The following is a 62,711-nucleotide window of genomic DNA, read 5'->3' as shown; positions in this document are numbered from 1 at the left end:
GTATGTTGTGACAAAGTCTAGTATGTCGTGATTAAAAAGTCATAGTATAGCATGTCGTCAGAAAAGAAGTTCTACCATGGTATGTCTTGACAAAAACCATAGTATAGTATGTCGTGATAGTATAGTAGGTCGTGACATAGTATTTGTTTTTTTGTTTTTTTTAATTATTATTCCTTTTCACAGCACATAGCATCACTTCTGTATTTTGCTAACTCTGTTTGACTAAAGTAGATGAACTCCATCCGTCCTGCTGCTACACACACTCATCAGTTTCTTCCTTCATGTGTTGCAGGTCCTGGTGATGGACGAGAGCTGCTGATGTGACTTACACTTCTCCTGCAGAGCCTTTTCTTTCCACACTGAGCTTTATCAAACCAAGCAAGTCTCTCCTCTGGTGGTAATTTATGGAGCAACGCACAGGTTACAGTGAGAATTTTGCAATTTGCTTATCCTTGTAATATGCTTTTCATTTCTTCAGATACTTGTGAAAAGTTATTGTGTTGGTCCAGTCCAGTTAAAGCACACTGTCAGTTTAGTTTATCTGCAGATACTACAGAAAAAAATACATTTATTGCTCATAATTCATTTTTAAAGGCACAGCTTACAACCAGCAGCTGGTTACTGTCGGAAATCTTTCTTTTAAAATATATTTTGAGCAAAAAGCGCATTATGTGTCAAATCATCTCTCCTTTCTGTAGAGTGTTTACCTAAACCTAAATTAGCAGTGAGTTATAACTGGACCGGACCAACACAATAACTGCTCATATGGATGACAAGGAATGTAAAGCATTTTGCGAGGTAACGCTTCAGTTGTCCCCACAAAAAATTCTTACCGTGACCTTTAGGGGGCTCCATATGAAATGCATCCATATCAAAGTTTGTGTTTTTTACCCGTTAACAGTGCCATCTGTTGTGCTGCAAAAAACAGAATGAACCTACAAGCCTTTTACCTACATTAATGACACGACATGTACAAGGTTCAAACACAGCTTTATTAGCATCAAGGCATGTTGTTCAGTCCATAAGTATGTTCCTTCTTACCTCACCCTGACATGTGGTCTATATCATTTCTGGTGGTAAAGAATAATTATAGCATTTTTTCATCCTGGGCCCTATTTTCTGATTTTTTGGGGTCAGAAATGTTTGAAATCTGTCCATATATTGAGCGAGAATGCTACAGTTGGCAACTACGAACAGTTAAAATGTAATCTCGTGAGGCATCCCAGTCCCAAACACAGTAGGCAGACATAGCATGGGATATCTGGAGTATTTAGAACTTCTGACTGTGTTTGGCCATCGTCGGTGGAAAGCTTAGAGCTGCTACTTCAATTACAGCTCATTTAATAATGAATTATAAAGATCTTCATATAATCTTTTCTAAACTAGCATTAATTTAGTTTTCTTGGCACGTGCATAGTTTGCACGGTCACTTGTTTTGGGCTGCTCAGTCTTGGCTTGATGACAAATTTAAGTCACCCAGAAATATATATGGCCTTAACTCTTTTTCTCACTTACGTTAAATCTTAATTTTATAGCCCTGAGTTAAATTTCTACTTGTACACTTGTGTGTCTGTGTCGCTCTGCAATTACACCTCAAAAACACTAGCTAGCTGTGGGGTTTCTGTGCCATTGTGATAAGTTTCTTCCTGCATAGGTCATGTTGGAGATGGAGTTCATAAATGTTGAACTGTTTCTTTTCTTGAAAAAACTGTATAGAGAGAAGCTGTTAGAACCAACTGAGTCTATCCATGAATTGGTAGAGCTGTGAAAACGGCATAGGGCTACTTTGGCACAATCCTGGCCCTTGTGTTTGCAGTCTGAGTAAGTCAGATACAGTTACAGCTTGTTGCTTTTGGTTTCACAGAAGTATTATTTTTGCATATATGGCATGTAGACACAACACATTACTGCCAAGCGGAGCTGTTGTTGTGCGTGTTGCCATGATGTGTCGCTGCATTTCTGTGGATGCGTACATCAGGCTGAGGTGTAGCGTATTCCCCATGCCGGCATTGTAGCCTGGCGTGCACATCCCCAGAACTGTAACTACACATCGTGGCACTGCAACAATTGTGATTTGTACAAAAGATGATGCTTCTGTTGGACAAAATGTATCTGGTTTGCTCATAGAGCAAATACAAGAGGCAGGGTAGTTGACAAGTATACACCCCGTCACCAAACCTCTACCAATCTGTGTATAGACTTAAGGGTTCTGACGCCTTCTTTATTTTTTGTGTTGCAGTATTTTACAACTGTTGTTCAACAATTATCAACCTGATCTGCTCCATTTCAGCCACAGTCGTTTGATGTACACAATGAAACTCAACACAGTGGGATAGAAACTCTATCCACTAGTGTTTCGGTGGTGTAGTTGCAGGACAACCAGCTACACAACTATAAACACTCACAACAGCGCTGCAAAGATTCAATGCACAAGTCAAGCTTTACACTTTTGTCTTCCTATAACAACTAACGCAACAACTGTCTGACGTTTCATAGTAGGTTCCTGCATTCTCACTCAGTATTGGACCGATTCCAAACAGTCCCCATAAAAAGATGTGAAAACAAAACACAGGTTGAAAAAAATACCAGAATTATCCTTTAACTTATTGAACATTTGTACATTATCATAAAATGCTAGCTTCAGTGAATTACATTGAGTTGCATCATCAAGACAAACATTTTCACATGTAGCAATAATGAATTTGGTGGAGGTTGATAAATCAGACAGTTCATTGTTGTCATCAACCCTGTTAAAGTAAAGGACACAATCTGTGCATACAATCAATCCTTGGAAATAAAAACAAACATTTTACAAGATGGATTTGCATCGTCTGTGTTTTCTGCTCACTGATTCTCTGTAGATTAACTATAGTAGGACTTTTTTTTTTTCTTTTTCCAGATAATGTTGAAAACACTAGCAGTTACTCGCTACATCCACACTGACTGTTGCTGAAACATTACTCTGAGATCTACAGTTAAAGTGTTTTTAGTGTAAAGTGACATGGCTACACAGAGGAATCTCATCAGCCCCAAATCTTCAAAATCTCCATCTGACATGTAGCAGCAGAGTAGACGTACAAAAGTAGGAACAGAAATTTAATATGAGTAAGTTTGTGGGTTTTTTTAATACTCTATATGGACTTCACTTAACATTAACATCTCTAATTGGCTAAATCAGATGTGAAGGACATTTTTAAACAAACAGTTCCAGGAACTAAAGCTCGCTGGGTGTTTCCACTGCAGGAACGTCATTGGTTTTAAACAGCAGAAAGTAGCCGACATACATAAATACCAGGGACCGCTTTGATTGTTTCATAGTGGAATTTCTGCACAATCCAGTATAAATATATTCACTCTGCACCACCTGGTAAAGAGTGAGGGAGTTCAGACTCAGCTTTACTAACCCGTCAGAACATAGAAGGATTTACAACTAAAAAAGGTGAATGTGAGAAAAAAAAAAACCTGGCATGTTTCTGGTAAAAAATAAAGACATAAATATTTAATTGTGTTCATGATTTTTGGTGTCAACATAAATAAAAGAGAACATACTAATTAGATCATCTGTTGTGGAGATTTCAGTCTCCCCTTCCTTCACTTTTACATCCAACTTAATTATTGGTGTTGTTTCCTTCCCCCGTCATCACTTTTTAATTTGTTTTCAGTCTTTTTTGACTTAACGTCTGGGTTTTTAGATGCAGTGGAAACCCAAACAGGAATGAGTCAAATGAACACAAGTTAACAACAGTCTCTAAACTATAAAACTCCCAGCAGAGTGTCTACTATTGAATTTAATCTTTAAACATCAAAGTCTAATTCAGCTAAATGTGAAACACAAACAGGACTTTAGTTCCCAGTTTAGCTCCTGTAGTTCCTGAAGCTGTTCAGTCAAAAATGGCCACAAGTCCTCAGACAGAGCACAGAACAAGCCCGTTACTGTTACATGCTGTGTTGTGATGAGCTTAGTTAACAACATTGAACATTATTTAGACTAACCCAGTAAACTCTGTAATGACTTGAGGTTTCCATCCGGCTGATTTCTGCGTCCGTTCGTCTACGCTGTTGTAACGGTGGGTTTGGGATCAGGATCTCTGGGTGTCACTCTCAGTGTGGATGGAGGTGAAGCGAAGCAGCGTCGATACCTCCTCTCAGACCTCCGTTTTGTTGGCGGCGTCGCTGCGAGTGATGATCTTGTAGACGCTCTCTCTGAAGTTGCTGTCGGAGGTCAGCCTTCGAGCCGTCTCCCTCAGCTCCTCCATGCTGCCGCCGTCAGCGTTGGCCACCGCGAACGACTTGGAGTGTTTCACTGCAGAGAGCCAGAGGAACGAGGAGAACACACTCAAACATAGTGAATCATTTAACAAGTAGAAATGACAACAAGATGAGGCAACGTGTTGCTTTGTCTCTGTTTTGATCAGTGCTGAGTGAGTGTCAGCATTTTGGACTCTTGGTTGGGCAACAAAAAATGAAAAACAAATCTCCAGCTGCAGCTCCAAAGGCAACAGATTTATTTTGTGCTGTTTCAATCTGTAGTCCTATATTCCCAAAAAGATCATCAATATTCTGATAAAGCAGCTACAGCAAGGCTTTGACTACCACTACTATTATAGAGCCTATGACTGTGTAAAAAAATAACTGTCGATAACAGTGCCAGATAAAAACCTTGAAAAATGGCAAAATACTGTAGCCTTAAAAAATAAAAAAAAAATTAAAAAAAAGACACAGTGTAGCTGTATGGTCACATACTGCAAAAGAAGAAATGACTTTATGTAAAAATACATCATCATTTTGATGTGGACATTATGCACAATTTTGGATTTTAAAAAAATGTCAGCAAGTAATTTAATATTTTTCGGTGTGATTTCAATCTGTAAAATAACAGTAAATTGTTAAAGACACTGGTGTACAACCACATTCAATAGTCCAGCTTCTAATATCAAAATTGCAACTTGTGGTAAAACCAGCTACTGTAACTGGTAGAGGACATGTAGGAGAGTCTGAAGTCAACTGGGTCTTGGTCTAATGACACCAAAATTTTAACTATTGTGTTCCCCATCAAGCTCGATGCTACATTTGGCCAACACCAAACACTGCACATCATCACAAACACACCACTGTGCAGCATGGTGGTGGCAGCATCATGACAATGATGATGATTGAGACCTGTCCACACAAGCTCAGTGCTGCAATTGAGGCCAAAGGTTGCATCGACTAAACACTGAGTTGAAGGGGGGGAATACTTTGGATTTTGAACTTTTTATTAATTGGCATTACTTTGTAGAAATCAGTTTTCTGTTGATGTGAAAGAGTCTTTATTTGTGAACTCTTGTGAAAAAAGCCAAGTTAAATTGACCATGATTCAATGTTGAAAAGCAGTAAAAGGGGAAAACTTCCAAGTAGAATACTTTCTATTAGGCCTGCACGTCTACAGATTTAGATCTCCACAAAGCTCAAAGTGGACTTTTCCTTTGTTTAGAATCAAACCAATACTATCAGTTGATAATATTGCTAACCCTGCTATTACTTTTTGTACCTAAAAGTTACAATAATGTTAATAATCCAACAAACATCTGAAGAATTTAACGCAGTAAAATGATTAAAATGTAAACGTAGCCTTTGGATTTAATCATGAAACATGTTGTCGGTGTGTGTTGTGTTGACCATTGTGTGTTGTGTTGACCATTGTGTGTTACGTGATGCTCAGACTCACACCAGTGGCGTCTGGAGGCCCTCCTCTGGATTCGACAGCTCTTGATTCTGCGTGCAGCAGCTTTGTGAAGATACACAGCGTTCTTCATTATCGCCGGCAGCTTCGCCTCGATCTCGGCTGCACAGATACACTCCTCAAAGAACTCTGGATAAAACACACACACAGATAGACGTCATATATACTCAGATACATATCATTTATATACGTCTGCTGAAAATAAAAAAAGCCTGTCATGGGAATAACAGCGCTGACAGTTGTGCTGCGTTCAGGTGCTGTGGGAGTGAAGATAATGATGACGGCTGCCAACTCTCTTGAGCTGCTGTTAGTAGAAAATGTTTACTATATATAAATACTACTAATGGCCACGATACACAATGAATTTAACTTAAACAAAGTGAACACTGAGCAGACATTGCAGACCTGGACGTGACAAAGTATTGTGCCACTTCAATACAGCACTTTATCTATTAAACGTCTGCAATTTATGACACTAAGACAATAGATTTAAGCTGATGTTTGCAAATGATCGGTTGATTTTTAGCAGCAAGGCAAATGTATTGGTGCTTTTAGAAAAATGTGACTTTTCCAGTCAGAGTTACGTCTCATTGTTGACACTCAGTTGACAGATTAGTTCTCATTGAAAGTTTGGAAACAACAAAAATAATATTTGGGGCAGTGATGGTCTGAAATTATGAATGGAGAGAGAAACTTCTTTAAAAAGTACGTTGCTTCCTACGTATGTCTAGGATTTATTTTATTTTTTTTTTTTAAATCTGTTGTTTTTTTCCTTATTTGCCTTAAAAATCTGCTGGTTCTCATTTATTTAAAATCTTATGCGAAGACTTTACTGACAAGCTGTTTACTTGCTGTCATTCATCAGTGAGTGTAAATGCAGGGTGTGGAACAGAGGAGAGCCCGTCTTAATGAGGCCTTTTTCATCTTACTTTTGGAAACCAAAAAATGAAATAATTGTCTTCAACATAATTATAATCAGCAATCAAGAGAACTACTAGTGTTACTGAAATAAACAGCATTCATCTCTCCTCAATGCTCTCTAAACCTCTGTAATGTTGAAATATGCACAGCAGCAGCTACTTTTCTTCTGTTTTCTTATTATTCATAGTTTTATTGATAGTAATAATTAAAACTACATCAGTTGTTTCATGTGTTTGATGTCCTATCTGTCATTTAAGCAACAAACTACTACGTCAGTATTAAAAGTTTGTCTTGACTCACTCACATGTATATAAAGATAATAAATGGTCATATTAATCTGATTCTAAATTAAAGAAGACAGATCTCATTTATCGCTGCACCTACTAGATCTCTCACTAGAACATGTGCAGAAATCCTTCATCCTGACTGAGACTGTTTCTGCTGCTGAAAACCAAACATGTGCCACATTTATCCATGAATCCGGCCTTTCTGCTGTCAGTGAACTACAGCGACCAGCCAACCAGCATCAGGAGGTGAACTCACTCCTCAGCTGAGTCACGTCTCCCTTCATCTTCTCGTCTCTCTCTTTGCTTCGCTCCACTGAGTTCAGGCCTTTCTCCAGGTTCAGCAGAGCCTCCTCGGCCTCCTTCAGCCTTTTCTCCAGCTCCACCCGAGACTCGATCTCCGCCTGCAGCACCCAGGAAAGTTTGTTTAAGACCCGGATTAGATCGACATACCGTAAAGAAAACACTCAGGAGGCAGAAAGCAGAATGAATGTAACGTGTCTATAAAAAAACTGTTGTATGTTTAATCTAAGACTGTTGAATTTAAACAGAATAAAGACTGATGGTTGTTAGCTGAAGTCATCACTTTACATGGGCCTGAACTGTAAAAAAAAATAGGTAAAATAAATGGTATTTACATTCAGTGTCATTGTGCACACGCTGTAAAAAAAAATACTATTTGTAAAAATACAGATTTACTAGTTATTATTTGTAATTTAACAAAAAACGGGGAAAAAAATAAGTTTAAAATGATTTAACCCATTTTTCAATCCTTGATATACCTCATTTTTATTTAAATTAATTGCAAAAATCTGTAAAAAGGCATTTTTTGCTACTTTAAATACATAAAACAGTGTAATTCTATGGTTGAATGTTGGGGGGAAAAATGTAAAAATCAACTTGAGTTACTGACATAAATTGAATTTCAATCTCATAACGTGAATTTGAATCATATAAAAGTTGAAACTGTGTTCCAATGTTCATTCATTCATTTATTCATTTATTTATTTATTTAGTTAGTTAGTTAGTTAGTTAGTTAGTTAGTTAGTCTGCTCTCCTGTTTACCTGAAAACTTTCTGATACTGTAAAAGTTTTTCCTGCACATTTCCTTTTTCACAGATTTCTGACCAACTCCAAGCTTTTGGGTTGCAGATAAATGTGGTCAGAATCATCAGAATCACAACTCCTTATATTTAAACAGCAGACTGGACATGAATATATGTATTTATTATATATAAACAAGGGAAATGTATCTGAATAATATATGCACAGAAATATACATGAGTCGTTCCAAACAGAGTAAAGTTATGAAGTGATATTAGTGCAGGTGAGGTAGATGAGGACAGTGTGTCTGAGTCTAGATTCATCCTCATCAAACACATTTAACTTAATTAGAGTTTGGGGATTTTGTGTTTTTCATCTTTTGACTTTTCATCACCCCTGGCAACAAAACTCAATGTAAAAAAAACCCTCAACAACCAAAGTGTGTGCGCTGATTCATGCGGTGACCTCTTGAAGGTGTTCGGCTGCTGTGGCTGCAGGCCGACAGCAGCTGAGTCACTCCGTTACCTTCAGCTCGGCTTCGGTCTGCTGTTTGTCCACAGTGAGCTGAGAGAGCGACTGCTGCAGCGTCCGAGCCTCAGACGAGTAGTACTCTCTCTCCTGCTGCAGGACCGAAGCTCGCTGCTCGTTCTGCCTCAGCCTGGACCACACAGACACCAAAAACAGAGCACAAAACACATCAGAACAGTAAAACAAATGTACATATTCCTGCCCTATTTATGCAGCTGTCCTGACATTTGAACATTGTTGAAGAACCGTGAGATTAAAGTGACGGTTCTTTGTTGCAGACAAAACATTTGGGGGTTTTCAGACTTCACAGTCAGCGATGCTTCCGTGAGTTTCCTCTTCGCTCCGGGCTGCAGAGATCGAGGTCACGCTGTGCTGGCTGAGCTCGACAGGAGACACATGAATGCACAGCGACACGCACCTGCAAAGTCATTGCAATGACAAAGAAGTAGACAACTGTATTTTAAAGGCAGCATGTAGCAACTGTTAAAGGAATAGCTGCAGATCAGAGGAAAGAAGATTTTTTCTTCCTTTACACACAGTGATTTATAATTTATTTTAAATCAAAACGATGGTTTTTGAGATTTACAGGCTAGCTGTTTCCACTGTTTCCAAAACTAATGCTAAGCTAAGCTAATCAGATATGTGAGTGTTGATTGTTTTACATTTATATCTCCACCAGAAAGCAAATATGTCCATCCTTCCATTGTCTATGCACAGCTTAATCCTCACTAGGGTCATGGGGGGCTGGAGTCTATCCCAGCTGACTCAGGGTGAAGACAGGGGACACCCTGGACAGGTCACCAGTCTATCACAGGGCTACACTTAGAGACAGACAACCAAGAACACTCACATTCACACCTACGGACAATTTAGAATCACTAATTAACCTCAACATGTTTTTGGACTGTGTGGGAGGAAGCTGGAGAACCCGGAGAGAACCCACGCTGCACGGGGAGAACATGGAGACTCCACGCAGATCGCGGGTGTCCTCACTGGGACGCGAACCGGCGACCTTCTAGCTTCGAGGTGCTAACCACTGAGCCACCTTGCAGCCGAAGCATATATGTGCATTTTAACATGTGTCGACCTTTTCCTTTCAGATTAATTTTATCCTAAATTAGTATTTGACTGAATACCTGATGGGTTTTTTATTTTTTATATTTTATGGGTTCTTCCATCTTAAATCATCAGAGTCCTTCTGCTTGACCATCTGTGGTTTGCTTGAGGCTTTTTATCATAAACGAATGACATTTAAATCTGTACTTTCCAAGACAGTTTTTTTAACAAACTGTCCTTCGACCCACTTTTAACGATTAAAAATAAACATTTTTTCTCACCATGACTTTGATCCAGAATCGACTTTATTAAGCAAGGAGGTCAAATAATCTTTTTCTATCAATGTGTGAAAAACCTGCAAAAAGTGGGTCGATTTTTATCTTTAAAATTATTCTCTATATCAACATGATAATTCTGCCTGTTCATGATGTTCTCTCCAAACGACGCCTCGTCTGAGGACTGAGACGAGGAGAATGAAGGCCGAGGTTGTTGGTGGCGTTCGGAGCTGAACATTAGTGCTGCACAGTCGATAACAGCTGCCTGTAATATCCCACTTACTGCTGCCGATCGATGAGCTGGTTGTTTCAGGATCAATACACATTTCCACTAGTAGTTACGTCCTCTGTGCCATTAGCATAGAGGTTCCCTGGAAAGACCGGAGAGGCTGATTTACAGTCGCAAATACAGTCGAAAATGCAGAGTAACTCCTCAGAGGTTGGAGAATGATCTGTTTTTAGTTGTACGCAAAAGATCATTTCTCATATTTAAACCAACACACACACTCATGTGGCCTCATTCTAGATATTATAATTGCGTTTTAATAGAAATGCTATCAGACGGAATACATATTTTCTGTAGCTCTTCTACTTGATACGGACATTAAGTATTTTAATAATCCTCTTTAAAATACCCAATATGTGCCAAGAGCAAGCTGTCCTTAAAAACCAAGTGACTGAGCAAGAAAGAAACTCTTGAGAGAGACCACCAGGACACCTATGACTCCCTCTGAAGGAGTCAGAGCAGCTGAGACAGGAGAAACTGTGGTAGAGTGGCAAAGAGAAAGTCACCGCTGGAAAAATCTCACGTTAAATCTCGACTAGAGTTCTCCAGAAGGCTTGTTGGAGACTCTGAAGTCTGGATTAGCTGCTGTGCTGATACAGTCGTACCTCTTGCTGCCAGAGGAGACGGTCACCGGGACATTGTGGAGGTTCAGCTGGTGAAGGAAACCACGACAGACTTCTGTGATGCTTAATGACTCGTATGTTTGAGGTCAACTGGAACCGACTAGGACAGCATCTATATATTCCAGTGACATATATAACACAGCTGCCGGAACACATGTCTGTCGACTAAATCCAGACGAACGACTGCTGGGCTCAGTCTGTGTTATTAATGAATCAATTATTGACTGATGAGGCTGTGTGACGGCGAACACAAACAAAGCATCGGGTTGGGTTTGTGTCGATACCGATCAGTTAAAAAGTGCCGTCCCTGTCTTTACAATGGAAACCAGACGCCCCTGATCCCAACAGAACACCGGCCTCCTCCTGCTGATGGGTTTATCAGACGATTCCAATCAGCTAAAAGAGATTTTTTTCTTCCTTCGAGGAACCCTGTGCCCTGTTAGAGGATGTGAGAATAAACACATGACCAGCTGCCAGTACTCCCAGTCTGGTTGGTCTCCGAGCCGTTACTCACTTGTCCTCAGCCAGCTCCTTCTCCTTCAGCAGGACCTTCATCTGCTCCTCGATGTGTCGCAGGTCCTGCAGCAGGTCGACGTCCTGGAGCTCCTCGCCGTCGTCCCTCGGAGCCGAGTTCTCCTCGTCCTGAGCCTCCTTCTCCTCCGGATCCTTCACGCCGAGCAGCTCCAGAGTTCGCTGCTTCTCCTGAGAGAGCTCCTGAAGGAGAGAAAACAGGAAAGAGTCACATCACAGTGACTCCTGTTCATCTATAAAGTCTCTGCTGCTGAGGATGATAAACTAGCATCACTGTCAGTTTGACCTTCTACTTTTCTACTCTTGTCCTACATTAGCTTAGTTTTTATTTTCAGTAACGTATCATCCTTGTTGTTTTTCTCTCATTTCTGATGTTAGTGTCATTTTGTTTCTTGAGGAACATCTGGCAAAATAAACATTTGACATTGAACACAGCATTTTATCTTATCTTAATGTAATAATAGCTGGTGTTCAGTTTATGACTTTAACAAGGAGATGAGTTCAAACCTCACCTCGAGGTCCACTTAAAGGGGACACAGCTGAAAGTTCAGGAACAAACTTGCATGTAAGTAGACTTTGAGTGAACGTTAGGAAGCTTTAAATACTTTACCCTGATGACAAATTCATTTTTTCACGCATTCTTTTCAGCCAAAATCAACATTTATGACTGAATGAGAGATTGACAGTGAACACATTTCATAGCTATTCTGTATTCATGAATACAGTGTGAGTTCAGTTTTAAATGTATAGGAAAGGTTTATGCTTAAATCAGTTAGATACCATATAACACTAAAGTGAAAGTCATATTTGAGATTAATCTTAACTCTGAGGCAGAAACATCTTTCTATTAAATAGTTTTTTTTTTTTTTTAATTTGATGTACTTATATATTTTCTTCAAACCTAAATGTCTTAACAAGGGTCAGATGATAAGATCAGTATCACACTTGGGTCATGAACAGATTAATATTTGTCCTGAAAATGAGATTTTCTCTATTCTGGGAGCAGAAGCACTTTATCCTGAGTAACTGACTTGTTCTAACTTGTTTGACTTGTGAACTGACCTTTTTGTTTTAACTGTCTATGAGTCTATGAACAGCTTTACTAAATTCAGACTTTATTTCCTCTCATGATGCGTACACAAAGATTCGTGTATCAGAACAAACAAGGCACAGATCGGTGGCAAACTGATGGAAAAGCCTGAATGCTGGACCCCTGCAGTGAGGACATCTGTCATCCTCCTCCAGCATCTTGGATTTCAGAAAAACATCTCAGACAGCACTTTCCACAGTCTTTTGGAAATAGAGTTCCACAGACTTGGAAAATCAATCCAGAGCTGCATTAAAGAAGCTTTAATGAGAAACTTTATGTTGATTTTTCCTTTAGTTTGTCGCCCGTGTGTTTGAGCTGTTTCTGCTGAGCTTCATATTCACCAGACGGACATGAGAGTGGTATCGATCTAACGAGAGTATTTCCTAAAATGTCAAACCGGTGCTCTACTGTAACATTTGACTCGTGTTCTGAGTGTGATCCCTCCACGGGGAGCTTCATCGATCTCACATTAGCAGGGTAATTGAACCTCAAGGCCCTGTTACGCAACTTATTGCATCAGCAGCTGTAAGATCGAGTCCTTTGTAGCTCATCGATAACTCGACGTGTGTCACTGATCCACACAAAGATGTTTCAACAGAGTCGAGTGTTGTTGTTTTTTCTTTTAAATACCTCGATGGATTTCTGCAGCGTCACAGTTAAGCTGCTCAGCTCTTCCTTCTCACGTTCGACACCTTTCAGGGACTGAGCGGTGCCGTCCAGGTCTCTGCCGTCAACAAAAAAAACACAAACCACATGAGTCTCGTACAGCATCGTCAGCGGCGTTAACAGAAAACGGCAGCGTGTCCTTACAGTTTGATCTGCTCCTGCTCCGCCTTCAGCTCCAGAACCACCTCCTCGAACTTCATCTTCTCGTCCTCCAGGACCTGGTTCAGGCGCTCCAGCTCCTGAGACGAACACAAAGGGAGCATTTCAGCGCAGATTAAAAAACCTGAATAAGTGAATAACATACCAGCTGAGCACTCAACTAGTTCTCATATAGTTCTGAATATCTCCAGCTGTATATAAAGCGCCTTATTACAAAACTTATCCATCACACAAACAACTCTGAATATGTAAGAATCACAGCAAAGTCCATATACTATATTATTATAATTTAAACTGGCACTTCGACAAAATGATTTAAACAAATCTCCAAATTCTGGGTTTGTTATTAAATCCAGTGTCCACAAACATAACTAAGTCTCACCTCTCTCTGCGCCCTCTGATGACTGAGCTCCTCGGTTTCTTCCATCAGTTTATCTGGAAGGATAAATAAAAGATTTCCCATGACCTGCCTCCTCCTTAAACCCGTGAAGAGCTCATTTGTTCTCATGTTTACCCAGATATTCCTGCTTCTCCTTGGCCAGCTGCAGCCCCTGAGCCTCCAGACTCTCGATCATGGCCTCCCCCAGCTGGGCGTTCCTCCACGTTCTGACGGATTATCAGTAAAATTACAACCTCTAAACACTTTGATAAAGGTGTAGCTGACAGATAGAGTTCATTTCATATAAAGAAGAAGTCCTTTGCTTTTAAAATCTCAATAAAGCTGCTACAATCACATGAAGAATGGGCTGTAACTGTTGTTTCTGCACATTTCAAAAGACAGTTTTCCTCACACTTTGCCCGACTCCTGGATCATCTCCATCCACTGGACCTGCTCCTCCTCAGACTCAGCAGCCAGAACTATGGTGCCCTGGGGGACGACACACAGTAGTTTACATCAGCGTTTTGTCAATAAGGGCTTCAGGCTGTAAAACAAACAGTGAGTTTCCATCTTTGGGTTGCAGAGGCTGTAAAAACTGATGACTGTGTGTCTCTGTGCAGTTCAGGTGAATCTGTGAGGCTAATTTCTGACATCTTTACACCTTTAAGAGCCCAATTAAAGCTTAAATAATGTCACTGTGTCTCTGCAGGACTGTTCCTTCAATTATTACGATTGTTTATGCATAAATGTGTAGCTGCATATTGTCCGTCTGCCCAAATCTACCTTCAAAATTAAACGTTTAATGACTATAATTAAGACTAGTTTAGAGTGTGAAGTACATTTGATTAGTTGTTTGGTCTATAAAATGATAGAAAACTGTGAAAAATGTCAATCAGAGTTTCTCAAAGCCCAAATGATGTCTTCAAAGGTAATATTTTGTCCACAACCCAGATATATTCACTTTACTGTCATAGAGGAGGAAAAAAACGAGAAAATTCAAGAAGCAGAAATCAGAGAATTTGAAAGTTTCTTCTTAAAAAAACAACTCAAACCAGGTTCATTGATAATCAGAACAGTCGACAATTAATTTAAAAGTTAATAAACAACTGAATGATTGATTAAAGCAGCTCTAAATGGGTTAATTAGCCAGCACAGACTCATTATCAACATTCATGTCATTACTGTGAACTTCGAACTTTGGTCACTTTTTTTTTTTTTTTAAAGACTTATTTTTGGCCTTTTCCAGCTTTATTGACAGCGACAGTGAAAGACAGACAGAGAAACGTGGGGGAATGACATGCAGCAAATGAGCCGCTGGGTGGAATCGAACCCGGGCCATTGCGTCGGGGACTATAGCCCCTGTACATAGGTCACCTGCCCATGTACCCACTGAGCTATCCAGGCACTGAACTTCAGTCACTTTTAGCTCTGAGTTTGTTCTCCACCAGCACCATGGGGAAATATCAGGGTTTTTAGTCTCTAAATGCTTCAAAGCAGGAACCACCACAAGCTAAAGTTAAAGTTGGCATTAAAGAAACACAATAGCTAGTTGTGATCATAGTCTATTTATATAAAAAATTAATGGACGTCACCCATTGGTTTGTGAACAACTGTACTGAAGCACCGATTTACTGACTATTTTCTATCTCTAGTCTATTCTACTCTATTTTAATCTAAACAGGACCATAATTTACAGAATGCACACCATGTTGTATTGAAGAAGACTTGAAACCAGCAATCGAGACCATAAAATCATTAAGAAACTGTTTACTGAGGTAACAAATCAAGCAAGAAAGAGACATTTTCTAATCATTTCTACACAATTAGACTTATTTTTGTGACCAGAGGAGTCGCCACCTGCTGGCTGGTAGACAGAATGCAACTTTACAGCATTTAGAAGAATAGAATAGAATAGAATAGAATAGAATAGAATAGAATAGAACTTTATTGATCCCTTTGGTGGAAACCTCAGGGAAATTGCTGAATTTCCACATTTGCATCACTTTTCAGACTCCAAGGCTGCATCCATCTTTGTATATATTCTCTGGGTAGCCAATTCAAGCAATAACAAGCCAATTAAAGTGCTAACTCTGTAGATTTATCTCCTTTTGTGGCCTTTTTTTACATATGTTTTCATGTTATAGCTGCTTCAGACTTCTCTAAATCTAATAAATGATGAGATACAGTTTCCTGTGCGTGAGCGACAGGATCATGTTCTTACAGTAAAGTCTTCCAGGTTGATCACGATAGCGAAAGGCATCCCCATGTCCTCGTTCGACGACACCACACATCCTCCCAAAGGAATGACTCCCTGAGACATGAGCAAAATGTGATCAGTCACCTTCTAGTTATAGCAGCAAATTATAGCACAAGTTTGTTTTATGGCACTTTGTTTGATAATAAAAAGGTGCATAAAGCATGAAAACAAGCACAAATCCTCCAGCTTTCTGCTCTGTTTTCTTACACGTCATCAGAGAAGGTGCAGTAGCTCACCTTTGGGTGGATGTTGAAGTACCTGTTGGTCTCGAAGCTTCTCTTCTCGCTTTCTGCATAGTAGAGCAAGAAGCTGTCTTTGATGATGAAGAATCTTTGAACCGAGGAAGACAAAGAGAGCAGCAGTGAGTCAGTCCTGTGGAGCTGAAAGGAACCGACGACTGCAGATGTTCTCAAAACATAACTGATGGGCTGTTTCCTATTTCAGCGAGTTCAGCACAGTCCACTGTTTTATTCTATCATGAAAAATGTGAACATTCCTGCTCTTGTCACATTTTTACTCACTGTGGGATCATTTTTTCACTGCAATATAAAATCCTGCACCTCTATGGAAACAACACAACCATGACTAGACGTAAAGAGAACTCAGAAATGTCTTTTGTGCTTTATGACACAGCAATAATACTATAAATCAATAAAAAAAGAAAAAAAAAACTGTCAAATTTCTGTGATTATTTATTATTTAAAAATGTAAAAACCCTGGGATCAACATGTACAACATTTTTTTAAAGTCCCTAAAAGTGTTACCAACACCAGCGATAAAGGCAGCCTTACAAACTATAAATATTTCACTACTTACACTTTTAATTCTTCATACTTGTCTCCTATCTGCTCTGTGTGAACACTGCCTGCAGTTCAGCCGCAAAGTTCCTGAATTTTTGCCACGTGACTTTTGGTCAGAGCTGAGTCACTAAGGGCTTCATGATTGTGCTGAGAATTGCAAATTTATTTATTTTATTTATTTATTTATTTATTTATTTACAGAATCTAATAAGAGCAAACTATTTATTTTTGGTGATTTTTTTTTTAGTGAGACATGTAGAAAAAAGTGTTTTTGATGAAAATATCTTGATTTTAAGTTTGAATTGGTTCATGTTTCTGATGGAACGAGAAGCCAAGTGACAGCTAACTAGTTCTAACAAGTTTTGACAGCTTCTGGGTCTGACAACTGATGTAATTTTGGCTATTTATTTTTTTATTATTATTAGGACAACATGCCCTTCAAATGTGCCTACTGGTTTCAGAGGGTTAAAAAAAAAAAATCTTAAAAATATCAAAAACACACAAAAAGACAACAGATTGCTAATGAAAGTACAAAACCTCACACCTAAAATCATCACATTTTGCAATTCTGCTTCAAAAACTTAAAGTATTCATGGATTGTCAAAATTGATGTAGATTTTCTGGGGGATTAATCATAGGTTCTGGTTCGGGTGCATGATTTATCAAACTGTATTAAAAGTCTGTGACAACTTTAAAATCTGAAGCTTTTCTCAGTAAGATAAAATACTCAACAAAAGGTTTGTTTTTGGCGAATTTTTAGAAGACGTAATATTGATTAAATATCACAATTTTTTTTTTAAAGTTATATGTTTGGCCTTTATTGGATAGTGTTATTAAGAGAGACAGGAAAGTAGGGGAGAAGACATGTGGGAAAGGGTCATGAGCGGGATTCGAACTCATGACCTCCACATTGGGACTGTAGCCCTACATGTGGGACACCAGCTCAACCAGGTGAGCTATAGTGGAGCCCCTAAACATCACAGTTTTAAGCTTAGATCTGGTTCCCAACTGAACTGCACGTCACAGGACGATCGTAACTGAATAATCTTTCTGTTTTTAACAGTTTCTGGCTGATAAATGCTGTAGTTTTAGCGATGCTTTTGAGGAAGACATGCCTTCAAACTCACTTAGTTTTGGGGTTCAGAGGGTTAAAGGGTTGTTGTACATTTCTAGTGTTTCATGTATAATCTGCATCCTCCTGTTCATCTTTACGGTTGCAGCATTGTATCAAATGGTGATATTTCGGTCACTTTTTGTATAATTTTACACGCATTTTCCAAAATGGATGCAGAAATATTTGGCATCGTTTGAGGAAATCAAGTCTTCTGCCTTTGAACAGCTTTCCTCTGACCCACTGTTGGAGCTAAAGAGCTCCAATAACAAGTGACCAATACAGTTCATCCTCCTAAAGAGCTGCTGTATCGTTTAAACTTGTGCATTAATCCAAATATTAAAGCAATTTTCCTGCACACCACAGGTCTGATCCCAGCATGCAGAGGTGGATGATCCTTGTTTTCAAATTTGTTGACACTAAGTAAAGGTAGTTTGTGCTAAATGTATAACATTTATTGAGACTGTTTCACCAGTGCAAATATAATGAGCATTCTGCAGGAGTCTACCTTGCACTTTCTGTCCACCTGAGAGCTCAGACAAGACTATTTTTCTATTTTGTTTTAATATACAGCTCATATCTTCAATATTAACAACCAATAAAACCAGTTTTATTTGAAATATTGTTCTGGTCTCAGAAATCCATATTGGTCTCTGCTAACCAAAGGTCTATAAAACAAAAAGATCTGTAACTAAGAGGTGTTGAACTAAAAGTCACAATCAAAATGTGAGCTGTCAGCGCCACTGATGATGCAAACTGGATGGACAGAGCGTCTTCTTGATGACTGGATGGAGGCTGATTGCATAATTGAATCATTAAATCAACTCGAAAACTAAGATATCAGCAGAGACAACAAAATTAGAAAATTACTGATTTAAAACTTAAATGAGTGGTGATCTCATTTCAGAATTGGAGCTGCAAAAGCTGGAATGTTCTGACTTTTAGTTCTTAGTTAGAGGACATCCTACATTTCCCACAATGCACCCTAAAAGTTGAAAGTTTAAAAAGGCTCCTGACTGCTTTCACATTTAAAGTCTCCACATTTCCGCGCTCTGGATTGCAGAATTATATCAAACAAGTGCCTCTTTTCAATTAAGCTGGTAAAAAAAAAAACTGAGCTCAACGTTTCTCTGTTTGGCGCACGAACCCAAACGAGGAACAGAACCAAAGTGTGACGACCTTCGTGACACAAGCAAATGTGAGAGGCTGCAAAGAGAGAGAGAGAGAGAGAGAGAGAGCGCTGCAAATGGACTCTTTGGATGCGCCGTGTATTGTCGTTTTAACTGTTATGTAAACTAAGAGCATTATCGTGACATAAGGTACCAATCCAGGCATTTTAACCAAACATACACTCCGACCAGGACGCACAGATGTGGACGTGGGCATCCTGTTGTTATGTAAAGCAATCCTGTAACGCACAACATGTCAACATACACTCAGCACAGATTACAAGATTTAGCAATTAGGAACTTAAAGCGCTCGTATGAATCATTTCCTGTCATTTGTGATATTCTAAAGGCCTGCAGATGTTTTCAGCTGCAGCCGTAAGTAGGATAATGATGTTTTATAGCCGTAATATCAGATAAACAGTCAATTACAGCACATATTTACTATCAGGTTTGTCTCTGACACCTGTTTTTTTCCATATTTTGTTGCTGTTAAACTGCATAAAGGCATCTTTTTTAAGGTGAATCTTTGTCCAAAATAAACCATCCGCAAGTTTTGTAGTTGGTTTTATATGCAGGAAAAAGCTCAAATTTTACCAACAAGTCTGCAGACGTAACTCCTATAATGATAATTTATGGCTGTAATATGATTTAAATAGTCAATAACAGCATATATTAACTTTTTAGGTTACTCTTTGATACTTGTTGGGAGAAAAATGCACCGTTTTCTCCACATTTTGTTGCTTTCAATCTGCAAAAAGGCAAGTTTTACAAGGCTCAACAAAAAGAGGATTTCTCCTACAACAAACCTGCTTCATAGAGTCCATCCACAAGCTTTTCTGTTGGTTTTATACGCAGCAAAAAAAGGCAGAGTTTTACCCTCCAGACTGCAGCCACAAGTAGTACAATGATATTTTATAGCTGTAATATCAAATAAATAGTCAGTTACGGAAGATAGTTACTTTTTATGGTTAGATTTTTGATACTTGCTGGGAGAAAAATGTATTTTTTTTTCACAATAATGTACATTTTGTTGCTTTCAAATTGCAAAAAGGCAACTTCAAAGATAAACCTGATTTTCTAGAGTCCATCCACAAGCTTTTCAGTTGGTAGTAAAAGGGTAGAAATGTACCCCCTAAGTCTGCAGCCGTAAGTAGTATAATGATATTTTATAGCTGTAATATCAAATAATGGTCAATTACAGCAGATATTTATTGTTAGGTTAGTCTTTGTTGCTTTCAAACTTCAAGCTTTCAAACAAAAATGTTTCTTCTAAGATTAAGCTGCTTTTCAGCATCCATCAACAAGCTTTTCAGTTGGTTTTATAAGCTTTAAAAAGGCTGAAACTCTAACAGAATAATCCCCATTTTGTTCTGTTTGAACAGCAAAAAAGCAACTTTTTTTAAAGACTGCACAAAAAGGTGATTTCTTCTAACATGAACCTGCTTTTTAAAGTCCATCCACAAGCTCTGAAGTTGTTTTTTAAGCAGCGCAAAGCCAGAATTTTACCCCCAGTTTTTAGGTAAAAACCACTAAAGTCTGACCTGACCCTCACCTGCGGGACCACTTGGCCGACGGCCGTCCGAAGGGCCTCTTCCACAGCACGCCGTGGAGCTGCACCTTGGTGCTGATGTCCAGAACCTCAGAGTCCGACTGCTCCATGGACGACCAGGGCGAGAACAGAGAGTTTCTGGATGAGGACGAGAACATCCTCTCCGGCTTCCCTCGCCCTGAGAGGAGGGGCGAATTTTACCAACAAAAAAAAACAAAGAATCAATAACAATTAGTCCAACAACACCCGATAGCACACAAACGCATGAAGGGGCTGCAGGGGCTGCAGCGCTTCAACGCAAAGCAAAGAAGCAAACAAATCCCAATAACTCAGCAGGGTGGAATGATGCAGCTGCCAATACGCTCATCAGCTGGAGGCAGACTGACTGCACAGAAGAGCAGCGATGAAAACAGGATGACAGAGGGAGGGAGGATACTGGGCTTTAGGAAGGAGCTGCTAAATCTGAAGCTGGTCGATATATTCCAGCCAGTAAAAGCCGTTATTCAGATTACAGTACCGGCACCAAGCAGCAGCAGCAGCAGCAGCAGCCTCCAGCTCTTGGCAGGTATGAACTCTGTGGTCTCTCCATCCATCCATCCATCCCTCACTAACTCCATCCCAGCAGCGAATTAGGAGGGCATCTGGGCTGGAGGCGTGGCTGCACGGCTCTCTAGTAAAGAGGATGGAGAGCCAGAGCAGTCAGCATGCAGCTTTTAGCGTCACGAGTATCAGATTAATTTACAGAACATGTGTCAGAGTGGATGGACGGCAGATTATAAAGATACCGACAGCTCAGCTTCCAGGACACAGTCTGAGTGCAGGGGAGGGTTTAAAATCTCTTAACAGGGCAGAAAAGACTCTAATATTTACATGTAATTCAACATTTAAGTAGACAAATCCCACAATTTCAGGAGGAAAAAAAAAAGCAACAGAATAAAGTGCTTTAAGTGATAAAGTTCAGGTTAAATCACTACAATGTACCCGAAACATTTTCACCAGTTAAAAAAACTTTAATTTAGTCGTCATAAAACACGTCGCTTTACAACAGTTTCTCACAATCAAAAGTATGGAAATAAGGCAGACTCATTCTGGAATGACAGAAAAAAATAAAACAGAAACAGAAACACGCCGACCTCCATTGAAACCATCACAACCGTGAACAGCCCCACGATGTGCCGCCATCTCTCAGCCTGAGCATCAAAACCACCTCAGAGGATTCATTCTTCTAAGCGGTGATCACAAGTGTTTCGTATATATGGATTATTATATACAGATGAGAGTTTAATATCCATCTACATAAAATGTGATGCAGTCATTTGCTCGTTTTACCTGCGCTGTCGATCTAAACCCATCAAACTCCATCAACACAGTCTTTTATGTGAAGCTCTTAATAAACAGGAGCTAAAGAGTTTCCTGCAAACTTTAACTCTGATGAATATTTTCTCTTGCTGAGAAAATCTTGACATTTTAAAGTTTTCAGGGACTTAATCTGGGACTACTTTGACAGCTGTAGTGTGGTTTTTGAAGCCAAACTGTCAAATACATGATGGATTTAAGGTTTAAGATTTTCTCTTTTTATAAGCAGTAAAGTAGGGACATTTTTTATTTAACCCTCTGAACCCTAAAATCTGCAACAAGTTTGAAATAATAAATCAAATCAAAAATGACACCATTTGCCTGTAATTTTTTTTTTAAGAAGTCAATTTTCACACAGTCCATGAACTAATCTTCTGTGCTGTTCAATCAGGAAAATGAACCAAATCGAATCATAATATTTGATCGAAAATCACTTTTTTCTGTCTCGTTTAAATAAATTGTTTGATTGAATTAGAATCTGAGAAAAAAACAAACCTTAACAATAAATCTGCACTCCTTGGTACGAGCAACAGTTCAGACTATTTCGGATAAACTTGGCTGAACTGTAGGCAGCGTATACACACAGCAGAGTATGCAAACAAACTAAAAATGTAAACAGTTCATGATCTATTGCATGTAGAACCTCCATTTTCCCCCCAATACTCATTACACCTGTGAGTACTTACAAAAATGTCGTACATGTCGATTTAACGCTTTTACATTTTTGTAAAATTCGATAATCAGAAAAAATCTTAGTTTTTCTATCGCTTCCTTTTATTATTGTTATACTACGCAAAAGTGTAGCTTCTGAGTTCTAAACTTCTAGTCATGGTTGCTCTGTTTCCATAGGAGGTTCAGGACTTTTTACTCTTGTAAAAATGATCCCACAGTGAGGAAAAATGTGAGAGGAGCTAAATTGAACCATTAGCCAAGAAAACAATCAGAATAAACAATACTGACAATTATTATTAGTTACAGGCCTAAAAGACGTGTGCAAAGGATTGTGAAAGAATCTGGAGGTCTTTCATTGGGATGAAAGGTGTAAATGCCAAATGTCAGCAGGGAATGTGATGCAGCAGTGTTTAGAGATGAGATGCACATCATGAGGCTGCCCACCAACACAGCGGAGGGAGAGCTTCCCTTTTGTAACCACAAACTGCTTCACGTAAACACAACGCAGCCGTGCAGCTTCTTTCTCTGGCAGAGAGGCTAAAAACATCTCCGTGGCTTTTCTCTTCCTCACATCAGCTGGAAATAACCGACCAGTCGTGTGTAAAACTGTTGAATTTGTACATAAAACTGAGACTCCTCGGACAGTCTGTGGCCTCTTGAGTCAATGACGTCCCAAAAAACACAAAAACAATCAGGATAGAAAACAAAAAAAAAAAGAAAAATGTATTTGTGAGTAAGCAGTTCCGTCTCACGCCAGAAACCATGACGACCGTGGAGGGAAGAAGTTGCTCTGTACAGTATACATACATACATACTTACATACATATACATGAGCTCTGCTGTGAGCAGGCACAGTGAAACATTAACGCTCAGATATCCACATGTCCTGATTGAAGAGGGAGCAGCCTGCGCACAGTTTGATGCACCCAGCCGGTTACCGCCTTAATGGAGCCGGAGCAGAGACGGGGAAGTCGGGGCGGGGCTGCGTTCCAGAGCTTCTAACCGTCAGATCTCGATCACATAACAAGCACTGCTGAGAAACAAGCGCCCCAGTTTCACTTTTTGATGATTATTGCTCATCTATGATTAATTAATGAGGAGTGAACCAACTAAAATTAAAAGCAAAAAAAAAAGCTCACATTTCTCCTGAGCCGACGGTACCTATACGCTCTCTATAAGGCAAATCTCCCAGGATAACCCTCCACCTCTAAATAAACTTAGTAACACTCTATACAATCACGTAAGACAATTCTATACAGACGTTTCTCTGACATTTGCTGTCCAGGGTTAAACAGAACAGAAATTACCGCATCCAGAAACGGATAAAACAAAAGTGACAGTTCAAGTTGTGACATGAGTGAGGTTGGTTGTGTTTCTGTCCTCACACCGGGTTCAGGCTTCAGAGGACTGGACCGTGAATCAAAGACAAGCTTCTCATCACGGCAAGAAACAGGAGCTTCTTCTAGCAGCCCAGGACCCTCCATAAACTAAAAATCATCTGGTTGACCTCATCCTGCTTCGTTTCCGTCTGCAAGACCGCCGTCTCCTGCAAACTGTGACATCCTTCTTCAGGGACTCGTTCCAAACTTGCTAATATGGCACTTGAAATTCTGTTCAAATTCATCTGTATCGATGCTATTTAGATTTAAATTCTGTACAATTATTCTAAAAAAAGTGAGTTTCGCTGCTTTACATTTGTCTAAATCTCGCTGTGCAACTGTCATCTAGTAAAAGATCGCTGTAATGAAATCGGGGCTGTTTCTTTGACTCTGAATGCTGAACAAAAACTCCACTGTGATCTAAACAAACTGAACTAAAAGCTCCATCTCTTCCCTCATGTAAATAAAAAAAACAAAAAAAGACTTCTGGTGGAATGAATGCAAACATACAGTAGCTGTTTTCATGTTTTGTTGTCAGTGTCAGCAGATAAAACACGTGGCTCGGCCGTCACTGCAGCAACTCGTTGCCCGTTTTCATTTTTCAAGTCAAAAGACGTCCCTGCGAGGATCCTGGTCCACGACGGTCCGCCGGCAGACGACACACGATAAGACATTTAACTCCACGACGATTGAAGTCTCTGTTTCGGCTTCTTTCCCTCCTGTACACCCGTCTGAGATCCTAGTGGTGGTGGCCGACGGACAGCACCAGAGGAATGAGGCAGCCCAGCACCAGAGCTCCCACCTCCACTTTGCTCAGTCCCTTCCCTCCGTTGCCGCCTGCAGCAGCGTGGCTGTGGCCGCCGCCGCCGCCGCCGCCCACCTCAGGCAGGACGTGGACGGTGGCCACGTAGAGGAAGGTGCCGGCAGAGAAGAGCATGGCGACACCGGTGGCGTTGACGTCCGACAGAGCCTCTTTGCTGCTCTGAGAAAGACAAACAAACAAAAACACTGTAAAGCGAAATGTTCACGTTGAAAATTCCCCCTGAGAGGAAACAGCTCCACTCTAGTGGCTCAAATGTTGATGAAAAGCCTTTATTGTATCATTTAATTTGGATTTTATGGGGCAAATAAAATGTCTTGTGTCAACATGTTTGGTAAATGTTGCTTGAAGACAGCTCCTGCCTTGTACTTTACTGAGCTGGTTCCTTTCATTGTTTAAAAAGGATTAAAAACATGACGGCTGGTTCGCCTCAGGCTGGATGCTCTTTCAAAACCAAAAGATCTTCTGTCAGACAAGTAAGACAAGGTTTTTCCTGTCTTAGAATGAATCTCTGGGGCACGACTACATAGAATAGTAAGAGTCTGTGTTAGGTTTTGTGACACAAATATGAGCATTTTTCCTTATTTCTGATCATTTCACCAACAAAAATGTCCGTGAGGTTCACATAAATGAATCACCAGCTAACAAAACAAACTCTTTTTGGTTAAACCTCTTTATCTCTACGCAGGAAAAACACTGGTGAGACGCTTTTTGCCTGAGAAAGCTGCATTTGTTTTGCTCAAAAGACAAAATGTCAATCAAAAATCAAAGAAATTATTTTAGTAATCATATTTGACACTTGACAAAGGACCAACACAAAAACATATATATGTATAAAAATACAACAACAGTTACCTGACTGAGGCCTAGAAACGTGAGCATGGCGAGGACGGGCGCCGCCAAGGCGAAGACCAGCAGGTGTTTGCGGATGCGGTTCCTCTCCAGACCAGCGTGCATCAGGAACGACACGAGGCCGAAGGCTGCCGGAGCCTGCAGACAAACAGTTAACATAGATTTACAGTTTACTGAAGCAGCTAAAGACTGTTTGATTCATGTGCTAATTATCTTAAAAATGTCAAAAAAAAAAAAAAAAGAGAAAATCGTTCATCATAATCTCCCAATTGCCTTTTTTGCATTGAACAAATAAGACATGGAAAGAAAAGTTTCTTAAATCAGAACAAGTAAATGTTTGATTGTGAACTTATCTGGTCACCAATTCTCAAAATAATGCTCACTTAACTGGTTCTGCTCTACAGTTGCCACATAAATCTAATACATATATACACAATGTGAATCCCATAAAGCTACACAGTCAAAAACAGAAGAGGAAAAATTTTGCCATTTACCTAAACTGACATAAGAAAGAAAAACAGGTGTGTGCACGTGATGCTAGCGCAGTAAAGAGAATGCGTAGGTGGAAATATTTACTTGCAAGAAAGCATTTATGCTCTGAGTGCACAAATGCGTGACTTAATTCTCCCCATGCAACGTTTAATTTCTTGTAAGGTTAAGTTTTAAGTCTTTGATTGTCCACTTCCCATCGTCTGCAGCTTGTGTCTGACCCTCTGACACTGGTGGAAAAAGTCGTAGTACTCAGACCTTCAGTAAAAGTAACAGTACTGCAGGGTAGAAATACTCTGTTACAAGTAAAAGTCCTGCAGTCAAGCTTTGAATACAGTAAAAAGCACAAAAGTATGAGTGTCAAAATATACTTTAAGTAACAAAGGCATAGTACTCATTATGCAGAACGGTCCATCTCAGAATAATGTGTATCATATAACTAGAATATAATTATTGACGCAGAAATGTGTCATATTAATGTTAAAAGAGTAAATTAAGTTGATAGTTTAAATGGAGTAAAGTTTCATTCTAATGTAAAAACAAGGTGTGGCTGCAGGACTTCCTCAATAATGACAGCTGACATTAGAATTTATTTGTTGATCATGTTTCATATTAATAAGCTGAATATGCTAAATAAATAGTAACTAAAGTTATTGAGTAAATGTCGAGGAGTAAAGTCTGCAATTTGTAGTGGAGCAGGAATAAAGAGTTGTAAAGTAAACCAAACTGTACTTCAGTGTTTGATTAAATGTACTCTGACTTATTTTTATAAATCACAACATGTTTCGGCTGTTGACTGACGTTCATGACAACTGCTTCATGATTAGAAGTCAGTACTGGTATTTAAACATTTTCCTTAGTCGCCGTTATCTCTCTGTGGTTTGCAAACAACATATTGACATGTTCATTTAGAATTCTTCACTTCACCTTGAAGAATCTGCTTTTTGTTACTCCAGTGATCGACCATGTTGTAAAGACAGTTACCAAAAAAGTCAAAAGCATTTAGTTAATCAGACAATAGCTGCAAAAACCAATTAACGCTGCTTGTATAACGATCAAAGAAGACGAGTTATCAGCCCCTGTCAGCCCGCCAAAGTCTCTAGAGTCAACTTGACTCACGTGCACACACCTGTTGTTCAGGTTGTGAGGCTAATTAAACAATTAAGTGTGATTCCACAGTTCAGGACGTGATGTACCTTATGCAGCATGATTGCTACGAAGACAATGAGCTGAACGCTGGTCTGAGAAGTCGAGGCAGCAGCTCCCAACGCCACACCATCAGCTGGAGAGAAAACACAAGAAGACAGAGAGCTGCTGAGCTCCTTCTAGTTCTAGTAGTTTGGTCATGAATACAACAGCATTAATAAAGCTTTGATTCTGATGTAGGAAGTAAAATAAATCTCGATACTACAATTTGTCTCAGTTGAAACTAAAATTCGTTGTCAATCAACATGTAAACTTGCACATTTTTAAAATTTCTGTCAATTTTGGAAAACAGAAATAGTGACAGAAACAGTTATCGTCTATTACAGCAAAGGTCATCTTCACTTTAAAATCTTGTCCAGCAGCATCGTCCCCAGACCTACCTGCAGCGTGAACCACAAGACCCAGCGTGGTGGTGATTTTTGAGGAAGTGACTCTCGCTGACTCTGGATCTAAAAAGACCAAAGAAACACAAAACTCAGATGCTGTTTTTCAACGAGCAAATGTTTAGCGGCAAAGAAATTAGAAATGACAGAACAACGTCTACACACTGAGTTAGAAATGTGTAGCATCACGTGTTGGCAGACTTTGTAAACAGTTTGCTGGGAATTAGCGAATAAAGATCTCAGAAATCGTTCTGTGCATCTGGGAAAACAGTTGAGCCATCTGGGTTTGGTTTTGGTTCTAATTCAACAAATATTCTTCCATGTCTGGGAGCCTGACAGTAGCTGAGGTGCCTAATCTTCTAAGTCTTCCCCTTGCAGCACTGACCCTCAGTGTTGTGAACGTGAGAGCTGCCTATCTGGTCCACCAGCAGCATGAAGACGAAGCCCAGGACCAGAGACACTCCGATGCAGGCGTGGAGCTGCTCGTGACTGTGCTCGTGTTTCCCGCTGCCGCCCAGAGCTGCTTCTGCTTCGACCTTCGTCTCGGACGCTTCCACGACTCCTGCCTGGCCGTGGCTGTGGTGTCCGCCTGCAGGACGACGGGTCAGGAGGGAACAGAAGAAGGAATGTTTAATGACACAAAACCAAAGAGTTTCACGTCACATATCCTGACACTGCTGAGCCACTACAAGTCCAGCTAATGTGTAAATCATGACAAAACAAACATCTGTTACGTAAAACAAATGATGTCAACCAGCTGTACTTTACTATTTGCTGAACTTTGCTCTGTTTGAACACGATTCAAACTGTTAAACATGCACAGGCAACTGTACAAACTGTCTATTATCTGTCTACATTTCCCTCTAGATGTGTTCCAGCCAGCATGAAGGCATCTGAAGCTCTGACAAAAACCCAACAGAGTACTATCGCCATAAAAGAGTGCAAACAGTAGGAAAGGAAATAAAGGATGAGAAACACGCAGCAAAGATCCCCCGCTGGACTCAAACTAGGGATATTGAAAATTCATTGTCAGTGCATTCAAGGCAATGCACAACCTGAAAAAACTAACTGGAAGCTGCAAAAAAACAAGAGCCACAAACTACTGCCAAAATCAGAGAAGCACCAACTGTTCAAAATATTGTCTGCTGTTTGTGGAACAACTAAACAAGCCGACGCTGAGAGCTGCCTCCAGGACTACTGGGGCATTAACTGGTATCACAAAATTAATCTTCCCACTGAAATCTGGACACCAGTGCACTTGATCAACAGGATGTGCAGTTTTTAAGAGTTGTATTATTAGATCTTAATGTATGCACTGCTAATGCCTGCCAGGAAAGCAGCACTGATAACTGGAACTGAAATGCGAGCTGAATAGATCCGCCAATTAATGAATTAGTGGACAGAAATGTAATCTGTAAAAATAGTCAGTCAGCTGTTTAATCTAATTATCAAGTAGGAAAGCCAGATGTTCTCTGCCTACAGTGTCTCTAGTGTGCTGACTGGCTGCTTTCCTCTTCGATAAATCAGTAAGATCAGTCATTAACGTTGCATTTTTGGGTATTTCGTCTTTAGCGTTAACAAAATTCACCCCAGTTGATTTAATTGTAAACTGAATATCTTTGGATTTTGGAAAACAAGCAGTTTGAAGACGTCACCTTCTTCTGTTACGATTTACTGTCCTTCAAAAGACAATAGGAGTCCTTAACACAATCAGCAAAATCAATAATTAAAATAATCATTAGCTGCAGGACAATTTACTTTTTTCCTTTACTTACAGGCTCTTTTTCTCACTTACATTTTCAGAAATCTTTTGATTATTTGGTTGATAAAATGTCAAAAAACAGAGACCAATTCCTGCCAGTATTTTTGGAAAGCAGATGGTAATTTCTTTAAACCACTTGTTTTGCATAAATCCATTCAAAAACCAAATAATTTTTTCTAACAATTAGAATGAGAAAATCTACCAAAGAGAAAACATGCAAATCAACACACTGGAGGCACTGGAAGCAGAGAACATCCGGCTGTCTTGGTTGATAAATGAACTGAACAGCTGACAGATTTGTTTATCTCTTATTTTTATTCATTTACATCTATTTCAGCAGGACAGTCTAACGCACTGTCCGTACTGTTTTCCAGGCATTTCACAGCGCTGACATTATGAACAAAATCATAAAACAATATGACAGTCATTGAGGACATAGCACTGGGCTTTGCAAAACTGTGAAAGCCATAATTCCTTACATTTTTTAACCGTTTATGGACTAATTAACCAAACAATAGTCAAGACAAGAGCTTAGCCACTAAATAAAATCAAAACTGCAATTCTAAACAGTGCAGATCAGAAAGGGTGCAGATTAGGATGTATTTTCTGCAGCTTGTCTGATTCAGGGTTTAAGCTGCCATGTCACTGTTTGTTTGTTTTTTACAAATTTGACCCGTTCTCATTACGTGACAGTCACACTAAACATTTATTAAATCTAACACATACTGACTATTGAACTGGAGCCTCAAATCAAATCATAATATCGATCCAATTTTTGACATTATGGCTTAAAAGTGATGCAGCTCTACAGTTAAGTAGGGCTGCAACATGTGATTATTTGTCAATTTAATGCACAATATTTCATTTTCATCTCATTTTTCAGGTTGAATATATGTTATTATCATGTGATATTACTTATTGCGTCGGTATCACTGCCAGTGTTACTTTTTACTGTTTGATTCCAGCCTCATTTTAGCTAATTTATTTTATTTCAGTAATGCATCGTACTTATATGTTATTGCTTTTCTACTCTGTAGGCACTGCATTACTTGGGTCATTTAGTTTTTTCTCAGCAATATCTGGCGCAAGAATTTTCCGTCAAGCTCACTAAAGTTTAGTCCCAACATATCTTTATTGTTGATTAACCTGTTGATCACTTTCTCGGTTTATTGATCAGATGATCAGGGTTCTCCAAAGCTCAAGATGACCTCGTTTTTATTTTTCCTCCCAAGATATTCAGTTTACTATTATAAAGGAAGCAAAGAAAATAGGAAATATTCATGATTTATACGATTTTTTTTAACCCTTAAAACCGATTAATCGATTATCAGAGTAGTTGAAGGTTAATTTAATAGTTGACAACTAGTCGATTAATCCTTGCAACTCTGTTAAACTTTACCTTCAAGGATTTCCTCATAAAGTGCATGGACCCCTTCAGGAATGATAACAGCCAGTGCAGTCCCACACAGCAGCCCAGCTCCCAGCACAGTGACCAGCTTCAGCTTCTCCTGCACAAACACACACACACAAGAAACCCCTCAACACAACAAAGTCTCGGTGTTTTAAAGTCCAGCTGATTATCTGATAGCATCACAGAGCTCATGATGCGATTAAAGGCACCAACAGAGGGGAACTTTTGAGATGCTACCAATCCGGAAATGTGGCTAAAACCAGTGTTGTCTTTTGCAAAACTCACCTCGGAGAAGTTGACAGCTAAAGGTATCGTCCCGGCCACGTAGCATCCCACCAGCATCGCCAGAGACAGCAGGCTGATCGAGCTAAAATCGTCCATGACTGCACTTTTCTCTTCGGCTAATATGCTAAGCTAGCTAAACCATCAAATCCACCAACACTTTTAGCACCGTGTTTTATTGGAGCCCGTCGGTTTAACTAGCATTCCCAGAAATATACCTGCTAGTTATCTGTTAATTTAACGGGTCTCGTTTAGCGACCAGACATCCACGTTAACCAGCTCCGAGACGCTGCAGCCGCCGGCCTCGATAATGTTAGCTTCGTGCTAAGCTAACTAGCTTCGGCGCGTCTCCGGTTCTCAGTCCTCGTGAACGCAGAAGCCCGGTTCGTTAACGTGCCCGTCCGAACATCCGAGACCCAGCATCGCTTCTGCCGGGTTCAGCTGTCGAGAAATGCTATTGCAACTTCCCCGACGAGGTGAGCGGTCAGCTAGCAGGCTAACGGAACATCCTCTTGTTTGGAACCGATCGAAGCGCTGCCGGGTCAGAGTTCAGCCGCTCAGGTAGAAGCTGCCACGTATCCGCGGGGCTGCTGGAGGAAGGAGAGCCGGCAGAGGCGGCGGTAGCATCCGGACACAGCGGGGGGCCCGGCCCGGTGGTGTGCCAAAAAGTGGCCCTCTGCAAATAACTGACTGCAGTCCACAAAAGCAATTATTATTCATCTCCTCTGTCTTCTACATGAACCAATGCAGTCTCCTTCTTCTTCTTCTTCTTCTTCTTTTTAACCAGCTGCAATAACTTTAAAGGACAGGTTTAACTCATATAATGGCGTTTTCCACCTGCCAAAAAAAGATCCTCTGCAAAAAAAAAACAAAAAGAAAAAACAACTGATTGCAATCCACAAAAGCAATTATTATTTACCTCCCTTTGTTCAACACCATCCAATTCCATCCTTTTTTACCAGCTGCAATAACTTTAAAGGACAAGTTCAACTCATATAAAGCCATTTTCCACTTGCCAAAAAATGATCCTCTGCAAATAACTGACTGCAGTCCACAAAAGCAATTATCCACCTATCCACCTCCTCTGTGTTCTACATGACCTAATTCAGTCCTTTTTACCAGCTGAAATAACTTTAAAGGACCAGTTCAACTCATATAATGGCATTTTCCACTTGCCAAAAAGTGATCCTCTGCAAAAAAAAAAAGAAAAAAAACTAAATTAAATCTTGTCCTCAGAAGCAATTACTATTCACCTCTTCCATGTTCTACATGATCTAATGCAGTCCTTTTTTTTACCAGCTGAACTAGCTTTAAAGAAACAGCTTAACTCATAATGGCTTTTTTTCACCTGTCAAAAAGTGACTGCAGTCCACAAAAGCAGCTGTCCTCGTGTAGTTGCATAATTTCAGAAATGCATGCAAAAAAAAGGTCACGTTTCCTACAGTACATAGCGTCACAATTTATAAGAATTTTCCTCTGACAAAACTTGAAAATGCTGCAACCATAACATTAAATTTTTATTATTTTCTTGTACTTTCTATATTTTTGGATGCTGCTGTGGCGTGTAAATTTCCCCCAAAGTGTGATCAATAAAAAAGTATTCTATTCTATTCTATAATATATTTACATCACATTGTACAGGCAGGCTATTAGAAGTAAGCAGCTGCTGCAAACCAAGCCATGTAAACATATATTTTTAATTAATAATATTGTTTTTTTTTCTTTGTCTCACAATTTCTTTACCATGTTTTCTCCTCAGGTTTTCTCTTTTCCACCTGCTTTTTCTTTCTTCTATGTGTGATAATAATGTGTAACATGAGCTCAGTAGGACTAACCTACGTTGCTTTGCCTCGAGGATAGTGTCTTATATTTATATTAATTTTACCCTCATTTACTTTGAAAACAGTGTAATTATAATGTTAGAATCTACATATTTTTGGGCAGGTGATGTGCCATAAAGAGATTGTCTGCCTAAAACTGATTGCAAAAGCAGCTATGCTCATGCTTCTGTGTAATTTAACCTCCTCTGTTCTACATTAACCAATTCAGTCATTTTTTTACAAACTGAAATCATTTTAAAGGACCAGTTCAACTAAACTAATGTCAATTGCTACTTGATAAACAGTCATTTGCAGAACCCACGTTGTGACTGAAGTGTTGATAGTGCATCAGAATGACTTGATTTTTTTAATGAGTCATACTTTATAGACTATAAGCTTAAGAAGAAAAGAGGTCATTTCTTTATTTTACATGTAAAATAAACCCAGAAATCATGTAAATTACAGTCTAAACACGGATGTTAGACTCACCAAACACATACAGCCTCATCTTTCTGTGCCGAGCTCATGTTCCACATTAATATCACACTGATCGCACTTAGTTTACATGAGAAGCATCGAGTCCCAGCAGACATGCAAATGTGTATTTTGCAGTCATCTGTGTAGATTCTTGGTCATCCAGGTCATGGTAGTCCTAGAAACTTTGGTAAAAAGGCAGCTATACTTATTATTTATTATCCCATCTTGATTATAAGATGGGATAAAATAAGCATTTCATAATCTAACAGTGGGGGAACTTGCAGTGGAGCAGCAAAGTCGATGATGCCAAAAATGTATTGACATCAGCAGGAAAATAAAATAAACAATGAATACACGTAAGAACTGTTGCTATGATGTGATATATGTAGTAGTATCTTTCTATAGTTATCTAAACCTACTATATTAATGTCCTTAGTGTGTTCATACTGTATATATGCATTCTACTGCTTGTTCTACACGTCTGGTTAGATGCTATTCGTTGTCTTAGTACTCTGTGCAATGACAATAAAGTTGAATCTAATCTATTGTACAGATTATTCTGTATGTATGAATTTAGATATTGCACAGATTCATCTGATTGAGGAAAACAATGTAATGCACAGGGTTATTCAATATGCAGAAAAACACTGGTATTGCACAAATTCTTCCAAGAGTAAAAAATATTGATATTAAGAAATACTGATATTACACACATTCTGTTGGTTTTGCAGATTGTTCTACATGTAGAAAAAAAAATGTAATTTTCAGTGAATATTTGTTGTGATTTTTATGTCCCAAAGTTTCTCTATAATGGCATTTCTTCAGGTTTCCTCTTCTACACCAGCACTAGACTGTTTCTTTGTTAGTCATGTCTTTTTAAAATCTTCTTAGTTCAAACACTGATGAATTTAAACCTACAAAATCTTGTTAAAATACATACATCTAAGTGGGCTCCATTGCACAGTTCACCTGTACAACCCAGAACACATTCACCATATCCCACTTTGACCGCGTTCTTGCTGCTTTATTGTTGTGTTATGATGCCTGAGTTTTGTTTTTGCACAATGTCTTTGGGTGTATTATTATTATTAAACTTTAAATTCTCATATAAATTGTCCACTTTAAGCCCAGTAAAGGTCAGCATCTGTGCTGTCAAACTCTTGTTTATGCATTTTGGTTGTTTTTTTTAATGAATTCAGTACAGTTGGATGTTTGATATGAATAAAACTGTTTTTTAACTATCAGATTAGCAGTGAGTACATATTTAACACCAGTTGTCAAACCTAAATGTTTTCCCCACTAATCACATCACTGTACAGAAATGTAAGAGGTTTTGAAGTTGTAAATAAAGCAGCAGAAAAGCAACGATTCTGGCCAGTAAAATAAATAATTAACTAAAAAAAAAAAAAAAAAAAAAAGCAGAGTAATCTAATAGTAATAAAAATGGACAATAAATTTATATTTTCTAAAAAAAAAAGCATATTTATTAGTTCACACAACGGAGCAGTGCCTCCACACAACACCAGGAAATCAAAGCAGAATGTGTCCAACATATCGGCGAACAGATGAAACAGGTGAAATGCGACTGTCTTTTTTTTCCTCAGATGCATCAACAAAGGACAAAAAAAAAATACAACCAAAGTTTTATCATGCAGCATGTTGGTGCAAACCCTCTCTGTTCACAACTCAGACTTTCTCTTACAAACACACATACATACAAGGCAGCAGCTCCTTGCTGATGGAATGGAGGCGTTATGGGCACGTTTACAGTCTGCTGGACCACAAAACTGCAGGCAGCAGCGCTGACAGCTTAACAAGTCACTCAGAGAGACTCGTGGTCTTTATTTCACCAGTCCGATCTTCTTGGCCTCTGTTTCGTATATCAATAGTCGCCACATTTTTACTATGAAGACTTCTGCTTCCTCATCCAGAACCTAAACACAAACAGGACAGTTAAACTTTAAATCAGAAAGCTCAGTAAATCCATGCAAAACCTGAGTATAAATTTGAGGTGCTTTACTTTCTTACTTCTGCATATTGTACTTTTTACTTCACTACATCCATCTGACAGATTTAGTCATTTTCCTTATTCGAATTTTTGCAGACGAAACATATGAAGAACGTATAAAGTATGTTTTGTTATAGATTAACCTCCAACAGTTTATACACTTGACCTGAGAGACAATTGGCAAATATTTAGGTGATTTTTTTAGAGCACTTGTGATTGCATTACTCAATATTTTAAGAATTTTTACAAACCAAACAATGACTCGATTAATGGGAAAATAATTAGCAGATTAATCCATAACAAAAATAATCATTTTACGTAAGTAAGTAAGTAAGTAAGTAAGTAAAATTTATTTATAAAGCGCTTTTCCCAGACAAAAGTCACAAAGTGCTTTAACATTAATAAAATACAGACACAAAATTGCAAAAACTGCACAAAACATAGATAAAAGCACAGTACACAGCATAAGAGCCTAGAAAAGAAATTAAATAACACCAGTACAGGGCAAGAGAATACAAAATTACCTAAACGCCTGTCTAAATAGGTGTGTCTTTAGCTGGCCTGACGTGAAAGCACAAGCAATAATAGTTAAATAACATAAGATATAATAGTGGAACAACCACACCTGATGGTTTTCTGCATTGAAAACTTCTACCTTGTGATAATAAATACACACTTTTACATAAGTAACATTTCTAATTCAATAAAGCTTTATTCTAATTCTAATTCAGGTCTTTTACTTGTAACAGAGTACTTTTGCACGATGGTATTCATATTTTTACTCTTGTAATCCATCTGAATACTCCCTCCATCACCAGTTTTAAATCTAAACTCACACTGTGCACTTAAAAAAACTAAGTTATCCAGGATTCCTTTCCACAGCTACTGTCTCAGCCACCCTAAAGGCAGGTTGTTGATCTACTCTGAGCACATCTTCATAAAGTTAAAAGGTACAGTAGAGGAAATCCTTATTATCCCCAAGAGACAATTTAGCTTTCAAGCTGTATTTGATGGCCATCAGGTGGCATATATTGACATTATATAAATATGTCACAACAAAAATAATAGCTTAAATATGCCACCAGGGCCATAAAATTAAATAAGAGTAGATAAGAAATAGATTGAAGGAAATATTTTAATGTCTTGTTTAACAAGTCAGTAACAGATGGGACATAAGACCTCAAGCATCTCTTGAACCTGACGTGAAATTCCTCAGCCATCTTAGTGGCTTTGACTTTAAAAGAAGGTCAAGTTCATTCAGATTACTGCCAACGATCTTCTGACACGACTTATCTATTCTGCACAGGCTGCTGGACCAAGAGAAATATGTGAAGGTCAACACAGATTTAATATAAGTGGAGCAAAATATTTTAGAGAGACGCATCAACACCGACACTTCTCCACTTTGGCTCAGAGAACATCATCTGACTTGCCGTTTTTGGCATTTTAGATTTTTATTGGTGTCAAAGTTGAGGGTAAAATAACAAGAACTCATTCACTCAGTCCATATTTTACCAAGTTCTGCAGAGGAGGAAGTACAAACTGAAGTTAATTTAAACAAGTGATGACGCTGAAAGAGGGAACTTACCATAGCAACATCATCAAGAATACCCTGAGGGGTGCTGTGTGCCATCACCTGGTGATAAAAGAAATAAGTCAGTCAGAGTACACAACGTGCCCAATACCACAAACCGAAAACAAAGCTAATACTACTGTATTCAAAATCAACTAGCAGGATACAGTTTGAGAACACTCTGTCTCTCCGAGTTTGTATCATGAAGAATAACTGACCTTAGAACAGACAAAATCAACCAGAGTGGGTTCCTCCTCGCCGATGTATTCAATAATCTTCTTATTAATCCACGGTCTAATGCGGCGATCCATCAGAGTCTGGAGAAAACACAATCAGAGCAACACAAGGATCAATTTTCAACTGCTGATTGTTTTATAACAGCGATTTGTGCGCAGGTAAGAAATTAAAAAAACATCTGTAAACTTCTACAAGCTTTTTACCGAGTCGACCATGGCCCAGTCCAAAGGATACGAGAAGAGCTCAGGCCTGCCAGTCGGGATCTTCTCTATAAGGCTCTTTATGTGCTTGCGTTTCTCCTCTGTGTTGATGCTGCCTTTGGCCCCTGAAATTTCCGCCCCGTCGAGCCCCAGGCTCTTGTCGTCGTCTCCATAGTCCAGTGGGACCAGTTTCCTTTTGCGTGGCTGCTCGTCGGCTTCCTCGTCATCAAACTTGTTGAAAACACTTTCCACGGTCGCCAGCTTCTTTCGCTTCCCTGCATTAAGCTGGCTGGGACTATTGGTGGCACCTGGAGTAGGAAAAAAAGAGGAAGTCTAGTGTATTCTGGCACAAATGCTAAAGAAATAGCTCCATCTGTGTCCGGAGTTTGCGGCTGTACTCACCCAGTTTGAGACTGAGTCCGATCTTGGGCCGGTGCTCCTCCGGAGGCTGGACCTCAGGAGTGCTCTCGCCTGGAATGATTATGCCACAGGGAGATTCGTTGCTTGGCGTGTTTGGAGTCACATTCCCGCTGGCGGAGGACACTGAGGGCGCGGTAGTGATTGGTCGCATGATGGGTTTGAGTTGCGGCTTGGCTTCTTGTGAGTCTTCGCCATCGTGGTAGTCATCCTCCTCCCCTTCCTCCACATCGTCGTCCGAATGCTGCGGCTGCGGGCCTCGAGGCGCCGGTTCGACGGGCCTTCCTGACCCTCTCTTCTCCCGCTCACGTTCACGATCACGATCCCGATCACGATCCCGATCCCGATCCCTGTGAGCTTTCTCTTGGTTTACCTCCTCCTCGGGTTCAAGTTTCAGAGGAGGCTGTCGTCGGCGCTCTGCCTCCTCCTCCATCTACACGAAACACATGAACAATGACCTCAGGAATCTTTGGAGACTGCTGGATACATACATATATATATACATATACATATATATGTGTATATATATAATGACAATAAATGTAATGTATCGTAATGCAATGTGCAAAACACAGGAAGTGTCATGTGAACGAAGACAAATAAACTCAAACACATCATTTTGCTGTTTAATACAAAACAAAAACTCGCATGGTTGTCATTTTCTGTGACTAATCTACCAGAGTGTCTGTGTGACAGAGCAAAATATACACAAATTTAAGGGTTCTTGGATCTACATAGTATTGTTGACATGCAGGCTCCATATGTGCACAGCAAAATGTGCAAGGAAGAGGAAGAAAACCATAAAAAGAGTTGGTTGTAAAAGGAAACAGCGTATGGAAATAAGACAGAAACAATGCCATCCAAAAACAGGTACTCTGTGGCAGTGACTTGCAACAGTTACCAACAAATGAGGAACAAACCTAATATGTTTGTTTAAACTGGCAACAAAAAGCTCCGCATGATGAGTCCTAAGCCAGATCTGAACACATCCAAAGAAAACACTATTTTGGATGCCTTTGCCAGTGTTGTACCATATGAGAAAGATTCCAAATGGCTTTTAGCAGCTTTTTTTCTCTGCAGATTTACTCTCCTATAAATACTTCAATTAATTCTAGATTAATTCATTCTTTACAAATATAGTTATTTAAGCTATCAGTGAAAATCCCTGTATTTTTCACATTACAGAAACACTTAATATTGCAATGTCAGTTTTTTCCTGTATTGTGCAGGGCTGGTTTGGACACCGAATAGACAAAACAGATGAACACTAACAGAAAAAAATAAGTTTATGTAAGTTTTTTTTCTTGCAAAGAGATTTTTTTTTGGAGATTTTAGTCAACACCAAATTAGAACAAGTTTTGTTAATTTGGGTTTAATTTATTCAAACATAAAAGGCAATTTCGTTAATGAAATTGTTGGAAATAACAAGACAGGTCATGGATTTCTGTCAAGTACCGTTAAAACACAGGTTCAGTGCCTTTACTGATCATGTTAACTGCTCACAGTAAACCCCAATGGTTCATTCTGAGCAAAGAAAAGCCCTGCTACATGTGCCTAAACTCCAATAAAATAAATAAGAATCATGCAAATGTGCAGAAAACAGTCCTCTGTGCCTCAAAAAAAAAGAAAATCTCTTGAATTAAAAAGGAAGTTCCAGGTACACTCACCCTCAGCAGCTCAGCGTCCGGGTCAGGGTGACCCTCGGCCAGCAGCCGTTGTCTAATCTCCTCCAGCTCCTCCTTCTCCCTCTTCCGGTCTCGCTCGTCCAACTCTGTCTCCTTTTCTCGGTCACGAAGTCGCTTCTGCAAAGCGCTGCCCCTGAGGATGACAAAGTGAAGTTAAGAACTGACAAAAGCAAAAATGCATCCTTCAAACTTCTAAATGTGCATCAAAATCTCACCTGTAGTACTTTGGGTCGTCCCTGTCGTCATCGTAATCTTCAAGGAATTCTTTCAGTCGCTTGGCTTCTTTCATCTGATTTTAAACACACAGTAAGAGTTAGTGTATCTGCATGAATCCAGACAGTTATATTCATTATTACCTGACATTATAAATTCTCATTTATACCATTTCACGACGCCTCTCGTCCTCCCTTTCTGTTTCTTTGCTGTAGTCGCGAGCCTTCTTCCTCTCACGGATCTCCCAGTTTTTCAGGCGCTTTGAGAAGACACACAAAAATAATTCAATCAGCACACACAGTCACTTATGTGCAATGCTTAAAACATACATTCAATCAAATTAAAAACGGCAGGAGAGCCCAGGCACATACTTCTTGGTAGGCTGCCTCTTTGTCTCTAAGCCTCCTCTCAAGTCTCCGCCGTTCATACACGTCCTCCTCATCTTCTTCACGGTCTCGTTTTTTATCCTCTCTGGTCCTCTCTCTGCAGAAGACAACGGGTTACTGACCAACTCAATTATATTAAACTTGGAATAAATGTAAAGAAAGTCACAGAAAAGGTCAAGCACTTATTTCTCCTGGAGAGTCTCTTGTAGATTAGGCCTGAGTCAGCACCAACTGCCAAACACATTTCACTACAGTTAAGTTATTTTGGGGGGTTTTGTTTGTTTACTTCCAAAAAAGAAAACAGCACAAGAAAAAAATGACCTTTTTTGAAGTGAATTTCAAATCATTTCTTGACCTTGGAAACAGCCATTGACAAAAATTACATTGTGGCTTATTTATTACTTGTTCTGGATCTTTTAATCATATGCAAAAAAAAACAAACTGACTAACCAACCAATAACAGCTGCTAAAATTTATCATGAGTATATTTTGTTATGATTGCCTCAGACTCAAGTTGATTTAACTGCTCAGTTATTTTGGAGGCTGTATGGTTCCACTGAATTGCATTACACTTGGCTGTAAAATGTTGGTAATGTTTTGGACCGCCATATTATTATTTACTCTGATTCCACAACCACTGATGGGTGAAGTGAAGAACATTGATCACTTTGATATTGTGTAATGTTCTGTTGCAAAACCATGGAGGGTTCTACCATTCACGCAGATGTTACTTTGACATACCACCCACCTAAACGTTCTTGCACATGTTATAGGGGACGTACATAACATTACAAAGGTGGTTTTAATGTTGTGGCTGAACACTGTATGCCAGTGGGGTTGCTTCATAAAACCACACTGAGTTGCACTGGCCTCAGCAAGATGCACCCAATAAATTGCAAACTCAAAACATCATCATGGTAATAAGCTTCTACAGTCACCAGTTTACTAGCGTTTTTCCAGACGTCCACATCATCTAACTCATATAGATTAATAACAAGTGTAATCAAAAAGTTCTGAGAGCACATCATGGCCACATGTGTGCAAGCAGAGATGCTTTTTTCCACCAAGGATTTCAAACTGGAGCAGAGAAAGAAAACATCACATTCTGTGTCAGTCAGTGGTCTGGGGAGGATCATCACTGGTAATCGGAGGTGGCTCTGCAGTTACCACCAAGAGAAGAAACTGCAGCTTTAATGTGGAAGTCCATGCAATTTCCAAGACCAGAGAAGGCCTATCAGGTCAGGAGCGTGCTTGTTGTTTTCTTCAACATTCACGTGGTTGTGCACGCTGAATTTGTTACCCAGAGTTGAACTGTCAGGGCAGAGCTCTACTGTAATGTCCTGAGGCATTTGAAGGGGAACATACAGTGCAAATGGCCTGAACAGTGGTTGGATGGTATGTGAGTGGAACATTACGCTCTGCTCCTAGCCACAGTATGGAGTTTAAACAAGGGTTGTTGGCCAAAACAACATAACTGTCACCCCAGTTTTAGATTCATACAGACAGAGTCTCTTTTTCGATATCACCTTGATCGTATTTTGAAGTTTTATTGCCTTTCCAAAAATTTGTAGCAATAATTTTTAGCCCTTTTAATTTTGTCAGTATAGCAGTTATATGAGTTAATGTCTTGCAACTAAACGGCAGCTGAGCATTAAGTTTGACCTCACTAGTTTCCCACTGACCTCGACCTGCTGCGATCTTCGCTGGCATCTCGACTCCTCTCTCGCTCTCGTTCCCGCTCCTTCGTCCTCTCACGTTCGCGATCTCGTTCCCGCTCACGGTCGCGATCACGGTCCCTTTCCCGCTCCTTGTCCCTCTCCCTCTCCCTCTCCTTCTCTTTCTCGCGGTCGCGGCGTTCCCTCTCTCGCTCTCGTTCCTTGTCCCTCTCCCTCCTTTCTCTCTCCAGCTCCAGTCGCTCCTTTTCTTTCTTTCCTTTTTCCTCCTCCAGTTTCTGCAGGAGCCCAACGGGAAGAAAAGGGGAAACTGTGTTACTATATGCAAAACAAAAACAAAAAACAAACCCAGTAAACACATTATTATCAACAGGTTATCAGCACATGATACTGGAAAATGATTGAAACTCCCTGTGCCAGACATGCTCACATACTACCACGACTCATTGCCTTGGAGAAGCTGGCTGCTGCAAGTCAGGAAGTCTTCCTAGCCCTGTTGTTTCCTCCAGGACGAGAGCTCCGCAGCTGGAGCAGGTTTAATGTACATATCACTCAATTCAGGACACATTTGTGCAAAACCATAATTTGCAGTTCATCTTTGAAAGACACCTAAAGGATTAAGGTAATGTGGGTTCATATGAGAGCTTCCAGCATGAGAGGAAGTGAGAACATCCACTAGGTGTTTTATAAACACATTTTAACACTTACAGGAATCTATTCTGGTGACATCAAAGCGCAAAGAGATCATTAACTGTCCTGGCGTCAATAATCCGCCTTCCTCTTATAACATATGCTTACATTGAATGATTTTTTTTTCACACATGTAACAGGTCAACTCGTCCTCTGCAGTTACTCTGGGATCTATGGTGATCTGAGATTATGCTCTGACGTAATACGAGGCCATTCCAATAAAAAAAAAGTTAGCTGTAGGCTAATAAGTATCGGTCACACTCACATCCGCCCATTTTCCGAATCAATGTGCACTCATGCAAACGCAGAAAAAGATTTGACCTCATGCAAGAGATACCGCAGGTTAAAATGCATAGTGTTTGACATGGATTTTAGAGAAACCCCAGAGTTATCATGAACCAAATAATGCACTCAGCTCTGCATGATAGGATTATATTGGAAATGGGGCTTCTGATACTAGAAACATGCGAACGGTAATAGAAAGCACGTTAAAGCATCTGCCAAGTCAGCTGTGAACCTTTAGTCCACCATGACCTAAGTATACACTTAAGATCACCACTATATAATGCCCCGGTTTAGTCTTACCTACGGGCGCCAAGTGGATTAAAACAAGCCGAAGCTTAACATGGCAAATGGCCCAACTAAGTAAATTACATAATCAGCTCTCATGTGTTTTCTACATGGTCATCTGAGATGCAGGGAAGCAATGCCAGACTGCAACGCAAGTGATCCCCTGCGGCTGTGTGGGAGTTCAGAATGCAGCTGAGTGACAGAAACATAATTTGAGACGATATCATAACGCAAAACAATTTGTTTTATATTTCTTAATGTATCACACCTTGTGTCTTTATTTTGCACTAAAAAAAAACTCATAGCTGATTGAAAAACACCTAAAAAAGTTCTTACAGCTGTTCAATGTGAATCTGAATCCATACGAAATGTAAAACCATTTGTCGACATTCTCACTAAAACACAAAAATCATGGCATTGTCTACAGACCGTTCTGGAGCTATTGGTGTGCAACTTACAGGTGATGAACTACGGTTTCAGCACTTCTCTGCCCCTACACATCCTACAGGCTACGTGTGGAAGGAAAAGCAGGTCAAGTGCAAAGTCAAAATACTCAGGAAAAACGTCCAAACGACACCTGTGAAGCAGTTTAATTACAATTCAATCACATAAATAACACCAAAATCTAGTTGTTGTTGTTGCTTTGTTTTTTTTTTTAACTGATACAATTGAAACAAATCAGATATGGATTTTTATTTTGCCACAAGGAAATTAGTGAAGCAGTCTTACCTGCTGGTTGTCTTCTGGTGTCTCTCTGGTTTCTCCAACCCAATAAAAAAAACTTTAATGTCAGACCCACAGTTCTAACTGTCTCCTCACTGATTTAAACTAGAACCGTAGATCTTGACCAGGACTTAAAGAACAGTGTTGGAAATGTGGGTCTGACAGCTACGAAGCGATAAACAAACAATAAAATGCAGGAAAAGATGGAGGAGGTGTGAACTACCTGTTCTGACGAGCTATGTTAAGCTAAGTTAAGCACTTTAATATCGCAAGAACTGAACCAATTCAGAGTTTGTACACCTTTTTACCTCGAATCCAAAGGAAGGGCTTTGACACCTTGAAAACTGGTAGTTAACTATTAGGCTCTCGTATTGTGACTTTTTTTTTTTTTTCCCGCTTCTTTCCAACCTAGAACTTACCTCATGTTTTAAAAGACCCCCTCAAGTGAGTTTTTCTAGCTGTTTTAAACATGTATATACTGTGTTTTTATGTGCTAGAAGAAGCAACAAAGCACAAAATAAGCAGCCAACACCATGGCAGAGCATTTCCACCTTAAAACTGCAGCAAAAACATAGATTCGGATTTCAAGGGCTTCATGCGTAACAAACTGAAGGAACCAATCTTGTAAATATGCAACTTTGATACACGCAGATGTTGCTTTTCTTGAGTTTAATCAACGAGTGGAGAGGAACTCTAAACTGCTTTGTTGCAGGTTTAAAACATGCAATCTGAAAACAACTTAATAACCATTTCACACACTGTTACAGAGGTGGACAATATTAAGCTGAATATAAATTAACAGAAGTTTTACACTGTTTACCTTCTATTCTACTTTCTATTTCATACAATATGTTGTTGTGAATGTTTGTGCTTTTATTGATGGTGGAGACTGCTATGTGTTATTGTTATGCAACCTAACCACTCGATTGACATATTTTTCAGTTTTAAGTTTCCAGTTCCTTTTTGTTGATATCAATTGTGTGTTGTTGTCTTTTTTTTTTTGTAACTTTGACTTATGAAGCAATTACTCTTGTGTTTTGGAACCTGTAGCCTTGACGCACACGTTTTATCCTATTTGAATTTATGTAGTTCTTTCAATATTTCACAGCGCTCATGGAAGGAACTTTTACCTGTGAAAAAGCAGCAGCGTGAGAGAGAAGACCAATAACTGGACCAAGACTGCCAGGATATAGAGTGGCTGTGGAGGCGGGATGTCCCTGATTCTCTACTTAATTTGAAAGGTGTTTGACGAGATGTTTAAGTTTTGTCCCTCTTTTGCTTGGTTGCGATTCACAAACATTACACTTCTTATATTTATTTGCATTCCTTGCATCCCTTGTCCTCTGACTGTCTAATTGAAGGAGTGGGGGTAGAGTCACAACGACAGAATAAAAGAAAGGAAAAATAGGTTTGAAAACAAAAAGAAAGGAATAAAAGCAAGGTCTTACCTTCTATGTCTTCAGACCACTGAGTGCTGTGGAGGGGCGCTCCCTGCTTTAGCAAAGCTACAGGCTGCAGTGTAAACTACTGCAGTGGTTAGGCTCACTTAGTCTGTGTGTGTTCTTCAAACACAATTTATTATCTGAGGACGTGCAGAGGTTCACTGAGCTGCCCGACTGCAAGTACAACACCAGCAACACACGGGCTATTTGTTGATTCTTGTTGCAGCACCAGTGGTGCTTTGTATCCCCTGAATCCACATATAACTACAAGTAATGCAAGTGAAATGAGAGCCAGTTGCCCCTCTGCAAACCCTCCAGAAGGGAGCGCCCAACATGAGTAACGAAGAAATGAAAGATCATACTTACATCCTATCCTCGCAACTTTTTCCAAAGCTGAGTTTCTGAGATTCATCTTGCTCTAGTCACCAAATGAACTCTACCATATTGGTGGGGTTTAATCAATAGATTAGCTTTAGTTGGAATTTAACATTGTGTCCATGCACTCTGTGTGATGAATTTAGCTTGTGCAGAGCTGAAACTTTTAGTCTCAAATTAGTAAAATAAACAGCGTTAACACTTGGCCAGGTTGGAAATACTGACAGGTACTATGAAGTATTTTAAACCAACATTGACTACTTTCTGTTCCTCATTACAGTTTAAATTTCTTAAACTAATTAAGTATATGGTTGACAGTAACAAAATAGTCTTAAGGAGGAATTACCTCCATAAATTAACTGTAGATCCATTCTTTCTGGAGGAATTTTTAAAAACAAATGCGGAGGATTTCTTCTTCAAAACCTAATTTACGCATTAAAAACAGCAGTTTGATACGGTACCTTGTGTGTGTCCCGGAATTTACTGATCTCTCTGGAAATCAAGTCTCTCTTGTCATCCTCCATCTCCATGGCATTGATATCCTCCTTGCACAAAGCAGAGAAAGACAAGAAACAAACACACTAAGCACTCACCACTTACTATAAATGAGCTAAAAAAAAAAAGGGCAGCACAACAAATTACTGCTCTGAAGTTTGTTTTCATTTGCGTCATGCAGAGACTACCTCCTCTTTCTTCTCTTTGCGCTTCTTGTTGCGAGGCTGACTGTCAGGATCCTGCGAGGGAGCATTGAGCTCACTTGAATACTCTCTGATGAGGACATCTATGACCCCCTTCACCGCCTGGTCGCGACGCAGGGTCTCCTCATCAAGAACCTCCTCCTCGTCCTCGTCTCCATTTTTTGAACCACTGCTGGCTCCCTGTTTGTTAAAAAACGGAAAACTTATGAACCCAACTCAACGAGATTGTAAACACAAGAGGAAACACTGAATTCCAATAAGCAGCATACCCCATTGGCACTCCTCTTCTTGGCTTTCCACTCATCCAGCTGGGCCTTGGTCTTGGCATCTACCTTGACCAACAGCTTTTTATCACCTAAGAGCAGCTCGTGCAGAAGTCTGAGGGCTCGCAGGGTGGATTCAGGCTCCTTATACTCACAGAACCCAAAAGCTTCAAGAAGTTGAGAGTTGAAAGAAAGTCAGTACCATAGGTGTTTAAAATAATAAAATACCTGCTACTTTAACCCTCTGTACACTAAAGTAAAGCTTAAAGTCATGATGTTTCACCAAAATCATTTTATTCCACATGACTTATTTAAAAGTTTGCCAAAAATAAACGATTTGCATTATATCCTTTGCAATGATCCTTGAACTGATCATCTATGACTGGCAGTTCCGTGACAAAAATTAAGTTAATCTAAGCCAGTAATCGTGGTATTTCACCAAAATCCCTTTAGTCTACAAGCCTCATTAAAAAAAACTGCAATAACAAACTGTTTTCATTAACCAGCTTCTATAAAAAGTATGTTGTAATATTGATTTTTAGGACTCATGGCAGCATAAATGTATTATACTACATAAAAGACATTGTTGAGTTCCCTCTATACAGCTTACATGCATTAACACTGAGAGATAATTGTTTAAATGTTTTGTTGTTACCTTGAAGTTTCCCAGAGGCACCTTGGACCCTTTTCCAGCTTAGAACAATACCACATTTCTATGTTTTAAAAAAATGAAAAAGTTATCATTTCACTGTACAGATGATAATGATTAATCAATGGCTAATTGATCACAAGCACAAGACAGAATTTGTGTATCCCTGCAGTGTTAGTTCCTGGAGATCTGTCAGTAGTTGCTCGAGAGCATTTGTGGCACATAGTGTTTTTCTGTAAAACCTGGATTGCTGTTTACTTTAATCATGTATTAGAGGTTTGACATACAGTGTGTGTCAACAGAAATCAGATACTCCAAGCAGCTCACAGCTGCTGCCTATATTTTTACTGATTTACTTTAAAAATTTAAAGGTGAACGTGTCACTAAAATGTGTCTATATGTGGACTGGTTTTGTACTAATACACAGCTGCTTCATGTCACAAGATCAGCAGTTTTCCTTGACAGAATTATTTAATTTAATGTACAGTCAACTCACCGCTAGTAGCTGTCTGACCAACATGTCCGAGGCCTTTTCAGAGATGTTTCCTACGAACACAGTGGTGGTGGGACCGCCGCTGTCGTCCGTGTCCTTGGCTCTGATGCCAAGATCCTTCTTTGGAATCATCGGCTTCTGCGCGACAGTGACTGTGGTTGGGACCAGAACCTGCAACATAGACTAAAATTTTAGGTATTCAAGTGTCACTCTTTTCCGGAGTAACAATAAAAGCAACAACGAAAACTAATAGCTGTGTATAGGTGTAACATTTTAAAGGTCGAGTCATATTTTCTGCAGGACCAATGCAGAGCTTGAGAGTAGACAAGCATCATGCTGTATTCATACTGCAATAGGGAGACAGATGGTCACACTGGCCCTCATATCGTTCACTTAAAAACACACGGGGCTCCTGTCGCTGTTTCTTACAGACCGTGACTTTGCACTTTTTACAGGATACAGCATCTGGTTACAGATTAGGCTGTAGCAACAAGTCGGCGTGATTATTCTCAAGGTGTACTGAGCACAGTGGCCAGACAAGACACAGGATTTCTGAACAGTTTAAAACTTTCCCACTGAGTTTGGGCTCCGTCAATGTAAAGCATATACAAATCGAAGCTCCTCTAAAGTCCTGCAGCGGCTACTTCAAATATAACTTTTATTGATGATTTGTAAAGATGCAGATGCCCAATAATCTCCTTATACTCTCGGGTGCCCTAACATGATTTGTTCTGAGCACCATTTGTTTTCCTGGCATTGTGTGCAGTTTGTGCAGCCACAAGTTTGGGCGGCACAAACCCTTGCAGACTTAAGCAGATGACAAGATTTACGTCATGTGGACCGTGGCAGATGGAGAAAGCACGAGTTGGTCTTTACTGCTTTCCTTTAGCTGCATAATTTCCAAAAAAAAACCTGCATAAAGCTAAACTGTTAATGTGTAAGGATTGTGTTTTTAATAGCAGGCCACACAGAACAGCTGACGAACAGCAGGAACTCCTGTTTTGAACTCACTGTGGGAGTCGGCGTCACTACACCCATGTGGACTGGGATCATGGGAGTACCTGAGAATAAAACAAAAAACATACTCAAACCATGTGTGAAGTCATACAACAACATATACTTATAATATTACTATGACAGTGTGTGACTGTTTAATCTAGTAATAAATATTGGCAAACGTTTTACCATTTGTTTATCTAATAAGCAGACATTTGAGATAAGATTATCAAACCATCTAAGGCTTCAGTGTCAAAAGAGTTTTTCAGTAACTTTCCAGTCAGCTCCAGGTGCAGACTGCTAACCTTTATCAGGTGACTGGGCTGAAACTTGACATTAAATTATTATTTTTTTAAATCACAAAACAAATCAAAATATCTGTCCAAAAACTCTCAATGAGATGTTTTTGTCTAAATCGTTTAGCTCTGATCCTACTTTTTTAACATTCTTTTTTTTCTATTTTACAATTTGGCTGCATGCGCAAGTAAAGTGGTTTAGTTTGTTTCTTTCAGCTGTTTATAGGAATCTTTCTTCTAAGTTTATTCAATACCCACAGCATCAAACAGCAGCAGGATTCATATGAGCGTCTCCAAAGTGAAAGGGATGCATGCCTTTAACGATGTGATGCACAGCTATGATTATGTCATTAATTATTCATAATTATATTTACAAATGATGCCTGACATGGAGACAGGATTAGCTGCAGTTATATCATTTGTTACACAGCAGCTTGAGTCCTGAGGTCCATCCTAGCTGTCAGGGTGGTCTTATTTCACTGTTGGTAAAGTAGTTATCAACACAGATGGACAGAATGTTCTGTGTTTAGTAAATCATAAATGAACTAGGTGATCCAATGTTAGATTAGATGTAGTCTTCTGGTAATTATTGTATTATAATGCGTTAAACATCACTTGGCGTTCTGCCCAGTATTATTTGAATGGCTTTCTTCATCACTGTAGTGGATATGTCTGAATAAAGTCGTGGTCAACATTGACAGTGATCTATGCTTGAATAACTGAATTCTGTCACTTTAACAGATAGATAAAGCAGCAACCACCACTGTTTGGTACAGAGTAATATACAGATCAAATTAAAGTTTAATGAGCAGATTAACGGATTATTTTGCAGAAAATCTGAAGACTGTTAGGTTGCGGTTGGTCTCAAAGTGTCCATTATAGGTTTTTAGCCTTGATTGTATTGTAAAATTGTGTTTCAGTCCAACATCAAACCAAAATGTGGGCCCAGCAGCTTCAGCGCTGTCACACACATAACACAATGCTGCACCTTCAGTGTCACAGAGCTGGTCTGATTTGTTGACATGTGACTCTTGTGCCCTCAGTTACTGAGAGTATTTACCCTAAAAATGACTAGAGGGGAACCACAGGCTGATTCAAAAACACATAGATTGACCAGAGGGCTGTTCAGTACCTGGCGGGACAGCTGGGGCGAATCCTCCATACTGTGGAGGGGGGATCCGGGGAGGTAACTGCGGGATACCGAGCTGCTGACGGTTGAGCGGCGGAGGGTACGACATCCTGCCCGAGACAGAAGCATGTAGAACAGATGTTTACCAAGAGAGCAAAGAAGCGCTGTTTACGTGAACAGATTCAAGCTAAGTAACTTCACTGTAGTAGTATTTATTTACGTGAATAGTACAACTAACTGCGAAAGTGTCAAAGTAAGCAGGTGTGACAGGAACCTTCAAGTCGGCTACGTTAATTAGCAAAATTAGCTCCAGCTAGCTAACGGTTGCACTGTGGCCTTGCTAGCTAACGTTAGCCGCAGCGGTCAAGCTCGGTTTTACTCACCTGCAGTCGAGTGTCAAATAAAAACCAGTGTCTAATAATACTGCCGGGTGTTCTAATAAAAGCCCATTAAATACAGTAGACGGAAAAGCCTAGCGCTAAAAATTAGCGGTATAATTGTGGCCGGTGCGCTACAAGAAGCCCAGCACATACAAATAACTGGGACCTATTCTTTTCGAAAGGAATCATGGGATTGCTTCGCAGTAGGTTGTGTTTCAGCCCTGAGTATGGGCTGTCAGGCAGGAAGTCCTAGCAAAATAATTTTTGTAGCCCTCAATTTGCCTTCTAGCAAGACTTTCCAAGTGTAATTTTTGAACAATTAACAGTTTTTTCATATTACAGATAATATATATTAAAATCACAGAAATAAAAGCGTGTTTATTTACATGTTGACATTAAAACTCTGTCCCAAACTGTAAATAATATCCACATGATAATTTGCTTAGTAACACAAATACGCTGTTGAATATAGATCCAATTCATTTGGTAGCTATTTTAATCCAAAGTGCCTTGTTGTTTCATACAAAGAACACAAGGATTCATAAATGAAAACAACCCTACAATCAGGAAGCAATCTGCTTTAACACTTTAACAGCATTAGCTATCCAAGTGTTTTCAGAATATACTTTTCTTCCAAGCTGCCATGTTTCTATTCACTACAGTTTGTATGAAAATCAATTGAAAGACATGCACACACTTTGGGTAAATAAAATGAGGCTGTGTTGTCACAGGATCTAAAAACAAAAACTCAATCATTGGAAAAATAATACACAGAAAAATTAAAGTAATCATTAGCTATAACCCTACACTAAATATCATGTCTGGTTATACTAGTATATTTTGAGTCTCCTTATCTTTGCTCAGTACAGACTTCCAATCTATAAGCAGCTGCATTATTAACCAACAATAAAGACAATAACGTTTCTGTCAGTGCAAACATGGATCAAGTTTCAACTTCTTTTGTGTCTCTCATAGCTGAAGGCAGTCATAAGTAACATGCAGCCTTTTAATCATCCCTATCATCCACACATATCCAAGTTAGACTTGTGCAGGACAGGCGAGACTGTTGCCTGCCAGCCTGCATTCAGGGCATTTAAAGTCCTTTTCACGCATTATAACTGTCTTTCTTCTCCATTTTCAGACGCTTGGTGGCACCAAATACCTTACTTTGATTTGTAAGAGGAGGCCTCACACATGTGCAGAGTTTTCTGGCCTCTGGCTGCTTCATTCTACAACAATGCATTTAACCCTTATTCCAGCAGATGTGTTAGTTGTTTCCGAGCAACCACCGTGTCCAGTTGAGCGTCTGTAATTGTGCTGCTTAGTGATAGCTGACAATAAGTTTACGACTGTTTTTATTTTTATTTGGATCTATAAATGATTTAAAAAGATTACAAATTAATGAAAGAAAATAATAAAAGTTAATACACAGTACATATAATCATACATGCAAAGGTTACACTGATGTATATCTACACCAATAACGTACAACTAAAGTGAAAAAAAAAAAAGAAGTACCGACCAAAGAGGCCAAAGTATATTACAGATTGACATTTGAATGATATTTTATACTGTCTTTTCCAAAGTTTTATTGTCCTTTTAAATGTTTTGTGTTGCTCTGTTTTTGGAAAGCACCTTGTAGATCACTCTGTGTCTATCTGGGGGTCACCACAGATATGTGGTTGGCGATCATGGAAGGACCTGAAAATAGAAACAAAATACGTACAAACCACGTGTGAAGTCACAAAACAGACACAGATATGTTTATCACAGTGTGTGCGACTTCCAAAGCAGGTGACAAACGAGGTTTGCCAATCAAATACTAGTAAAAGTTTGATCATTTGTTTATCAAATAAGCAGATATTTGTGATGTTATTGCTGAGCTCTTGAGTGTTTGATGTTTCAGGGCTTCATATTTCACCGACCATTCTTGTTGGAGTTTGGAATTTTGTTGATTTATTGTGTTGAGAAAGATAATTGTTATGTTGCTGTCACTCCCGTCTGTTCCTATATGGTGAACTTTTACGGCTTTGTTATGCATTTTGAGATTGCGGAGCCAGAAATATGAGTGAACACTGTGATAGAAGCTATATGTTCTTGCCTATGTTTTTAACATAGGCAAGAACATTTTGTACCGTGGAGAGCTTCGGTCCTGTGCTGCCTTACTTACATTTATCTGAGATTGCGGATTAAGATAATATGTAAGACAGATCAGCTCGTACAATAAATAGTAGGTAAACTACTCACAATATAGAATGGCTCAATGTCCAAATAATTATTACAAAATGTACAATATAAACAAAAATGTGTATATAGAGAGAAAAAGAGAGAAAATATAACTTTTGAAAACTTTTTTACTTGTTTATTTTAATTTCTTTAAGTACATATTGTTAGAATATTTTACTTTTTTGATGTAAATACAGCAAAATAAGCCGAGAAGCTTCAATTCTATGCACCCTGACTCACATTTACATGACTATGCAGATTGGCTTGTATATATGATGACATGGGGCCTCATACAGGAAGTGAAGCAGTAGCAAAATGTAAAACTTGTACATCAGTGTTGTGGTAATAATAAGCCAATATCGTGAATATAACTCTTTTACTGGCTTATTTAGATTCTTAAAGAGCATCTTGTACTCTGGGAAGCTTCAATCCTCAGTTATCTTACTTACAATTGCAGATTAAGGTAACATGCAAGTACATTTTGCTGAATACTTAAAAGTTTTTTGAGTTTGTTTTTATGGTGGTGGGACGTCATTGATGATTGGAAATAAACTATAATAGCCTGAGAAACAAACAAACGACGTAAAAGCTCATGAACCAACCAATCAGTGTATCTGTAATAATAATAATCAAATATTTAACTTGTTCTGCCCACACTGGACTTTTTGTTGGTTGCGGTTTACGTTTTTCATGGCAGACTGTTGGTTAAGAGTCTCGCTGAGTAAACTACTGAGATCTACAGCCTGTAATCAGCCTCTCCACATATTACAGAGTGTAGTTGTGTTGTTGTGTTGGTGTGTTGTTGTGTGTCTGTCGGCCGGTTGTGTGTTTTGTTGCTAGTTGCTGGACACGTGTCAGGTCGCTTTAATGTAAACAGTCCCATCAGCGCTGCTCGGCTGCGTCTGTGGAAATTTCCACTTCCATGAGGCTGCATTAGCGCGCTTCACAACAAACATTTCTAAAGCGGGTCTTGGCCCACATCGGCGCGTAACAGGACGCGCCCACAGAGCGAACCCACTCATTTTCACGGCTCCTATTGGCCAGCCCGAAGGTGTGTCATCCACGCTGACGTCAGGCGCCGCTTTTGGACCCGGCCGTGCCCTCGGTAATAACATTTCATAATGTCACTTATGGACTATGAGTGTAAATGAAGGGTTTGGGAATGGCAAAGTGCCATTCGTTGTTTTTGTGTGACTAACTGGAGGCGTGTTCGTCTCCTCCAGACATCCTCCCCTTTTTCTTTTCTCTCCCCCCCCTCCTCCTTCAGCTCATTAATATTGATGAGATGTTGGAGGCATAAGACCGGCCCCCCCTGCACCACCGCGGACTCATTCAGCATCCAGCAGCGCAACATCTCACTGCGCTTTCGTCAGACTGTCTGGTCTGAGCTCCTCGTTTTGATTTCTGAAAGAAAATGGCTCTAAGAGGACCAGTTATCCGGGCTCTGCTCAGAACTCAGCTCGGCCACACTTGCCAACAAAGCAGAGCGCAATCCGTGGCTGTCCTGGGCGCACCGTTTTCAAGAGGACAGGTAGGACACATGACTTGTTTTAATCAGTCTGAGTTATAAGTCATACATTTGGCCACATGTCTAACCCTGATTTCCTGTCGGCACAGAAAAGAAGAGGCGTGGAACACGGACCCAAAGTCATCAGAGATGCGGGGCTCATCGAGCGACTCTCCACTTTGGGTAGGTGAGACGCAGCACGGACATAATAAATAATGGAAGCAGCCGGTGCCGCTGTGTTATGTAACCGGGGATGGGTGGAACCTGCATGGGAAGGCGTTCAGACAGATTTAACTTGGCAACCTCCGGTTCTCAGCCAGCTCGTTACATCACCGGGGAGACGGTAAATATAAGCATCTGACATGTAACCAAAGAGGGAGCTTAAAGATAAAGGCGCGATTTGTGCGTAAAAACACATGGCACGCGTCAGGAAACATGATTTTTGGATGTTTGTTTTTTGCATCCAGAGTCTTAAAGAGCTTTAGATGACCGAGAATCTCCCCAGACGATGCTGTTACTCTGCGCCATTCAAGGTGCTTTCTTCCTTTCTTCTCATTTTGAAACCACATGTCTGCTTTGCTCATGCTGTCCCCTCCTCTCGCACATGCTCGGAAGGGCGCAGGAAGAGGATGACTGGGTTGTTTCCACTGTGTCGTCAGTGAGCGGCTGTAAAAGCGCGTTTTGTGCGTGTGCGTCCCGGCGGAAACGCCTCCAGTCTCCAGTGTCGGAGACTGAAAGGAGACACCACAGGCGGAAAGAATCCCTTTTTTTTATTTTAGAGCCGTTGTCATGAGGCTGCATTGTGACTGAAATTACATAAGAAAGGACTGGCAAGGAGACAGAGAGAGGAGGGAAGTCCCACAGAGAAGCAGCTAACAAGAGGAGAGAGAGCTGCTGCTGCTCCACGTGTGAAAATAGCACCTCAGAGTCAGCCACGGCTCAAGTCAGATGCTGTTTTATTATAGATCAAATTAAATCAAGATAATATGGAAAGGAATTTAAAACAACACAACAACAAAGAAAAATAACTCAAAAGTTTTCTTCAGTCTTGTTGCATTATGACAACTTCTATGTTCAACCAACAAAAAAGATGAAGTTTAGTTTTCTCTGCTAACAGCTATTTTGGATTATTTATTCACTGGCAGCATGAAAGCAAGAGTTTAGTTTGATTGTTCATAAAAAATAAAGTTGTTCCAAGTAACATTTCCATGTTACTGAAAAGGAATTAAGTGTTAAGTACTCCATTGTCACAGACAAATTCTAATGTGGAAAACAAAAAAAACTCTTAATCTAAAGCTTTTTGTGAGCAGAAAACAAGGGTAGTTAGTTAGTAACAACAGGCTAATGTACAAAAAATAAAAAACTGACAGTGTGACACAAATGCAACACAAAATGACAAAAAAAATTTACAGAAAGTGACACAAGCAAGACACAAAATGTGACAAAAAACTACAAAAGCGAGACACAAAACTACAAAAAAGAAAAACAAAATGACAAACGTGGCAAAATGACACAAGCGAGAAAAAAAAGAAAAATGAGACACAAACACACGACACAAAAGAAACATGTGACACGACAAAAACGAGACACAAGTTTGAGGCAGGTAATGTTGATTAAGGTGCAACGTGATATAAGTAAAACCCATTATTAGAAAGTCCAGTTACAGTATTAAGCTGTGAAACCTCCTATTCTAGAGTCTGTAATCACTTATACAGGGTTTAGCTGTTTGAGGAAATTACAGTTCTGCAAAAAATACAGTAAAACACTGACTGCTTTTCATCATAGTTTCAAAGAAGAACATTTCTAGTTCCACACAGAACCTTTTTTTGGCAAGAAATTCATTTAAGAACCATTTTTAGGAAGCACTTCTCTTGAGATTTGCGATAAAGTTGTTTCTTATTTCTCTCTCTTACTTCTCACTTCCTTCTTAAACCAAATAATTGATGGATTAACTGAGAAAATAATCGGCAGATGAAGTGATAATGAAAATAGCTTGACGTCAGCTACGTCGCACTGTGTCCGTCCAGCTTTTGGTTTCTTTTTTTGGCTGCAGATTCTGGGTCAGTCTTGCATTTTTCAACAGTTTGCGCCGCTAGTTTCCAGACTTATTCAAAGTCCCTGAAGTCTATTAGAGTTTGTACAAGAGCTTCAACTAAATCCACAGCAAAAGCTAAATTAAAGACACTTATAACTAATAGTAACATGGACAGACATATTCTTCATTTACACATGCAAAGCATTTGTATAATGTTTATATAATTTCAGTGACAAAAAGATAAGATGTTTGAGTTACTGCAAGATCAGAGTGAACATTTTCCAGTTGGTCAGAGCCACATGTGGTTAAATGAAGGTTGGTTGTGCTGTTGCACATGTGTGGTAATAAGAAGAGAACGGATTCTGCAAAAAAGTGAGTAGCAATCACGGGATGTAACTCAGTTCTACAAGGGTTTATGTGTGTTATTACTGGCGTTATGGAGATGCCACCCGAGGCCAGCCCTTAGCTCCGGCCCTGTCTAGGCTACTTAAAGTCTATCTGTGGTCCAGACACAGATAAATCTCCTTGGAGTAATAAGGACACTGTAGGTTAATATGGGGCCACAGGTCTCATAAGGTACAGTATTAGTGGCACAGTATAAGAAAGAAAGAAAGAAAGAAAGAAATGAATCAAATGAATCACCTACGATTTTGATATTTGAGTAATAAGTTTAAGTTTTTCTGGTTTCTTTGACGCTAAACTGAACATCTTTGGGTTGTTCACAACACAAGACATTTGTCATCTTTGGTTTAGAGAAACACTGGGCATTTTCTGACATTTTATAGACCAACCAACTAACCGATTAACTGACAATGAAAATAAAGAGTAAAGTCAGTTCCAGTCCTGCTCCCTCTGAAACCAGGGGCTGCTCTTGACGCCGCACAGGACTGAAACTTGGCCTCTGTTTGCATGACGAGGCTGTTATAAATACCCTCACTATAGAGAACACCACAGACTAAGCAGAAGTCTACTGTCATGATACCTCTTAGCTCAGCAGGGTCAAAATAAAGTCGCTAATGAGTGCAGCAGGTTGCTCGGACGCTTATTAATACAACAGAAAAAAGATAGAATATAACTGCAGATTATTTTCTCGATTATCAATAAGTTGTTTCGTCTATATGGTGTCAGAAAATATGCGGAGCAGTGTCCAAGATGACGTCCTCAAGTGTCCTGTTTTGTCCGTGACCCAGATCTGTCCACTTCACCATCAGAAACCAGAAAAGAGTCACATTTAAAAAGCTCAGAATTTCAACTTGCATTTTGACGATCAAACTAGCTGGCGATTAACTCTAAACAAACAACAACAAAAAAAGAAATAGCCGCTGCAGCTCTTATCTTAATACAGTAAACATCTAGGTGTTTGACAGATGAGGTCCGGACAGATCCGGAGAGTTACAGCGCTTGCCAGGTGATTCCATCGTGTTCGGTTGCAGACATCAGCTCATCAGCTGTAAACATCAGCTGTTGCATAAGAGGCCACATCGTCCTCATACAGAGCATTCAGCTGTTGGCACGCGTCTATACTTGTGTAGGGCAGTCCATGCAATTACATTTAAGTAAAATATATGGAGACATATTTCAAATTGTATCAGATTACTGGTTAGATTTATATTCAAATAAAATATACAAAAGCTGATATAGTTTCTTATTATTTAATCCAGTTTGATGGGTTTAATTTAATACTTGCTACGCTGTTATAGACTATTAATAAAATAATACATTTTAAGCATTGAATATTTGGGATTATGATCAATACCCTTACGTCTGATCTACTTTATAAAAACTTTATGTAGGGTGTTTTTTTTTTTTTAAATAGGATTGAAGTCAATTCCATAAAAATAGTGTTTCAAAAGAGCACTGCATCCTCACTGTTGCTGACAAAGGGATTTTTTTTAAAAAGCCTTTAACATTAAAATCAGAGGTCGGAGGCAAATAGTTGGCTCTGATTCATCGTCCTGATGGCCTGATGCCAAATTGGCAGCAGTGAAAAAAGATACAGCTGCAGCGCCACCAATGCAGCTCAACCCGCGAAACCAAACACTAACTGAACTAAATACCAGGTTGTCTTGCCATCTGTGAGCTGTCAGTTTGCTGTTTCCATGAAAAAAAAAATCACATATAAGAAAAAAAACAAACAATAATCACTCAAATTGCATCAATGTAGTCAATAAGGCATTTAAGCTCTTATAGTAAATGTAATTCTTGATATTTAATAGAAGCGAACCTGCTGAAGGTCACTTTAACACACTTTTAAATTGTCCTGCAAGAGATGCTCCCAGTTGCATCAAGACATTACTATTCCTGTCCTAGTCTACGAATGGTAATGCAGCGCACCGGCTGCCCTCAGATCAGCAGAGTAACACTAAACCGCCATCAAGGCTCACATTGCCAAATGAACCCCAATATGGTGATTCAAGTCGCTTGTTTACTTCGCAGTCCGCGTCCTAAACTAAGTGGAAATTTTCCGGTCTTTGCATCTGCAGCCACCGAGAATAGGGCAAACTGCAGCCGCTGAAACCTGAACTGCAGCTGAGAAACGGGACCAATGGAAAGTGCTCCGTCACTCATGTTCCACTGGCACTCAATGAGTCACCCACACCAGGCTGCAGGCCACACAAATCCATGTTAAGTAACGCGCTGGCAGCAGATTATGTAGGATTTTCAGTTCACACCTGCAGTGTGGCACCTGCAAACATCCACAACCCTTAGCTTGGAGGTTTCTTTCATGCAGCAACCAACGTGTGTCCCAAAACTGAACCCCAAAATCTGCTGGGAGGCTTGAAAGTCATGTTATCTTTGAAAAAACTGCCAAAATTAAACCATTAATCAGATTAAGAAGCTGGAAAAACAGAAGGAATTGACAGATTGTCTACTTTCCAATGGTCCAACTAGTTTGAACTAATCAGCTGTGATGGACAATTTCATCATCTAAATTATTTTATTCTACCCATGTCATTTAAAAATTTCCCAGAAAGAATCCATTTTAATTAAACAGATTCCATGATAAACTATAAATTCTGTGACCTCGACTCAGCTGCAACCATCAGTCAGGTGACAAAAATTTGGAGACTTTTTGGCTCCAGAGCAGATAGGAGGCAAGCATGGAAACAAAAAAATGCCAAAATAACTCAAGTATGGCGCTCTTATAATGTATCACGCTCAGAACCTCAAAACTTGCTTGTGGATATCTTTTTATTATTTATACAAAAAGAATCACCAAAATGACATCATTCATCAGTGCAGAATAAACCGTCCAGTTTTTATCTTTCAATGGCTTTTAAAATACTCATCTGTGACCTGCAGTTCTGCCAAAAAAGCGACCAAATCTAAGCGTAAAATTGTGATATTTAATCAAAAGCAATGTGTTTTACATTGCTAATTTAAAAATTCTCCCTAAAGGAACTATTTGGCAGCAGATCCTGTAAAAAACTAAAACAATTCTGCACTCCTTGGCACAACAAAAAATGATCCCGCCGTCACCGTAAACTGCACCAAAAGAGTGACTCAGCGTGACGTTCCATTGCTTCATGGCTGTTTTGCTGTGTCATTGTTTTTCCAGACTACTCTGTGCACGACTTTGGCGACCTCAACTTCCACCACCTGGAGAAGGACGAACCCTACATGGACGTGAAGTTCCCTCGCTCTGTGGGTGGTGCTAATAAGATGCTGTCCGGTGCAGTGAGCAGAGCCATCGGTGCTGGACACACTCTGGTCATGCTGGGAGGCGATCACAGGTAATTATGTCAGAGTGTGGAATATGCAGAACACAGGTACAGCAAGAACACTTCCCCTGAAGTCATGCAGTAAAACCTATTTCGTATTTGGATATAGAGTGGATATAAAGTGTCTTTGTGAGGTGTTGGGCCACTAGAACAGAACAGCTTCACTGCTGCTTGATTCTCCAAGTGTCTGGAACTCTATTGGAGGGATTGGACACCATCATTCCAAAAGATATTCCCTAATTTGGTCCAGAATCTCCATTGTGTGTTCAGCTGGGTTCAGATCTTGTGATAATGAGGCATGTGATTCCTATCATTTTCATCAAACTATACAGTGACCCCTCATATTCTGAGTATGGTCACTTTCATTAGGATGCGAATGTTTCGGAGCAGCTATGTTTTGATCTGCAGGGACTCTGGACCCAAACTCTGCCAGCAAAATGCCTCTTGTAGCATAACAGAACCACTAGATCCCCTCACTGTTGGGTCCACTTAATTTGTCACAAAGAAACTAAATATAATTTTATGTATTAATGATACGACTCCCTTGCACGGCTTTGGTCAGCATCTTAACTGGCAAGATAGAAACTTCCTATATTTATACGGCTGCTCCTCTACTTCCACAGCCTTGCTATCGGATCAGTAGGAGGCCACGCTCAGCAGTGTCCTGACCTGTGTGTCATCTGGGTCGACGCTCACGCAGACATAAATACCCCCATGACTTCTCCGTCAGGAAACCTCCACGGCCAGCCGGTGGCTTTCATGCTGAAAGAAATGCAAGACAAGGTGAGGAAAAATATGAAGATCAGTCACTTTGTAACTGAGTGGTTACAGAACTTGACGCTGTAGCAGTAGTTAATACAAGCATTTCAAATTTTTAGATTTAATGTCAAAATAACATTCATTTTGACACGTGGATGTTGCGATGAAGCTGCACTGTGATCAGCTTCATCTGATAGGTTATAGGACAGCAGGCACCTGTGCACAGACGTGTAAAAGCTGTGATAGTATGCACCTATTTCTGCTTTTTGTGCATCACTTTAAGGTAGAAATGTTTTTAGAATGTGAAGGAAAACAGAATGACAGTTAAAATATACTGAAATATAAAGCAGTAAGGCCCCCAGACATTCTGCAATGCTCTCAAATATTTATGGTTTATTTGAGTCAACACACATAGTATAGTGGTTTTTAAAAATAAAAATCCTTTGCTTCTTTTATGTTTTTTTTGGAGGGATCAAATGCACATGTTCTGAATACTGAGGGGTGGAAAATATCCACCTTTGCCCAGGCTGAAAGAAACACTTTCCAGTTAGTGAGTTAGTATTAATATTAAATATTATTATTAAAAAATGCTTGCTAATAGGGCATCTTTGGATTTGAATAATTTTAGAGGGCACTAGCCTTCATTTTTAAATTAATCAGGTAAACTTCTACAATATATATTATTGTAGGGTTTTAACCTCAATATTTAAATCGGTCATGTAAATTTGTATCATACATATAATATATAAATGTGTTGTATAAAAAATCATTCTGCAAAAAGTTTTGTTTTTGTTTAACAGAGGGCTATTTTTAGTTGTAGTCCCTTTCTACATATATTCCATATTAAATTATGTCCATCTGTCTGTGCAGATGCCAGATATTCCCGGGTTCACCTGGATGAAGCCCTTCCTTTCCTCGAGGGACCTGGTGTACATCGGACTGCGGGATGTCGACCCCGGAGAGTAGTAAGTAAAAACTTTACCTACATGTGGCAAATTTTCCCAACATGTAAGCACTGTGAAGCTGATGTTTTTGATTGTGTTTATTGCAGCCACATCCTGAAGGACCTGGGTATCCAGTACTTCACCATGAGGGATATCGACAGACTCGGCATCCAAAGAGTCATGGAAGTCACTCTTGACAATCTTCTGGCGAGGTATGTTTACAGATTACGATGTGAGCTCACAATCAGCTGAATTACTTCTAATGCATATTTTTTTCATTTGATAAAACTGAAGAATTCACATTAAAACTTTCTCACCTTTTTGGTCAGAAAACAGCGACCGATCCACTTGAGCTTCGACATCGATGCGTTCGACCCGTCTCTGGCTCCAGCTACAGGAACACCAGTGAACGGAGGTTTGACCTACAGAGAGGGAATCTACATCACAGAGGAAATTCACAACACAGGTACAGAAAACCAAATGACATCTTATCAAAACCCATCTCCGGTGAAAACCAACAAACACTTAAACTACACAAGGTACAAAGCCTCATTTACGAGTAAGAAAATATAAAACATAGGCACAAAAATAAGAACCTGGATCACAAGAACATATTAAAATCTAAAGTTACTACAAAAAATGTAAACATAATTTTGTAGCATTTAAGTTTCAAAAACAAATCCAATACCAAAAACAAGAGCAGGTGCAAGTAAAATAAGATGAAATTTTAAAAAACAGAGTTGCCCTGACAATAAAACTAAGTCCAACTTTAGATGGTTTAGCAGGTTTTTCCAAGTAGACCAGTAGGTAAAACCGGATTTTCCAAGCTCAGTTAAAACAGCTCTGTATGGTTAAGGGAATGAGTATTATAATTATCTGCAGTAATTAACCCAAAGCAGAGCTATAAATAGTGTCGAAGACAGAGTAACCATTGAGACATGCATGTATAAAATATCACCATTGTCTCAATAAGTGATTTTTCCTACAATGCAGGGAGAATTCATTGTTCAACATACATTATCCCTGGAAAATAAATGTTTTTGTGGTAGTTTAGTCACCAGTA

General features: G+C 39.5%; 4 protein-coding genes across 5 annotated transcripts in view; 1 reads left to right on the top strand and 3 right to left on the bottom strand.

Annotated features, from left to right (window-relative positions):
- Positions 1-4,145: 4,145 nt before the first annotated feature.
- plekhd1 (pleckstrin homology domain containing, family D (with coiled-coil domains) member 1) lies at positions 4,146-20,608 on the bottom strand. Its single transcript, XM_008293264.1, has 13 exons — positions 20,454-20,608; positions 16,058-16,151; positions 15,786-15,875; positions 13,977-14,053; positions 13,700-13,791; positions 13,568-13,620; positions 13,171-13,265; positions 12,991-13,084; positions 11,254-11,453; positions 8,497-8,629; positions 7,187-7,331; positions 5,708-5,851; positions 4,146-4,303 (listed from the first exon to the last, which is right to left on the bottom strand). Exons 1-13 carry the CDS (start codon positions 20,606-20,608, stop codon positions 4,146-4,148), a joined length of 1,530 nt encoding a protein of 509 aa, XP_008291486.1.
- An 831-nt stretch (positions 20,609-21,439) lies between these two features.
- Positions 21,440-31,600, bottom strand: slc39a9 (solute carrier family 39 member 9). The gene is made up of 7 exons (XM_008293263.1): positions 31,066-31,600; positions 30,769-30,877; positions 27,993-28,196; positions 27,605-27,673; positions 27,215-27,300; positions 25,533-25,667; positions 21,440-24,839 (listed from the first exon to the last, which is right to left on the bottom strand). The coding sequence occupies exons 1-7, from the start codon at positions 31,159-31,161 to the stop codon at positions 24,597-24,599; spliced, it is 942 nt and encodes a 313-aa protein (XP_008291485.1). The 5' UTR covers positions 31,162-31,600; the 3' UTR covers positions 21,440-24,596.
- A 3,214-nt stretch (positions 31,601-34,814) lies between these two features.
- On the bottom strand, positions 34,815-50,612 carry rbm25a (RNA binding motif protein 25a). 2 transcript variants are annotated; one of them, XM_008293261.1, is made up of 18 exons: positions 50,459-50,612; positions 50,079-50,185; positions 48,666-48,715; positions 47,658-47,825; positions 47,168-47,225; positions 46,519-46,679; positions 46,235-46,429; positions 46,013-46,096; positions 41,761-42,029; positions 40,064-40,175; positions 39,862-39,951; positions 39,695-39,768; positions 39,462-39,612; positions 37,780-38,227; positions 37,381-37,685; positions 37,159-37,257; positions 36,956-37,003; positions 34,815-35,293 (listed from the first exon to the last, which is right to left on the bottom strand). In XM_008293261.1, exons 2-18 carry the CDS (start codon positions 50,182-50,184, stop codon positions 35,201-35,203), a joined length of 2,511 nt encoding a protein of 836 aa, XP_008291483.1. In that variant the 5' UTR covers position 50,185; positions 50,459-50,612; the 3' UTR covers positions 34,815-35,200. The 2 variants fall into 2 exon arrangements, with proteins under 2 accessions (XP_008291483.1, XP_008291484.1); XM_008293262.1 differs by having other exon boundaries at positions 46,013-46,093; positions 50,459-50,611.
- Positions 50,613-53,986: 3,374 nt separating this feature from the next.
- The window catches only part of arg2 (arginase 2), a 10,394-nt gene continuing 1,669 nt past the window's right edge, over positions 53,987-62,711 (top strand). The window contains exons 1-7 of the mRNA XM_008293260.1: positions 53,987-54,212; positions 54,299-54,371; positions 59,783-59,957; positions 60,569-60,728; positions 61,575-61,669; positions 61,756-61,860; positions 61,978-62,114. Coding sequence (XP_008291482.1) covers positions 54,096-54,212; positions 54,299-54,371; positions 59,783-59,957; positions 60,569-60,728; positions 61,575-61,669; positions 61,756-61,860; positions 61,978-62,114 — 862 coding nt within the window. The 5' untranslated portion in view covers positions 53,987-54,095. The remainder of the gene's footprint in view (positions 54,213-54,298; positions 54,372-59,782; positions 59,958-60,568; positions 60,729-61,574; positions 61,670-61,755; positions 61,861-61,977; positions 62,115-62,711) is intronic.

This window comes from Stegastes partitus, unplaced genomic scaffold, assembly GCF_000690725.1.
Source record: "Stegastes partitus isolate 25-593 unplaced genomic scaffold, Stegastes_partitus-1.0.2 Scaffold867, whole genome shotgun sequence".
NCBI lineage: Eukaryota > Metazoa > Chordata > Actinopteri > Pomacentridae > Stegastes > Stegastes partitus.
The sequence above is the reverse complement of the archived record's forward strand: the minus strand, read 5'-3'. Positions and strand labels throughout refer to the sequence as shown.

Bases quoted from the DNA above. Each gene is read 5' to 3' on its own strand.
- plekhd1 (XM_008293264.1), bottom strand. From the start codon at position 20,608: ATGTTCTCGTCCTCATCCAGAAACTCTCTGTTCTCGCCCTGGTCGTCC. The intron at 14,054-15,785 runs GTAAGAACATGA...GTCGTCCCCCAG, and splicing joins TCAACCTGGAAGACTTTACT to GGCACCATAGTTCTGGCTGC. The intron at 5,852-7,186 runs GTGAGTTCACCT...TGTTTTATCCAG, and splicing joins AGACGTGACTCAGCTGAGGA to AGTTCTTTGAGGAGTGTATC.
- slc39a9 (XM_008293263.1), bottom strand. From the start codon at position 31,161: ATGGACGATTTTAGCTCGATCAGCCTGCTGTCTCTGGCGATGCTGGTG. The intron at 27,674-27,992 runs GTCAGTGCTGCA...TGGTCTTTTTAG, and splicing joins TCACGTTCACAACACTGAGG to ATCCAGAGTCAGCGAGAGTC. The intron at 27,301-27,604 runs GTAGGTCTGGGG...TTTTCTCTCCAG, and splicing joins TCTTGTGGTTCACGCTGCAG to CTGATGGTGTGGCGTTGGGA.
- rbm25a (XM_008293261.1), bottom strand. From the start codon at position 50,184: ATGTCGTACCCTCCGCCGCTCAACCGTCAGCAGCTCGGTATCCCGCAG. The intron at 38,228-39,461 runs GTGAGTGTACCT...TGTTTCGTGTAG, and splicing joins CGGACGCTGAGCTGCTGAGG to ATGGAGGAGGAGGCAGAGCG. The intron at 37,258-37,380 runs GTAAAAAGCTTG...TGTTTTCTCCAG, and splicing joins ACTGGGCCATGGTCGACTCG to ACTCTGATGGATCGCCGCAT.